Source organism: Calonectris borealis, chromosome 3 (genome assembly GCF_964195595.1).
Source record: "Calonectris borealis chromosome 3, bCalBor7.hap1.2, whole genome shotgun sequence".
Taxonomy (NCBI): Eukaryota; Metazoa; Chordata; class Aves; order Procellariiformes; family Procellariidae; genus Calonectris; species Calonectris borealis.
In genome coordinates, this window is record NC_134314.1 from 21,349,632 (window position 1) to 21,421,018 (window position 71,387).

General features: G+C 38.1%; 1 protein-coding gene across 1 annotated transcript; it reads right to left on the bottom strand.

The window, feature by feature from the left end:
* Window positions 1-18,706: 18,706 nt before the first annotated feature.
* TPO (thyroid peroxidase) lies at window positions 18,707-60,745 on the bottom strand. Its single transcript, XM_075148023.1, has 13 exons — window positions 60,714-60,745; window positions 60,052-60,087; window positions 53,182-53,351; window positions 50,674-50,806; window positions 45,865-45,994; window positions 42,947-43,153; window positions 36,938-37,453; window positions 29,421-29,679; window positions 28,729-28,899; window positions 26,943-27,180; window positions 22,985-23,193; window positions 22,292-22,462; window positions 18,707-19,010 (listed from the first exon to the last, which is right to left on the bottom strand). Exons 1-13 carry the CDS (start codon window positions 60,743-60,745, stop codon window positions 18,868-18,870), a joined length of 2,415 nt encoding a protein of 804 aa, XP_075004124.1. The 3' UTR covers window positions 18,707-18,867.
* Window positions 60,746-71,387: the final 10,642 nt, after the last annotated feature.

Below are 71,387 nucleotides of genomic sequence, written 5' to 3' on the forward strand. Positions count from 1 at the left end.
TTTAAAATACCTTTGTATTTTTTCTCATGTCCTCTTTCAAATGAGAAATTAATGTGAAAAAAATACATACTCTACTGGTGCCTGAAAATCCAAAAAGGAGCTCAGAAAGGAGAAGTAGCAAAAGAAGACAAAATTTTATTGGAAGGCAGTAGGACCATGTTTAAAACAGCAATAAAAATGAGCTCTCTTTTCTGAAAATGCAGTCAAATTTATCATAAATGTAAAAAAATTCATAGACATTTTTATAGGTAGCTGTGCAGATGGGAAAGCTAAAAAGTCACCTTCAAACCTGCGTAAAAAGATAGCTGGCATCAAGACACAGTGTGTTAACTATGAGTCATGTGCAGAGATCATTGTGGATATAAATAACAGCAAAAATGACAATCTGAAATATTGCTATACACTGATGTAAATACAATTGTCTTTTTTTAATCTGCATTTCTTAGCATATGCATCTATCTTGCTTATATGTTCCTAGTTTGGTTTTTGGACAAAGATTGCCAAAACCAAGAATCTCTAAAGATTCTAAATGGTTAGCATGTAAAAGTGGTAATTTGGATGAATAGAGAGCAAGGAAGCTATATTTCAAGTGGACATGCTAGTGGCTGAGAATGGAGCATTTATGTGAATGAAATGCGAATAAATGAAATTGAGGGAACATGTCAGCTTGTGGGGATTTTTGTTTGGTTTTGGGTTTTATTAATTTTCTTTTTACTGAAGATTACTCTGGAGCTGGATAAAGAATAGACCCGTTTACCTTTGTTTATAAAGAAATGAAGAGGACATCTTGGACATTCCAGAGTAAATATTATACTGCTTTTTAATTATTTCAAGACACTGGAAGAGCACTTGGATTAAAATGTAACATACTTTGAATGATGATATTAATGGTGATACAGGATACTAAAAGTCTAAAAAGTTTAAAGTAAGATGATATTAACTATGGAAGCTCTTTGCTAAAAGAAGTTCAAAAGTGCCTGGATACTGAATGCTCTCCAAATAATAATTTTTTTTCTGAATTCTTCCATTGTCTTCCAAGCACCAAGTTGAGTGGTGTGGTCGCTATGCCTGAGGGACAGGATGCCATCCAGAGGGACCTGGACAAGCTCGAGAAGTGAGCCCATGTGAACCTCATGAGGTTCAACAAGGCCAAGTGCCGGGTCCTGCACCTGGGTCAGGGCAATATGTACCAATACAGGCTGGGAGATGAAGGGATGGAGAACAGCCCTGCCCAGAAGGACTTGGGGGTACTGGTGGATGAAAAGCTGGACCTGAGCCACCAATGTGCCCTCGCAGCCCAACAGTAGGCCAGAAGGCCAACGGTATCCTGGGCTGCATCAAAAGAAGCGTGGCCAGCAGGTCGAGGGAGGTGATTCTGCCCCTCTACTCTGCTCTGGTGAGACTCCACCTGGAGTCCTGCATCCAGCTCTGGAGTCCTCAGCACATGAAGGACATGGACCTGTTGGAGCGGGTCCAGAGGAGGGCCACAAAAATGATCAGAGGGATGGAACGCCTCTCCTATGAAGAAAGGCTGACAGAGTGGGGGTTGTTCAGCCTGGAGAAGAGAAGACTCCGGGGAGATCTTACTGCAGCCTTTCAATACTTAAAGGAGGCTTATAAGAAAGATAAGGGGACAAACTTTTTAGCAGGGCCTGTTGCGATAGGACAAGGGGAAATGATTTTCAACTAAAAGAGGGTAGATTTAGACTAGATATAAGGAGGAAATTTTTTACAATGAGGATGGTGAAACACTGGCACGGGTTGCCCATAGAGGTGGTGGATGCCCCATCCCTGCAAACATTCAAGGTCAGGTTGGACGGGACTCTGAGCAACCTGATCTAACTGAAGATGTCCCTGCCCATGGCAGGGTGGTTGGACTAGATGGCCTTTAAAGACCCCTTCCAACCCAAACTATTCCACGATTCTATGATTCTATGAAGATGTCCTAAGACTTTTACAAGCTGAGTAATTTATGATGGTCTTAAAGACAAGGAAAAGAATAAATAAATTTTGCATCTAAAGCTTTGCCTGAATTCCATGCACATGTAGAAAATGTTCTGCTGATTTGGATCCCAAGTATCTAATTTTAGAGAGCTGAGGCTGATGAATGGCTGCACCAACAAAATTGTTTTATGACTCACAGCTCAGAAAAGATTTTCGTACTTTATAGCCTCATCAGACAATGGTGATGTTCAGTGCTAACTTGCTGTACGCATGGTGTTGCAGAATGCTTTGAATGCCTCAGCCTTTGTGCTGCTATTTGCAGGTGTGCAGCCTGACTTCCCCCAGCAGTGGGAGGGGTGCCTGCCACCCCAGCCACTTGGGCAGGGTCTCCCAAGGCCCGAGGGCAGGATTTTCCCCTCCATGATCTCACGATCTTGCTCTCAGGCTGTTCTCGTGGCCTTGCCCTGGCAAAGCCTGTAATGTGGCTGTGGTGGGTTGTCAAAGAAAGCAACTGTGACAGATGGAGGAGAAACACCATTTTTGCCCCCTTTCCCTTTGGTTGGGGCTTTGGGAGACATTAGAGATCCAATAATACACTTTCACTGAGAGTAGCAGTCAGCGAGGATGCAGCACCAGCCCCGGCCAGCATGTGCCAGTGAGAGATAAGAGCATAGTAAGCAGGAACCACCAACAGGAGTTTGAGCAGGTCATGATGAAACCTGTGTTCTTTCTGCAGGAGAATGTAATGGGGGAGCCCTGCTGCACTAGGGGGGAGCCCTGGGGTGGCTGCTTACCTGGGCACCCCCATCACTTCTCACTGGAGAGTTTTCCCTTTCCTTTTCTCTCTGTCTCTCTCATTTTGATTTTATTTTTTCCCAAAGTAACTTTCCCTGTTAATGTTGATATATGCCATGAACTATGAGCTCCACTTGTAAATTTTTGTGCACCTATCTCAGCATCCACTGTGCAACAATGGTTCTTTCTGCAACTTGTTAATATATCCCTGTACCCACTCATCTTTTCTTGCCTTGACTTTAAAAAAATTATTTTCTGCATCCCAAAGTCCATGTTCCTTAGTTTATGCAGAATATAGTTGCCATATGCCCTTTTATGTGTGTGCTAAAACCCACAATGTCATCACTTACATCCTATCTAATACAGTTTCACTAACTCCCTGCTTATTTTGGGATTCAACTCAGAGAGCAGTCTGCAAGCAGACTTGTACCCCAGTCTGCATGTAATGTTCTGCTGACATCCCTAGTCTCCAAGGCTTATCTGTAATCCTCCTTTCTGTTGCACCTCATGTGGAAGGAAAGAAGAATTCACTTGATGTCAAGTTCCTGGGCAAGGGCAAGTTTTGTTTTATCGGCATGTGCCAGGTTGTCTCTAACACTGATTCGACTATTTTACATCTTTTCAAAGGTATATTAAAGCCAAAAAACAATAATTTGCCCAAAACTACAGAACAAAATATTAGTAAAACATGTAAGAAAGCCCCAGTGTTTCTGCAAGGCTTTATATAACCATTTCCAAATTCTCTACTGCATCCATTTTCTACACCCTTACCCTGGTTTTGGAAACTGGATCATTCTATGTATATATACTAGTCTGTAAAACTGCCCACACTTTTGCTAAAGTATTGCTGGAGTTCCACTAAAAATCTTCCCTGTACGGAAAACTTGGACCAGATGTAGAATTTCACTTCAGAAATATTTTCTGTGACCTTTTGGTTTTAGGGGACATTGCACATTACTGGCTTGATCATTCAATACAGTAGATTGAGATGTTTTCATCTCATGGAATTTTTTTACAGCTTGCTTTTTCTGGATAGATTAACTTGATCTTTTAATATGTTCAACTGACCTGATGTGCTAACTGAATATGCCCTGTTTAAAACAAACATGGAAACATGATGAACCTCTCAGATGGCCAACAAGGTGAGCAATTCAGCATTTCAAAACACATCTTCTGGGTCATATAACTAACTATAAAGTAAAGCCTAAAGAAATTATTGAGCAAAATTTGGAAAGAAAATAAATATGTTATTTAGCCAGCTTTTAATTACTAAAAGAAAAGGAAAAATTATACCCAGTAACTGGAATATTTCTGTGTTAAGACCCCAAAATATAAATGCATGTTGAATGCCTATGCCATCTAGTAATATGCTTCTCTGAATCAGTGCCTATAGATCCAGCTTCTGCCCTCATGACCCTATAACAAACATTGAAGTTTTATATTTCCCAACTATGGATTACAACCCACAGGTGGATAATAAAAGACAACCCAGAAGGCTGAAAGTTCTTTCAGTTTTCGTCCTTTCTAGTCTAACACATAGTTGCCAGTGTAACTTTTTGGGACAGCTATAAACTTCCAAAGTTGCAGGGTCAAATAGAACAGTTAAAGTGGCAGTTATACTATATGTCTTTTTAATTTTCAGTAAATTTAAAGGTGCTATGAAATGTCTAATTTGAAATAAAATGTTACCAGCCAGAAAGGACTCCCAATTTGAGCCTTTTTTAAAACAGCAGAAATTTGTCAAAAACTGGGCACAAATTTTTATACATATACACAGGCACTCACAGACACCTACACCAGCTGCAATCTACTGTAACTTAGTCACAGAAAATACAATAGAAATTGTTTTGGTAGCTGCAGATTTTACAATGCAATTTGCAGGCTTAATTTGCCTTCATTTTATACATAATTATTTATGTTTTTCCAAGCCAGTAATCTGAATGTGCGCAAAGGGTTCTCTGCGCTTTGGTGAAACTTCTGTGAGAGCTGAATGTCAGTGCTGGTGGATGTCTGTACAGTTCAACTTTCAGCCTTAGGTGAAAACCAATTCTGACTATTTTTTATCAGTTAAGTAGGGCAGAGGAGATGCTTTTAAAATAGTCTTCTTAAAGTTCTAATCCTGAGAATTTTTCTGTTTTTCATCTCCCTCCAGCTAATTAACAATTATTTTGCCAAAGAGCATGTGTACACACAGGCAAACACACACACGTGCACAGACAAGGACACACAGATCAGCTTTAACACTTTGCAGTCATTCTTCTTTTCAAAGTAATTTTCCATAAAACAAACAAACAAAAAACCACAGAACTGGTAAACATGGCTTTTCTTATTACTGACATTTAAGTAGTTCAGATGGGGTCCTTAAATCAAAATGTCTCCTCCTCAGTAGCTATTGGGAAAATAAAAAAAAGAAAAAAGAAAAAAAGAGAGTTTAAATCCTGTTCACACATCTCTACCTACAGTGGCAGAATAATTATTAAATATAAAAAAGATGGTGGCAGTGGCATTTATCTCCATGCAGTATGAATTTAGGGCAGGGATTTAACACAATTATTAGAGAATGCTGACAGGGCATTTTTAATTAATCATCTGTACAATTCTCCTGCAGCAGGTTGGCTATTAAACATACTGCTCACAGAAGTGGGTCAAACATGCAAATTAGCTCAGTACAGGTGTTACATTGTTCCTTTCCTCCGACTCACCTAATGGAGATATACTCTGTACTCCATACAGGGCCGTCTAAAGATTTAATTCCATAAAGAGTCCACTTCTGATCACCACTTTTTTTTTTTTTATTGAAAAGGAGGATAATGCAACAAACCCTATCAGGCATAGCATGCTTATGGGAAAATGATAAAAAGATACTTTTAAAATAGGTGTCACATAAGCAATTAATTTAATGTATTAATCAGAACAGAATTAAAATATTATACATGATTAAGGCTAAGACACCTCCTTATACTGCTAACTCGGCTTCGCTGGGTATCAGCGCACCATGGCACAACTGTAACGCATCAAGCCTGGTCTCCTGATTAGTGCTAATCCCCTGGGATGTGCTGGATGTGTCTGTGAGTCCCTTTAAAGTCTTGTTTTCTCCAACCTGTAAGCTATTACAGAGTAAGGGTCTATTTGCAAAGGAAAAGACGGGTCCCAGTCATTCGTTCAAGAAAACTCATGTTGGGGACAGTATTTAGGTTTTGGATCTTGGGTGAAAAAATGCATTTGCCTTCAGCCAGGAACTGAAGTTTCAGGGTTGCCTAGACATGCTTTATTCTTTGTATTTCCAAACTGTCTAATTTTAGACAGTTGTCCTCTGTGTGTGTGTGTGTGTATTCAGCGAGGGGAGCTGAATGTCATTCTGATGCGACTCGTTCACTGTAGAGGAAGCCTAGCTGCTTGTTTGTTGTACTTGATCTAGCCCTTGGGCTCCTATGTACTTTTATAAACATTGTCTGAAGAAAATAAACCAAGTGTTTCTGTAAAAATGATCAATAGTAAATATAGCTTCACTGTGGGAATAAGCACAGGAAATTCCAAAAGGTTGCATAAATTTCTGTTTTGTGTGAAAGGCAAAGTAGGAGATCAAACTTTATTCAACAAATGACTTATCCATGAATGGCCTGGAGCTTTGCAAGAAATCAATTTTAAAACAAGTTTTTCTTTCTCTTTCAGACAGTACTTGAAGGAATGCTGCAGACAACATACTCAGGAGAATGAGGGCAGAGAGATGAAGCAAAGACACTTGATTCAGGACAGGAGAGGAAAGGTAAATCCAGGCGGTGGCTAGCATTAACTTACTGTTCCAGCACTCTTCCTATTGTGCTTTATTAATACTACTAAAGTTTTAGGTATCATTAAAAAGATGGAGTTGCTGCAGAGACCAAAAGGCTGTTTAAAATGTATATATATATGTACCTAATTTGTTTTGTTCTTTTCCTCATGGATATCAGACTAACATCTCCATGAATATTAGATGATTTTGCTAACAAGAATTGAGATGTGTGCGAGAATGTAAGAATACAGTTCAGTCTGTGATGGATATGAGGAATAAAGAGTAGATCTGATATTGCTGGAAGCAAGAAAGCAGTTTGGGTGTCAAAAGCAGGGAAATAGAGCCAGATTTCCACATGTTCAACAGTCCTATGTACATAGGTGAACTGGATGACATCGAAGGATTGTATTTCACATATATAATAAACTTTCAGCTTCCTCATCACAAATTCTTATTAACAATGTAAGTATGTCTCAGAAATACTTTTCAAAGTATTAAGCTCATTGCTGCTCCTAAATTTCCAGTTTACTGAAAATCTAATTCTTCCCTGCTGTTAAAGGTGAAGAAGTGGTATTTTTTCCCTTCTCTAAAAAACAAAAAAAATCTCATTTGTAGCTTCACTAGTGAAGAAAGACTGCTGTAATTATTTATAAACATGGTGATGTAAAAGAGTCCTAGCTAGTTCAGACTGGGCTAGCAGTCTCCAAAGTGTTTCCAGAGCCTGCAGGAGAAGAAATACTTTGTAGACATATAATTAATCATTATTCATTTTGTTAAATAAATTTCAGTCTTGCCTATTAGGTTTTTGTAGTGACAGGTTAATTAAATAACAAATTCTCTTAAACAAAAATGTCTACATATTTAAGATGAATCAGAAATTAATTTCAGCTGCAAACAGTTTTCACAGGAGGTGCCTCAGCTCTTAAATGTCATGCAGTCTTTATTTTAACAAGGAGAAACCTCAGGTTGAAAAGATAAAGAAGGTTCCATAAAGTAACTACAAAACCCACATTTATTCCAGAAAAATAAAATATTAAGAGGCCTCTAGCGTTTGCATGTGTTTTGAAACTGCTTTTGCTTGAGATCTGCTTTTAAGCTGGGGCTCCCCTGCTTGTCCCCCTCCTGAGTTCTGCTGCAGATGCCGTGCAGCAATGCCCATGACAGACCATGTCCTCTGCTGATGTGGAACATGAACCCCACCCGCGGGCCCATGTCCCAGCCCAGCCTTGTCCCATTCCCAATGCCCAGGGAGGTGCCCAATGCCTGGGGCTGCCACCAGTGCACCCTGGCTGCCCTGCTCCTGGCTGGGGTGGTGGGATGGTCCCTGGCTGCCAGGCCCTGCCCTGTGGAGCCTCCACCACCACCCCCTGCCACCAGCCTCAGGGAGCCTCCAGCCCCACCGTGCTCTGGAACAATTCATTAAGCTGAATACAGAGATCTGTGTTTTATATCTCTACATTTGTGATGCTGTGAGCTTATGGAGTATTAACTTCATCCTCATGGAAACAGCTAAAGTAAGTCAGAAAAGCTGTACCCCAAAAGAGCCCATTTTCCCCAGAACCCCATAAAGGTAGCCTAACTTCAGCTACAGGCAGAAATCTAAAATCAAGTGGTGTAAATCCCAATCTCCACGTTTATCTGGTATGTGGAATAGCAACATGTAGCAAAGTATATCCTAGCTTGCAAGATTATGTTGCCAGAATGCAACACCTGTGAATTAAGCAAACCAACAGATGAGATTCATAGAGAGGGAACTGTCTAACTTAAATAATTGAAATCTCAAAGGTTACATACATATATATATGGACATTTTGGTTCTAATATTGTAATACAAATTTACCATTTGTGAAAAATATCATAGCATCTTTTATAAGCATGAGTGATGAAAACCTCAACTTCATGTGTCATCATTTTTCTCATTTTTAAGCCAAATTACTTATGATTTTGGTTTTATGCAGTGTACCTTCAACTGCAAGAAATCAAGAGCATGTCTACTGCAGGAAGATTTCTCAAGTTTCTGTGGAGAGAGGGACATACCCTATATGAGTTGCTTAAATTTGTTCTTCCTATTGTTGCCAGGCTTCTTTCACTGAGGGTATATGTAATCATTTGGATTTATATTTAAGGTAAAGAGAATTGACACCGGAGTTTGCAATAATCCAAGAACAAGTGTAAAAATACCACAAGAGAAAAACACAAGAAGATTACTCTGTATAATATGCTCACTTGAATATTCCCATGGTACTTACCTCAACTAAATAGGCAGGTTCCCTTTATTTTAAAATAAATACCAGATAGAAGCCAGATATCACAAGCTCAGAAACAGGACAAAGAGAACAGCACTGTTTTACATAGTAACAGTCCAAAGGCAGAATTTCTGTCCCGTGGAAGGAAATGGCAGAATTTTAGAGTGTGAGGGCTTGTTCTCGTTCCATGAGAAATAACTTCATTTAATGAGTTTGTTTGAATAATATGTCAGAGGGATATAATGCGAAAATTCATTCAGAAACAGTCAAAAATAGGTCAGAGCTGATTATGAATAGCATCATTCAAAAACATAACAATTATTTAAATTCCTTCTGGTAAAATCTTATGTAACTGTCATTGTCATTTTGTCATATCTCTTATATTTTAGTTGAAATGAAGATTCACATTTGAATTCATTGGTTAGAAGTAAGCATCAGCAATTATTCAGAGATATAGTCAGCAGGCTCTTTGTAGCCAGCAACAGCTTGGCTATCTTACCACCAACCCTGCCTCCACAGCTCACAAACTTTTGGGGTGTTCAACAGTCCACCCACTTGGTATTCAGAGGCCATTTGTGGCAGATCAGAATCCCCGACGTACGTTTTGACATGGCAGAGTCAAAAAACCAAAGATATCGCTAGAGCTATTCTAGCTAGAAAATTACCTAAAGCAGCTGAGAGCTTTGTCTTTTTCCTAAAATTAATAATGTGAGACAGAAAAACCCTGCAAATTTGCTCACAGAATGGAAAATGGTAAAAGAAAAAAAAGTTACAAATGCTGATATTTTGTTTATGTCAAAGAAGTTAGTGTTTTTTAAATACTTTCCAGCTGACATTTTGGTTACTTGTCATCTTAGTGAAAAATGTCGGAAATTCCCTGAAGCATTGTGGAATACATAAACTTTGAACCATAATTCTAAATCTCTCCATTCACACAAAGGATCGTGGGATTTTAATGACCCAAATGGGTCAGTATCTTTGATTTATAGCTCACCTAGTGGGGCACTAACCTCAGCTCGTGCTTGTTTACCCTTACTGTTATCTGGTTATACAGAGAGTGGTAGTGCCCGTTATTCTTCATTGTAGGAGCTCAAAAAGGAAAGGAAATACAAGACTTTTATTTCAGTCACGTCAACGATTATTGAAGATGTGAAACACAGCACTTGTAATGTATAGTGCTCAACCAAGCTGAATGACAGATAAATGCTGGAAAGAAATAACTGGGAAAATTGCAGTTCATTTTGAGCATTGACTGAAGTCTCTCTTGCCACCTTCATGGGACTGACCCAACATTAACATTTCTTGTGTTCTTCAAAAGATAATGTTCGTCCTTTCCCTTGTGGCCAAATCTCATTCAACAATCAAAGCAGCAAAGCGATAATTAATTACAATTAATATAGGAACGCCAAGAAACCATGAGTGGAAATAAAGGATAAGCACTCTACAGTTTTATGATAAAAAGGCAGAGAATCATAGAATCATAGAATCATAGAATCATACAGGTTGGAAAAGACCTCTAAGATCATCGTGTCCAACCGTCAACCCAACACCACCATGCCCTCTACACCATGTCCCTAAGGGCCTCATCTACACGTCTTTTAAATACCTCCAGGGATGGAGACTCCACCACTTCCCTGGGCAGCCTGTTCCAAGGCCTGACCATTCTTTCAGTAAAGAAATTTCTCCTAACGTTCAATCTAAACCTCCCTTGGTGCAACTTGAGGCCATTTCCTCTTGTCCTATCGCTAGTTACTTGGCAGAAGAGACCAACACCCACCTCGCTACAACCTCCTTTCAGGTAGTTGTAGAGCGCGATGAGGTCTCCCCTCAGCCTTCTCTTCTCCAGGCTAAACAGTCCCAGTTCCCTCAGCCGCTCCTCATAAGACTTGTGCTCCAGGCCCTTCACCAGCTTCGTTGCCCTTCTCTGGACACACTCCAGCACCTCCATGTCCTTCTTGGAGTGAGGGGCCCAAAACTGAACACAGGATTCGAGGTGCGGCCTCACCAGTGCCGAGTACAGGGGCACGATCACCTCCCTACTCCTGCTGGCCACACTATTTCTGATACAGGCCAGGATGCCGTTGGCTTTCTTGGCCACCTGAGCACACTGCCGGCTCATGTTCAGCCGGCTGTCAATCAGCACCCCCAGGTCCTTTTCCTCTGGGCAGCTTCCCAGCCCCTCTTCCCCAAGCCTGTAGCGTTGCCTGGGGTTGTTGTGGCTGAAGTGCAGGACCCAGCACTTGGCCTTGTTGAACCTCATACAGTTGGCCTCAGCCCATCGATCCAGCCTGTCCAGGTCCCTCTGCAGAGCCTTCCTACCCTCGAGCAGATCAACACTCCCGCCCAACTTGGTGTTGTCTGCAAACTTACTGAGGGAGCACTCGATCCCCTCATCCAGATCGTTGATAAAGATATTGAACAAGACCGGCCCCAGCACTGAGCCCTGGGGAACACCGCTCGTGACCGGCCACCAACTGGATTTCACTCCGTTCACCACAACTCTCTGGGCTCGGCCGTCCAGCCAGTTTTTTACCCAGCAAAGAGTGTACCTGTCTAGGCCGTGAGCCGCCAGCTTCTCTAGGAGAATGCTGTGGGAGACAGTGTCAAAGGCCTTACTGAAGTCCAAGTAGACCACATCCACTGCCTTTCCCTCATCCACTAGGCGGGTCACCTGGTCATAGAAGGAGATCAGGTTGGTCAAGCAGGACCTGCCTTCCATGAACCCGTGCTGGCTGGGCCTGATCCCCTGGTTGTCCCGGACATGGCTCGTGAGCACCCTCAAAACCAACCGCTCCAAAATTGCAGTTCATTTTGAGCATTGACTGAAGTCTCTCTTGCCACCTTCATGGGACTGACCCAACATTAACATTTCTTGTGTTCTTCAAAAGATAATGTTCGTCCTTTCCCTTGTGGCCAAATCTCATTCAACAATCAAAGCAGCAAAGCGATAATTAATTACAATTAATATAGGAACGCCAAGAAACCATGAGTGGAAATAAAGGATAAGCACTCTACAGTTTTATGATAAAAAGGCAGAGAAAGAGCATGCAGGCCATGTATATAATAAGAAAGCAGGTGCATGAAACACCCAAAAGGAGAATGGGAAGAGCATGATAATCCTGATGGAGCACTGGCTGCTTACCCCTTTTCAAGCACTGCACAGGCAGCTTGACACCATCGCTCTGCAAAGACACGCTGTCTAAAATCATAGCTCTTACTCTGCACCATGTAATAGGGTGCAAACATCGCCCTGGGGGAGTGGTCAGCACACACACCTTTGGCTTTCCACTGGCCTTTCAGCACGAGTTCAGCCCTGTGGTTTGGACTTGTTTCCCTTGAAGTGCTTGCCTCTGAGTTAACCCTGGGTTAACAAGGTCTGCTTGGGGGTTGGCTGTCTATGCTGTACGCAGAGACCTGGGATTCACATTTACATAGGCTCCAGCACGTGGGCTGACAGGTATTCCAGAAGCCCATCACAACAAATTTATTTTGCTGTGTCCAGTGCCAGAGTATCTTTTGCTTTTTTCACTCTACCGTGTTGTCTTTCTGATGCAAACAGAAGCGTGATCAAGTACAAACAGGCACATGATGATAAAGTGACAAAGCTTTCCTGGAGGGTGGAATTTGTGCCCCTGCAGTGATGGATATGCAATGCATCTTCAGCTGCCATCTGTACCCTAGCAAAATTGGTTTGCTATCTTGGGAGTGGGCAGACATCCATCAGCTCGGCAGATGTGTATGCTTCCAGTGCCATGTAGCAAAAATTTTACATGTAGTAAAATAAAGGTGTCCTTCCAACTTGGGAAGTCTGATTGTCGGTTCATCTTGAATTTCAGTATGCAAAGGATGTAATCATGTGACTGACAGACTTCTGAAGAGAGGTACACCAAGTTCATTTGCAGCTTGTGAGCCAGGACGGGAAGAATAACAGTGAGAATGTTAATTACTCATTAGCTTTCCACCAAAAGCCCTACAGAAGATTTAAAAAATTGATGAGACTGTTAAATTAGCTTTGTCATTGTCAATGCTCTTAACTTACTATAAATGTACAAAACTTTTCTTTTGTATGCTGAATGCCAAAAGCAATTGCCATGAATACGTATAAAAATCATAATACAGTTTTAATATTTTTCATTGAAACAATCTAATAGAAGGGGACATGTCAGAAAAGATTATAATAGCTGCTAAACTTTGTAAAAACTACCTCCTGTTCTGCTTTAATTCAAGCACTTCATTTTGCTTTTACACATCTCAGTCATTAGTGGAATAAAATTGTGGTTTGAGTTTAGTACACAGTTAATTTGAAGTGCTGCACTCTTTTGCTTTAATCTACTCTCTTTACCATCCCCTGAATACTGCTCAGTATTTATCTTAGTTTCTCAGTTAAATATTTACAAGGAAAATAAAAAATTCAGAATGTCAAAAGATTATTTTTTTAAATACCTGAAGAGCACAGAATCTAGGGCTCCCGTAGCAAAATTTTCTCAAAGGCAGGCACCATTTTTCTTATAGTTTTGACAAAATTGTCAAAAGTCATGTTTTTTGTCACCTCAAACCAGCTGGTTTTCTCACCCCTGCAGCATGCGGTGACTTTGCAGACTAAAGCACCTGCTGTGATGAGTCACTACTTACAGCATTCTGCATTTTGCAGCACAGCAAAGAAAGTTTGTCTGATATTATAATTCCAACAAAGTTTAAAAAATTATCATTTTCAGGATTTATGTTCCTTTGACATAGCATTAAAAGCATGCAAAAAGGTAAGAACATTTATCCAAAGGTTACAATCTGTCAGTGTCATAAAATTCAGAACAAAAATTAAAGCCAATTAAAACTAGGAGGCCAATGACAATGTTTTGGGTTGAATGACTGTGAGGAACCCTGAGACTAAATTCTTTTGTGCTGGGGTAAAATGCACTTTAAAAGATAGGTCTTTCTAATAATATTTGAAGAGAACTACATACTGAAAAAAGGAATTCATGTAGGCTAAGCTGTATACTCTGTTGAAATGTATTAAATACTAACATTTTCACCAAAATTAAATTCTGGCATACTTTTATTTTCCCTAACTACGGAGATTGGCTTTGAAAATCAGAGCTCACAGTTTCCAAGATCCCATTGTGAAAATGGGATGCGAGTGAGAGAAATGAAAGGCAAGAGCATGCTCACTGACATACTGCCACTTTTCTTGACAATTTTGTCAGAGATTTCAAATAGACTAGGTAAATAAACATCAGTTGACTGAAAGTATTTGTGAGCACCTTGTCCCAAAACAGAGAATTTGCAACACATATTTACAAGAAACCATAAAGTGCATACCCAGAACAACAGACTACAGGGTCTCACCATCACTTTTTTTTTTAACCAAATGAATCAAAATGTCTCATTTTCATTCAGATTTACACTGAAAATATTTTGTGTGAAACGACATCCTTATTTCTTGGCAGCTAGCTCTTATTTCAGTAGTAGAGAGGGAACTACTTCTTAATTTTTAGTTTGTTTGGTCTTTCAGAGATCCATTATTGGAGTATTACATATAAACCTGAAATGTCACTGCTGGCTCTCATCTTCTCTCAAGTTATTTGGTCTTTGGGATTAACAGTTAAGGATAATTCTTTAGGAGTTGTCCTCTGATCAACCCAATGGGAGATAAATTGTTCAGGTTTTTTTCATATATACCATACAAACTGCTTATACTGGCTATGGAAAAGATTTATGGTCAGTTGCAATATTAAAAAGCCATCAATCAAATTTAAACATAATCTGAAGAGAAAAACAGATACAGCATAATCTCAAAGCTAAAAGTTCATGAAGGCACAAGAGGAAAGCTACTGAAGTAACAACAGTAAATGCAGCATCACCAGTTGACCAATTATTAGCAACAGCAGAATTTAACTGAGTGGGAGGAAAACCAAGTTTTTCCAGAGCAAGGTTTCCAGAATATTGAGACGAAGGGACTTCAGAAAAAATGGAGAATTTACAAGTGAAATCACTTCACTTCCTAGTGAGCTGAACTTCATATCATTAAAAAGTAAGAGAGGGACTGAATATGTATGAATATTTATGTTGAAACAGACAGGTAATTGTTAGCACTGAGGGAAAATGAATGAGTTTCTTCCCAGTTTGAAATTACATTTGCTGCAGTATGCGGTGTTGGAGGTAATATTAACCTGCTTACCAAGACCACAGAAATGAAGATGAGACTCATTCATGCTTATTTATACTGATCTTTAATTTTAAACCTATTCACTTATTTATGTTAATTCCTTTGGACTACATTGTGACACCTTTAATGACAGAGTTAAATCACTACTCCATTTACCAGGTAAGGTATTGTTCATTTTTTGTCCACAACATGGACAGGAAGAAGACTGGGGGCACTCACACAATAGACTCTTACCCCTTTAATGCATAATGTATTCTTATGTAGTGGCACTCAAAGGTCCCATTAAAGGTTCAGAAATTTAACACACTGGATAGATTTTTCATGGATTTATCATGTAATTTAAAAAATAAATTCCAAACTGTATTACTCATTGAATTAGACAGAAGTTTTCCATGAGCACTTCAGATAATCTTCATCCATCAATCATGTAAACACATGCTAGTTTGCTGGTTGAAGGTATTTTTAATACAGCTTTTTCAAGTTTTTAATGTATTTTATATTTGCTGGTTTTTTTTTTTTTTAAAAAAAATTGTGGTTAAATACATCTAGATTCCTTTTTAGTTTGAGATCACATCAAAGAAAATAGGATTTATAAAAGCAAGCTTATTTCCATTGTCCTGAGGGTAGGAACACATAATTATTTAATCATATGACACACTTCAACCTAAAAAGTTTCTGCCTATTGCCTAAGCCTTCATAAATGATTAGTTTTAGCCTACTTCATCTGGGTGGCAAAACATACACATTTTAAATATCTTTGCTGTAGGCCAACATGACAGTCTTTTCCTCGTGGTTAGAGTATGCACAGATGGAAAGTTGGAACTTTTCTGTTTGTAATTTTTTTTTAACTTCTAACACTTATACAAACCATGGACCAAAGTGGTAAGGGCTGAGCAAGTTTGATTTGAGGCAACTTAACAAATTCACTTTCTGAATAAAGTTACCCTATACAAATTTCCACCTGAGTCAAAAATATTATCCAACCTTAGAAAAGAAAGCCTTGAGCCTATTGATGAATTCCATCAATAAAAACAGGATTGAAGGTTATATAGATTTGCAGTATTGAATAGTTAGCATTACTAGAGCTCTTCAAAATTTGAAGAGCACTTTAGTTTTGAGGATTGAAATGCTCATAATAATGTGAATTGCTCTCAATTTTAAATTATTCCATATTGCAGATCCCCAATTCTTATTCCTGCTAAATTTCAGCTGCTCATTTATTATAATCAACATGTTGGTTTAGAAAAGTGTTGCACTGCCTTTTTTACCAAAGCACAAAACCTCATTCTAAATATATGGTGAAATTAGCTGAGCCTTATGAATGATGTCCTTAAAAATGCAAAAACAACAGACCAACAAGCCAAGCCACCCAACGACCTTGATAAAAACTTATTGTATCAGCTGAAGTAAAACCACATAATTTATATATAGTTTTAAATAAATTTGTCATACTTTTTTTTTAATATGGAAATTAAACAAACTAGAACACAATTGACTGTTGGTAACATTCTCCTTTCACTTGTTAATACAAATATTTTTGGGAGCAATCTACTGTCAAGTAGCTACTTAACTACTTCTTTCTCAATGGAAACAGTATGAGAAATGACAGTGAGAAATGCACACGAGCATGTCAAGACCCACAGTTTACAGAGAAACCATGTAAAACATTGCTAGAAACCTGTTCCTTTTCTTCATACCTAATCACAGAATCAAAGAATCACTGAGGTTGCAGTTTGCCCAGCAGGTTGCCCAGGATTGTATCCAGTCAGGTTCTGAATATCTCCAGGAATGGAGACTCCAAAATCTCTCTGGGAAACCTGTTCTGATGTTTACTCACCTTCACAGTAAAAAAGTATTCTTTGTGTTTCATGTTTCTTAGTTTGTGCCCATTGCCTCTTTTCCTGTCAGTGGGCACTACTGAGAAGAGTCTGTCGCTCATCTTAATTGACGTTTTTTAAAAGTTTGTCAGTATAAATTATAACTAACATGTAATGGCTGACATTCTGCAGTGGCTTAAAGAGTTGTTGGCTGATTAATGCCACAATTTCAAATTGACCAGTCAGTTTAAAATGCAGTTATGGCAGAGATACTGTAAAGCAAGTCTCATTATTTCTATAAGACAGTGCAAGAAAGACCCAGGTAATCACTTGCCAAATTCTGCCAGTCATTTGTCAATGGCTGTTTTCTTCCATAGGTTTAAGCTGTAAGGGGAAGCAATGTGTGTCACATAGCAGAAACTGTTAATGACTGACTCCAGAGATCCAACAAACCAAACCTTAGCATAACATGCAAAGATGGGTCCATGGAGATGACAACTCCTCTAGCCACTGAGGTCTAAAGGAAGGCACTAACCTTATATGCTAGACATTCAGCAGTGGCCTGGGTAACTGTACCTGCACCCATTTACTGAGTTGTCAGAAAGCCAATGAAGCTCTGAAAAGCACATTTGATTTGGTCTGGGGTAACGATCACTTGGCACAGTAACACTGACTGTAAGCCCTTCCTGTTTCTTCTCTTGAAATAGAAAATTTACCTTATATTTGGAGCTGCCTTACATTCATGCCAGTGCAGTGTCCTCATATAATCTGTCTTTGTTGCGCTCAACACCAGTGAACTAATCTCTTTAAACTAATCTGAAGGCAGGGTTTTGTCTCTGGATTTAGAGTGGAAAATAAATATGGCCATGGTTGAATGGGTAAAGGAATAAACTGTAAATAAAGATAAGAAACACCTACAAATAAGGTGGGTTTTTTGTATTTTTCTGATATTTTAAAAGATGAAACTCTGAATGACTAGCACCATTCTTTTTTAGCTTTATCCCGGAAAGAGTTGACCCTGAGGATTTGCATTTGCATTTGCTACAGCAAGAGAGAGGTAGGTCCTTCTGGCAACATTCACCGTTGAGAAGGCATTCTGTTGGTGTGCCTGCCCAAAGGGATGCCAAGTGCTGATGTATTTGTGCAGTTGCCCACTGTCCTTCACTCCTGGGCCTTCGGTGATCTCACGTGGCCTCACTTAAGGTTTCGCTTGAGGGATGAGGTCTCACTTGAGGAATACGCTCATGTGATCCTGAACCACAGCTGGAAAACTGACTGGATGTACATCATATCATTGAAGACATCTGTTTGCAAGAAGGTAATTTTTTTGCTGGGGAATTACCCTCCTGTCTTTTCTTTGTGCAATTAATAATAAGGGGCAGTGTAATCCCACATGCCATAACCAAGGTATTTGCTGAAACAGGAAACAAGAAATGTGCCATCAGTGAGATTCAGCCTACTTATGATTGTGTGGCATACAGCACTGAATATGCAAGATTTGAGCACTCTAAACGATCTGTGCTTCCCTTGGCCACTTTGGTAAAGTAGATATCCATCCACTTGAATTCCACTTGAGTTTGGAGTGCAGGTTTTCATGGAGCTTTTGACAGATCTAGGCACTCTTTCTCCAAAAGAGGTATTGCTCAGCATCAGTGGACAACTACATTCATACTCCTCCCCTAAACCTTAAGACCCAATACAGCTTCTATGCATGCTGAAAAGCAGAAAAACACGAAAATGCATAATTTATGCTAGCCCTAAAAGGGTTTTGGAATGTAATGGGTGGAATTTAGTTAAGATTCAGATGCTGAATTTAGATACTAACTAAGAGAAACCGAGACAGATTTGATCCCCCCTTCACAGGCACTGTCAGGAAATACTGTGGTTTATATATGGTAGGAATGGAAAATGACAAGCTTACTTCTGTGTCTGTATTATTTATTGAATACCTTCATTTACTTTACAGAATCTTTACAGATTCTGTACTTTACAGATACAGACTGTATCTTTATGCCCATGATTGTGTAGAAGTTTTTTACATATATTAACAGCTCTTCAATAAATCTCAATTTTATGATTTTTACAGCATTGTAAAACAGAACAGAGAAATATTTAATGGACAGTAGGTTCTCAAGCATTACCAATGCATGTTCTTCCATCTTCTGCCAGCTTGTAAGGATCAGTACAGAGACATTTATAGCTGCCTTTAGTGTTAATGCATTTAGCAGAAGGAGAGCATGGTGGATTAATTTCATTTTCACATTCATTGACGTCTGCAAAATGAATACACATCGATCAATAATAATTATAAATTACAGAGAGGGATTACTAACTTTTCATACACACCTTCTGCAAGTATTCGTAAATGAAATGTATTGTAAACTTTCAATGACACATAGATACTGCCAAAGATCCTTATTGTTACTGTTTAAAGAACAAAGTTGGGTTCGTTTTGCTTTGTTTTTTTGGGGGGGGGGTTTGTTTGTTTTTAAGCTGGAAATGATGAAAAAAGAATCCACCAAAAGCTACAAATGGCAATTGGCTGAATTTTCAAAAATGCAGACTGTAAACTTGAGAGGAGTTCTTGCATGTGTTTATGTCCTAATACTTTGAGTTCCTCTATAAACTTTTTCCATAATGTGCTCTGTAGAGATAGTGAAAATAATAACACTGACACATTTCTATACACTTCTAGGCATGATTTTGAGGAGCCAAGGATTCGGCTTAGCTTTGGATACAAAATTTATAACAGTAATCTGTGATATCACTGCAAAAATGGTTGTTTCTAGATACTATATAAATTCTGTGAAATGACAATGTCCTGACAGAATGATGAGCAGATGAACAATTATCCGTTGGAAAATGCACATAAATATATTGTTCCTGAGGCCATTCAAGACCTTTCACTCTCACATTCTGATTATGTGATGAAACGGGAGTCAGCGTGGCATGCAGGAAAGAAAGTACTCAATGAGGGAAAGAATGGAGTCTTTTCCATATTTCTGCATCTTTCTTCTTTCTGTGTAATATTTACTTGCAGGACTTAATTCAGTTGCCTAAAGATAGGTGTCCGGCACTGTTTTAGATAGTTTCCCATTAGTCCTGTACAATATTTGCCAGCTTGTTCAATGTCTCTGATGCATGGTCCTGGGAAGCACTGCAAGCCCATATGTGGGCAACTAGCTGAGCCGTCAGTGCCTTCTTTCTCTTCTTGGTTATATTCCTATCCCTTCCTTCCCTACCACAATGTTTGATCTGCTACTTCAGGCTAAGTAGCTCTTTTTGATCAGTATTAAAAACTGACCCTGTAGTAATGATTTACTGATTTAGCTTAGCATTGTCACTCAGATCACTTAGGGAATTCTGTCATTGGAAATAGGATCAAGCCTGACCCTCTTTTAAATTTTAATACAAAGCAGTAGCTGTGTCCAAAGCTAGCCATCAACTGAGACAGTCAAAAGACTAATCATGCAAGGAATAATCTTAAACTTCAGAACCCTTAAGAAACACTAACTCTTATAACACCTCTCTGAAGCCAGAAAATAATCTGTTGTTCAGGATGAAGATTCCTGAATAAGTGTTACTCCCTTCAACACTGCATTTTGGGTTAACTCCCACTGGCTTCGTCATCGTCTGCGAAGGAAAACCTGCACAGGCTTTGCCTCACTGTAATTCAAATGTGCTATTTAGGCTTTTGTAGGTCCATAGTCATGCTATCTGTTAACTAGCTAGCTCTTTTTTCCATCACTAAATAGTGCATGTCAGATCTTACCAGCCTACCCTACTACTCAGAGAGAGCAGTACTTTATTAAAGCAAAATAAACAGAATTATCTATCAAGAGTAAGATACCAATTAATATAAAGGAAGGTAGCATAGCCTAGCACTAAATGACTTCCTGAATCAATAGAAATTATTTCTGTCAAAGCCAAAGTTAGTAAGCAGGAATTAGCAGCTCTCAGATCCCTATGCTTTTGCCAGCAGGCCACTCTGTCTTTTCCAGAGCAGCATATAATTTTGAAACCATCTGCAGAAATGCTAAGCTCTATCCTCCTCATTATATTTGCTTGACTTATTCCTAATTTGCTGAACATTTAAAAGAATGAGAACACATTGCACAGACATGCATGGAACAAAGTGCTTTCTACTGTAAAACTCAAGTAGCATCTGCATAAGTGGGTTTTGATGGTTTTCATTTAATAAAGGCATTGCTTATTTAATATATGCAGCAGCTTGTTTTCCTATAGCAGATATACAGTCTTTTGTTTACATTACTGAACGTATTAAAGGAAACTAGGACAAGGAATGATTCATTCATATAACTTATTTATTCAGTTTGCTGCCAGAATATTAATCTATTGAAAAGATTTTATTGTAATTCATTTAACAGCTTTATTTCTTTATATGGTATTTATATGGGTGGAATTCAGTGGATAAATAGGATTTGAATAAAGGAAAGAGCTGCAAATTTCATTTGACTTTTTCCATACCAGGTATACAATTAGAATGAATAGCTTTCTATTCTGCTGTCACAGAAATACTGATAAGCAGACTTTATTGCGGATCAGCTGCAGCACCTGCATTCAAATTTACCACTGTTCATCATATATTCCTAAGTATGATCTTTTCAGGTTTCATTTTCTCTCATGTTCTTATAAAGATGAGCAGTTTGAGTGTGTGTCTATATATATGTTTATATATAAAAATATATATTAAAATATATATAAATATATATATATACACACCATTATAAACACATACATTTGAAATGTGAACAGAAAGAATTCATCCTTCATAGCTGCAAAGAGTGAAGGTCTTGTAATTAAATATTTGCCACATTCTCTTTCTTCCTACCCTATTCTATTCAACAGTAAAAATAAAGCAAAAGGAAGAGAGAAGATAAAAGAATAATTAAAATAACAGAAAAGTATTCCCCTGAAAATGTGTGTGAAATGTTGAAAGACAATTTCTTTTTACTGATTTTTCACCTGCTCTACTTTTGTACCTGCAGAAGTAATTCACTTCTGGCAAACCTTTTCACAGCTATTTGGGGGAGGGAGGTTGGAATTGAAGTGATAATTAATTTGTTTGATTTCACTTGCTCACTTCACAGTATTTTTTTTTGGTCACTTTTGCTTAACTTATTAGGATGATACATGAGCTACTGGTGCTGAGCTCATTTTGTATCTAGAGTGTCCATTGAAACAATGCTAGGAAAATGACAACTGTCTGTCTTGCTGTTATGTTGAATGTTGGCAGAAGCAATGTATAATTCTGATTTGCTGCTTTTTTCCACTGGTTGTTAATTGGCTCATTTTTGCTTAATTAGGTAATTTTTAGTGACATTTTCCTATCATCAACCTGATTGCTGAATCAGGATGGGTAGAGATTGAGATAGCAATTCTGGAGCAAGGAGAGTTTCACATTGTCATGTTATCGTACCTACCAACCCAGAAGGTTGACTACAAGAGAGCATAGGAGGGAGTTCACTTCTGATGAGCTGTGTTTGACTTCAGCTTTTAGAAAATTCAGAAACAACAACAAAAGAATAGATACCTATACAAACCGGAGCCTCAAAGTTCCATCCTTTATTTGTGCAGGTTAATTGCTCTTCTCCTTGTAACTGAAATCCATATTGACATGAATAAGTCACTGTAGATTTTCCAAATTCTGAACAGTATACAAAATCACCATTTTCCACACTCTTTGGTGTTCCACATATTTCCTCTACAAATAAAAAGACTGTATTACAAGCTCTTAAAAAAATTACCACCTTACCCTTGAAAATAGACATTCTTCTCCATTACTACTATAAATTAACTTAAGTGAAATTATTCACATGTTTTAAGGTGATCAAGAATTTAATTGTTCATTTCTGGACAAGAATTTATATGGAATACCTCAGGTTTGACTTACAATCCTTGTAAAATCAACATTATCTTCTAACAGTATGCTCTGCAGAGTTCTTAGTTAATATTTTGTATCTAAGAACTCCTGCCCCAATTGCCATAATGTCTGAATATATCACAAGCCATTCATGTTATCAGAATGAAGATAGCAAACACTATCTTTTTAACAGAGGAAGTTGAGAAAGAAGGAGAGAAAGACCTAGATCCCATTTCTAAGTTGCAGAAATACTAAAGATCTGCATCAGACCAGTAACTCAAGACCTGCCACAACCAAGGTCAGTGCTCTAATTGCTGATTACTCTCCCCTCCTGTCAGAAACGACTGGTAATTACCGGATTACCTTCCTGATAGAATTCTCGCCAAGCTTCTAAATTCATCCCAGGTATATTGTCACAATGCTTAAAATCCTGTGGAAACTTTCCAAGTTGAAAGGCATCTGCTGGCACTTCAGAAATCCCTGTATTGTCACAAATCACGCGGGACAATGAGTGTTTTCTGAGTTCATGCTTTTGAGCTTCTGTGAAAACATTATCATTTTCCCACCAAAATCTGGAAAGATTGATAGAAACCTTTTGAAAAGATTGAATTCAAAGAGCTGATTATTCTTACTTTCACACTACCCTATGTAAAATACCAAAAATAAGAATTACAGCAAGATGTAGGTGGATACAACAATAATAAAAGTAAACACCATGATCTGCAGATTTACATACCCAGCTTGAAAGTCATGAAAAGGTTAGTGTGAGGCTGACGTACTGGTCAACTCAGATGTGTTAAAGGCAGCTGGTTAAAACTATTAATTATTCACATTTGCAGAATTGCTTTTCATTGATGATACAGGGCCACAAAAAAAGTTACAATCCTGAGAGAAAAACTTGGAACTAATTTGTTTGAACTGGATGCTTAATCTTATGCACACCAGCAGTCACTGTCACACTGTCACATAAATTGTTTTAACCATAAATTACTGCAGAATTACAGGAGTAGCCATAATAGATTTCTCCATACCATAGCTTTTGAATTCTGCTTGCCATTACTGAATGTTTGTTACAAAAAAAGGTATTGCTGAATGCTCCTCTGTTTAATATGGAATTCTTCATTTGCTAAGAAAGCTGTAGATATGCAGATTAATTATAGTAGAAAACTGTAAGACAGTAATTGTGCTTTTGATCATACAGAAAAGTAAGCTAAGAGGACCGGCTGGGACAGAGAGGAGCTGCTTTTTTGATTTCGTCAGGTCGGAGTGTGGTGGCAGAACTGAAGAACCAGTTGGTGCTATAAAGGTGTATCTATTAAATGGTATATATTATATATATGTGTGCATACACACATACATATGTGTTTAAAGATAAAAAGAAAGGGAAAGAAAACACTGGGGAAAAAAAGAAAAGACGTTTAATAGCACATCTGCATTAGTGCATTAAACATTGTTAAGCACTGCTAAACTGCTAAGATAGTTCCCTGTGGTACTCAGGCCAATTAGGATTTTCCCAAATGCTAGGCAGGATTTGTGGTAACATGTCCGAGGACCATTAGCAGTAGAGTATGGATGTGATCACACTGTACAAATTAACCTCAGGTTTAACACAGGAGTTGGGCGTCCATAATACTGGGGGAACAAGGCTGGGGTTTCTAGAAAAGTCTGTGGGTTTTGTGTTTACATTTTTCTGACCAGAAGGGAGCAGCAATGTTGACTGTGGACCCAGTGCAAACCTGGCGTGTGTGCAGCATGTTAGGTTTTTTATCAGCCCCCTGAAATGGTACCATGCAAATGAGAAGTCCGATAGTGCTGTTTGTGTTCTGGGGAACATGAGGGCTGCTAGTGTGCTCTGGGCAAACTGGACCCTGCTGCCAACAGGAGTGTACTGGTTAAGTAGGGTAAGAAATTGTGGAAAACTGGATTTATAGGAAAATATTTACCTACAACAGGACAATTTGGGGAGAAATCTGTCCCACTTTGCCTATACTGGAAGAGGAGGCAATCTACTGGACCAGGGATGGAGTGAATGTCCCACACCTCAGCAGCACTGTGACAAGAAGTGCAGGAGAGATGGAGGGGCTGGAGAGAGAAAAAGAGAAAGATGCCTTCCTCCTACCCTTCATCTGCACACTGTCCCCAAACTTTTCAGAGCATCCTGAAACCTCACTGACCATTCCCAGGACCCTTCCCATAACCAAAGCCATGAGAGACTTTGCTCTGATCAGCTCTCCTACACCTGTCATTTCCTTTTTCATGTACATTAAAACCTATCCTACTTTCATTACAAAATTAAGTTTTATCTACACTGCTGAGAAAGCTTGAGCAGAAAATTATTTTTTAATCTACCCAGGTGTTTACTCTAAGAAAGGTTGCTCCAACAGATCTGTATCAGGTGACCAAAATTTTACAGGTAAATTTTACAGGTTTAGAGTAAAAAAAAGAAAGAAAGAAAAGAAAAGAAAAAAAAAAGGCGCAAGCCCTCCCTCCTATGCAAAGAATGACAAAGTCAGCTTCAGGATTTTTGCCCAACTATTGCAAATCCTGAGATCACAAAAAGATTCAGAGTAGGAAGAGATGGAAAAAGAAAGTTAGGACTCATGGAGCAGAAACAGTTTGTTCCAGTTGATTTGGCTGAGATTAGGACAGTGCCTGAGTTTAGTACGTTGGAAAAAGAAATCCCTTCATGTTTTTTCAGATTACTGACAAAAGATTTTAAGGCTATCAGGATGAAGTTCAATCAGTCAAAAATTCCACTTAGTCCTGATTTCTGAACTTAAATGAGTACGTTAGAAGAGATGTTTTGAAATGCCTACTTAATGACATCTCAATTAGGGTATCCAGTAAGCATGTAGTGTTACTAGTACAGATACAGATAATATCCAGTACTCTATCTGACAAGGCACTGCAATGAATGCTAGACTTTTCCATTCTTATACTTACTGTATGACAACTATAACATGTTTTTACGTACTTCTAACTTATCTTAGATAGTTCCTTATCATAGTATTAATGACGATACTATTTCACATTTAAGTTAGCTGACACAAACTTTGTGGCAGAAATGTGGGGAATTCTTTTATTTTAGAACTCTCTTTTTCTCACTTTGAAGTTAATGTTAAATTATGCTTAAGTTTAATTAAGACACTGAATAATAAGAAGTATCATAAGGCACTGAATAATGGAAACAAGGCTGGAAGGGCCTCAATAGATTATCCTTCCCCAGATAAGGTCAAATACGTCTGTACAATTCAGAAGACTTTCAACCATGTTTTTAACATAGCTGAGTGGAATGTTTGTTGTCTATACAGTTTGGGCTAATAAGATACCACCTTTATGACTAACATCGCTTTTTCCTGTGAGCTAATTAATTAACATTTTTTAAAGTTCAGATTTAAATTCTGCCTCGGATGCTTATTTACATAATGGTTTCTTTCCACAACAGTGACTTATGAGAGGAGCTTAAAGGTGAGCGTAAGGACCATATGTACTTAAAACACCACTGCTAGCATGGTGTGAGCAGTTTAAAATTAGTCTTCTCATGAGATTCAAAATTACTGCCACAAGTACATGATGGAAATGAAAAAAAGGTTTGTTTTATAATTGCTTCAGGAGCAGAAGCAAGATATAAACTGCAGCTTGCACTCCTTTGTGACCTGAAGCTGCATTTCTCCTGCCTTCCTGGTGTGGAGGGTTGAACTGGCACAAGATCTTGGTGGTGGTTGTGCAGGGTTGGGTGAAGGGACTATATTATGCTGTGTCCAATGAGGAAATTCTGGGAGCACTCTGCAGTCCCAGTTCACATAAGACTAGGTACATGGTGGTTTTATTATCCCCTCTAGGAAGCCTGAATTATAGCTCTCTGACTATCCCTTCTGACTTTGCTGTGGTTGCGATGGAAAATGTTGAGGTTCTTCTGGTTAAGGACCCTGAGCCCAGTGCAGCCCTCAGGGACTGGATAGCTAAAGCCTGCACAGTGCTACATCCATCCACACAGAAGTTAGTTGCCCCTGGCACAATTAACTGATGGTGGCACCTTGCATTTCCACCAGGAGTGCAAAGCTGGGCATCTCAATACTACAGAAATAATCTCCGTGTCATCTGGAATTGAAATATACAGACCAAAGAAGAATAAGTAAAAGCTCACCCAACAAAATTCAAGAAGCAAAATTAAAAATGTAGAAGTGGCAGGGAATAATTTGTTTAAAGCCTGTTTAAGTATCATGTTGTCTTATGTTCTGGGAAGTATCCTCACATACCTGTAAAATCTCCATTGTTTCTACATATTACACAAATGATTCAACAGCATGAACAAACTCACCGGTCACCATCCCTTAATGCTTTCATTTGCTTTCCAATTATACATGCAAACAGGGGACCGGTTCTAGCACCTGGAAGAAAGTCTTCTACCAGACCACCAAGCCAAACATCAATATTGCTGGGATTATGGTACAATTCCATGATTTTTTCAGTGACATTGTGATTGGTTATTATTGTATTCAGGTCAGTCTGAGTTTCTAGTTTTGGTAAGCCACAGAATTCTCGCCAGTCATTATAACCTGTAAATATTATGTTAAAAGGAAGATTAGAGATGGCTGTTAAGCATGATATATGAAATTAATAAATTTATAAGCTTTGGATTCTGACAACCTTAATCATAGTCATAGACAGTTATGCCTAAAAATGGGCCTATTATTATTGGTTAAATTGGTCAGGGAAATGATTGCAGGATCTGAAACTACACGATATGCAATTGCTACGTCATTTTCATGAAGGAAAACAAAGGTTTAAAACAATTCTCCCATATTTCAGCAACGGAAACATGATAATAGATAATAGGAGCATGCACTGTATCTTGAGATTCCCAGACTAGGAATACAAGAGTTGTTAGGTGAAGAGTGGGCAAGAAGTAACCTGAATGAAGTTAGTAACTGAAGCACTTTATTAAGGAGAGTGTCCTAGGGCACATGTCCAGCTCTCTGGAAAATATATTTCTTTTACATTCTTTTACGTCGTTGGAATTAACCCCCCTCATCTCCCAACAAAACTTTAATTTCTGGTCTGGGAGATCAAACCTCCATTTCTACCCTTGTGTAGCCGAGAGCTTTGAACTCCAGGCTGGAGTCAAACTTCTTTTCTACTGTCCAGGGCGAAGGACTTGTGTATTCCTAGCTGCGGAGTTGCACAGGAGAAATGGAGAGGTTTGTCATCCAGAGACATAATGCCCTTTGACAATCAGTCACTCCTACCTCCACGGGTGGGACATCGGGCTCAGAGCATAGAAGGGCAGCCAGGTTTTTTCCTTATTCATACAGACAAGCAGTCTGATCAGGCAGGGCGTCAGGACACAGTTTGAGAAACAAAAAAGAAAGAGACCCTGTCTACCATGCCGAGAGTTGCTGCCTCTGCTCTCAGAAGCTGTGGCATGCTTGTAAGAGGTTTTACACAGGACTGGGAATGTACTGTATATTTTAACAGCCGATGCAGTTAAATTGAACTAAGCTCCAGCAGTCTTCCTCTAAGCCAGTACACCCATGGCCTGATGGACTAACACTCCTTGACCATTAGTTCAGTCTTACCCTGGGCTGACTGGAGTAAGAAATCTAGTGCAAAAAACAGGCACAAACACCTAACAGTTCTCAAAATGAGGTGTACACCTAAATAAGCCATCTACACGACTCCTGGAGACATCTCAACACCTTCTATGGTCGGCAGAGCCAATGAGGTTGTGTCTAAGCTGACCTGTCCCACAGGCTGGGGGCAGCCTGCCCATGGCCAGTAGCTGCTGCAGGCAGAAACCTCACTCCTCTAGAGCTGGTTCCAGCAAGAACAAGCCTCAGCTTGAACAAGCATCAAGCACACCCAGATCCACTCACTAGTACTGCCCTTCCAGATTCCAGGCTTAACAGGTTATTTTAATTTCAAAAGCTTGGGAATATTTTGTTTCCATCAAAATTAAAAATATTAGCCACTTACATTTTAAAAGAGACTTAAGTTACTTTTCTGGTTACTAAAGCTATTATTTAAAAGCTTATGATTACATCCCAAACATAAGCAGTTATAGTTCAGTTACCAGCTGGGAGAAAATTCAAGAAAAATCAACAGACCTGGGAGTCCGTGATCACGGCCACGCTGTAAATTTAACGATGCTAAATCAAGTGAACCATTATTGGACAACACAAACAGTTTTTCTGTTAATTCCTCATTCAGTAGTTGATCTGGCACCTGCAGTTTTGCTGAATGTGCTAGAAGACCCCTTAGTAAAGGATCCAAGCCTCCTTTAAACACAAAAATCATATAATGTTACAGTGTATATATAAACCATTATAACTTTCTTAACAAATGTGAATGCATGTATGCTTCTATGTTTTTTAAACGTTGGCCACAGGCTTCTACATTCAAACATATGCAAAAATGTGCTGCAGGTTGAAATAGAAGTAGTAGTGCTATGAAAAGGCTCCATCTGCTTCTTCAGGTGTAAGAAAATTTGCAATCTGATAATACATTCATCCACAAAAAAAAGATGTGAAATATCTTCATCATCAATCATCAATCTATTGTCAATCTACCAAACTGGTTTAATCTGGAGACTGACTTTTATCTGATTCAGAGAACTATTTAACTCAGAATAATTGTTCCAGTTCATGTTAATGCTCTGGAACCAGTTTAACAACTTAAATCAGTGATGCAATTAAATAAATGTTCCTATTCCTAATTCAAGATAAGTAACTGAAAAAAAGTTACAATATTCTGGGGAAAAAAAACCCAAAATAAATAAATAATTTAAATAAAACCATACCTTCTTTAATGAGCCTCCAGGGACTAAAGAAAACTTCATGCAAATGAAGATTTGGGAGTTCTGGGTCATCTAAATACTGTGCATTCAATCGCCTTACTATTGGTTGGATTGTCGCATGACCAAAACGAAAAGCAGCTGTTGAAAATACATTAGAAACTGTAGGATTCATTGCAGGATCATAACCTGTATAAAGGCCAATATACAGATTAAAAGCATCTGGACCAATGATTTTGGGAATGTAATCTCTCAAAGTAATAATCTGAAAGAAGAGAAAAAGAAACATTTATCATTTAATGTTTTTATAGATTAATAGTAATGATTCCCACATGCTAAATGCCTTTTTGTTCATTCATCTATTTTGCATGCCTAAGAGCAGTATTAGCTGGTGAACAATATTGTTCTTATTTTTGAAGTAAGGAGACAAATGACTGGAGAGAACAGTGGCACGGCTCAGTGCAGTACGACAGCCAGGCCCCTGTTAGCTCCTACCATAAATGCCAGACCAAAGCCTCCTGAGTAGAGATTATCACTTGCTCACTTCCAATCCTCAGCTCCAGGAGGTGTGCTGAGATTTAAAGCTCTGATTGCAATAGTGTCAATTATAATGCCCTTAAAAAATGGCAATGAAAGCGTGAATTACTATAAAATCTTTCAAGAATGGTTGTTGATATGAACAGATTCTATTTTCAGACATATGTTTGTGACACAAATCCTCTTTACTGAAAATTTGAAATGACTGGGCTTTAAACTACTGGTGCCCAGAATCCCTTGGTAGACATTTTATGCTAAACCCAAGCCACTTTATAGACTCCTAAAAAACACACTTCAAAAATGAAAATGCTGATAAACACCTTCTGTCAAATGTTTTTATAATGTAATAACATTACAGTTGCATGAAAAAAGCATATGAGTAATCATGACCAACTAAAAGGGGAAAACGATCTAATGTACCAAATAAAATGAAAGTGCATTATACATTAAAGATTACGCTGAACTGAATAAAGCATAATGGGATGAATATGAAGCATAATGAACTAAATAAAATACCTTATAGATTCAATATAATGTGCAATAAAATATAGAGACAAATATACTTTGAGCTTGATATAGTGCATATTGAAAAGCTACTTGGCATAAAATGACCTTATGAAAAACTTGTATCTTTATTTTAGGCACGACACAGAGACAGGCAAACCCCTCCAGAATTCGCTCACTTTTCTCAGAAAGCAGAGGTAACAACCTCTTTATATTTTCAGGTTAGGTCATGCAGTGAACAAAATATTTGAAAGACAATAGGTGAGAATTCCTTCTATAGCTCCTTTAATATAACATATGAAGAAAATAATATAATTGTTAGAAATTAATACTGACACCGTCATTTGAGAAGTTAACCTTTTGCTACATTCACAAAGGTTTTGCAAGACAACAGTTCTTTCTAATTTTAGATTTAGAGTTAGTTTTTACAAGCAAAGACTTTAAATAGGACTAGGTTAGCCATGGACATCCTGATATGACTGTCATGTTTTGGCTCATTGTAAATGAAATCCCAAGCTAAGCTTCTCATAAAGACCAGATTCCCCAAAGGAAAGGGCAATCCAGATTTTTCATTTGCTCCAGAGGTAAGATCTTCACTTCTTGTTTCCTTGGTGGGGGAAGAGGGATTGCCATTTCAAGACATGAAAATTAAAAGGTAAAAAGGGGAATTATGTCTGCCTTGAGCTAGGAGAGGCATCTGTTTGGTGGAAACTTCCAATGGCTAAATAAGGCTCCATCAAGTGGAGGTGATTTTTAGACAATACAGACTAAGAAGGTGTTACTAATACAGCAGAAGATGATACTGCCAGAAATTATCTGGAATCTGACAGAGAACCATATCTAAAGTACATCAGCATGTAGCATCCAGTCTTTGTGTAGTCTCTGAACATACCTTGCCTGAATTTGTCTGCGTGAAGTCAAGGAGAAGCTCGCTACAAGTTCTCATAACTGACACATATATGTTTTAAAGAAGGTGTAAACAGCTGACAAACATCAAAATTATTTTTGTTAAAATTCTTTTGCATGCATTCACTGCTCTGAGAGAATGATTTGAAAGATTTATTTCCTTTCATATTTGGCATAAATAAGCATAATACTTTCTTTTGATACAGTGTTCCTTCAACAACCAAGATTCTCCCGTGGAAATAAAAGAATATTCTTGTCTAAAAATACTTCAGTAAAATCAGAGCCAGAAAGGGACTATATGGAAAAGAAATTGCAAACAAGTAAAATGAACTGCTCTACCATTTATTTATTACTTTGAGTCTGTTTATGAAGAATAAGTTAACTTTCAGCTGTTTGCAGCAGCATAAGGTATTTTTGTGGATATAATGAGTCTGAATCTGCAAGGTACTAGGTGGTCTCAACTCCCTGTGACATTTATGAGATTAGTAGTAATCCAAGCTCCTCTTGGGAGACATTCAGCACCTCGTAGCATCAACTCCATAGAAGTCTCATGAAGAAATTAATTTTAATCAATAATGTCAATATTTCTACTGTCTCACAGCAGTCATTGTTTCAATAGTATAATTCAGTGAAAAATGGTGACAAATGGGCACTGTCTTTTAAACAGAAGCCCATATGCTCAATATTTAAATGACTTTAGTAGTCTATATCACCAGATAGTTACAGAGGGATTGAGAGTATTTAAATATTATTCATTTAGTCATATCAGAGAAAATAAAATTCTGATTTCCTAGCAATTCAACTAATCTTTTGGTAAGTATTCAGTCAGAAACAGAATCTGAGTGATTACAAGACTGTCAGAAAAGGTTTTGTACAGATTTTACATCATATCATGAATCACATGTGCACTGCTTATAGAAAAATAACTGAATCCTGACCTGCAAACACAATAATACTCCAAATTACAACAAGGATTCCCAAGTGTCCTTATGAACTCAGCGAGCATCCTGGCTGGGTTTACCTCCAGGCTGGGCCACCCACAGCAGAAGTCAGCCATGCATTAGATATTTGGAAATAGGTTACACAATTTCAGATTATTTTTGAGAATTTTTTGTTCATGTTAAAAGTTATTTGAAATTAGGTGCAAAAAATACAGAAATTCATGTTACTTCTCATAAGGTTCAGCAGACTTTCCTTGCCAAAACCCCTCAACATTTTCCAAAGTATGTGTGAATGGGGCACAATGGATGGAAAAGGAAAATTAAAAAAAAGGCTGGAAGAGAGAATATAAAAATATGTGAACTACCGTAAGAATAAGTAAGGCCAAAAGTGCAACTTGCCTTTGGCATTGGCCAGAGGTAACTGCAAAGGCATAGTATCTCACTGAGATAGTGAAGAGCCAATTAAATGAAGCTCCTGCACTTGGAAGAGATTGGAGAAATAATAGAGAACAACCAAACATAACAATGATGTTTAATTCATTAAAGTGCTGAGCACAGTTGGTTTGAAGTTCCCACTGTGGATATTAAAGGATTTACAGATGATGTTGAAGTCCTAAACTTTTCTGTAAAGGGTGATTTTATGATAGTTCAATTTTTAATAAATTGTTTATTGTTTATTATTTATTATAGTTCCGTTAATAGTCTGGTCTACACTCTTTATAAACATGAGTTATATCAGTATGCAACACATACCCTTTTATAATATCTATTATTTATCTATTTATCTTTTATAATTTCATAGAGTTTAAGCTCCGAGAGGAGTTATCTAATCATCTAATTTCACAAACAAGTTTCATCCAAGTTAGCCATGTTGAACCCAATAATTGTAGTTAAGTTAAAGTATGTCAGCCTCAGAAGACATCCACTTTCAACCCACCCCTTGGATCATGGCAGAGAAGTAGGGATGCAAGACATTCAGAGAACACAAGCAGATGTAGAAGGAAGTGAAAAAACTACCTATATACACACTGAAAACTAAAGGCAGTTGTCAGCTACAGTTGGGATCCACTGGCAGTAACACCATTAATTCAGAGATGGTTCTCTGATACTGTAATAAATCAAAGTGAATTTGATTCAGATTGATCTGCAAAACTCCTGCTTCACTCTGACTAGTGCCACATCATCTGGCTTTCACAATCCAAAAGGCACATCAGGGGAAATGGTCTCTGGGAGGAACGGCACATGTGCATGCAACTGCATCCTGCAAACCGCTTATGTATGAAATAGCAATGTTAAGACTGTAGCAGTTGCATAATTGAGCATTTTCTCCTGTTTTGTCTATACTTTTTGTTTAAAGGAAAACAAATTTGAACTATTTTCTTACAAATAGCTTAAAAGGAGGAATCCTAATTCTCCTTATTCTGTTTTCTCAGGTCAGAACAGGAATAAGCAAAACAAGCAGATAGTTTCATTTCAGTTAGTAAATGACAATGAAAAAATGTCTTTTTGTGCAAAACACTAGGTAAATCAGGGTATGTATTTTTACCCTGGTATACTGCATTGTTAATACTTTAGAGTTAAGCATGTGTCATTCCTGTAAAATACAAGGGGAGAGTTAACCGCTGGTGTCTCTTGTATAAACTACTACTTATCAGTGAAACATGCCTACAATGCAACCAAAAAATCTGTTTTGTCCAGGATATCAACAGTCAATTGTTATGTTTGGTAACTGTGTCAAGTCTCTATTATTAAACACTTATCACTAGAGATATTTATGCTGCCAAAAAAGCGCCTAGGAGGAAAAGTATGGTCTAGAGAGAGACTTTTTCCATTCTCCTTATTCTAGAAAGAAGGGAAGGCTTTTTGTTCAATTCTCTATAATTACACACCCACAGGCAAAAATTACACTTGAAAGTATTCATTCAGAGAATTTTAGAAAAGTGTAGCAACTGAAACTAAATTTTAGAGTGGAAATCTCAAGGTAACTTCAACTAGAGCTGTCATTAGCGTGCTGGTTACCATACCACATTAATAGAGGTTCTCCAATTATCTCTCTTGAATGAATGTCTCTGAACCAGCTAGACATAACTCAAACACATTTCTAATGAGCCATAGGCAAATCTCATTAGGCTGTGATACTCGTAGAGATAATGAGTAGCCCAGATTCAGTGTATTGCCTTGCACAAAGTATTTTCTTTCAGGCCATAATATTACTGGACGTAAATCAGAAGTGTATGAATGCACAGAAGCTTACTTTTGGATTTGCACTTTTCTCCTAACAAGTATTAACGACCATTCTGACTTGTCAGTGTCATTATTTTAAGGCAAACAACACACTTACAGCACAGGAGCTGACATGGTTAATGTAACTAAAATACATACATACAAAAAAAAGCCAAACTTTTCAAAAGGACTGACTAAATACAATTAAATAAAGTATGTTACTTTTCTGAAGTTATCTGGCTTTAAGTGCAAATAACAACATGCCAGAGAACGTGGGTGATTTCCTAAATGAAACATTCTGCATATTCTGCTGACTAAAAGTTGTGGCAGAAGAAAGGAAAAGTGTTTTATCAGAATAGTGAAATTTTCCACCCGCCTTACCCACTTCATCTTCAAAAAAGGTTCTTTTTGGTAATAAAAAAATCTGTTTGTAAGAATCAGGAAATGTAGGAAAGTCCCCTAGCCTTCAGATTATTCTGGTCCTGATATTGCTCATCCAGTATTATGGATTGTAACAGACAGGCGGAATCACCATGTCTCAGGTTGTCTGATTAACAGTGAATCTCCACAAACGCAAAGGCCCTGATGAGGCTCGGAGGAGCAACGTCAGGCGGAGCAACCTGAATAACCAAACCATTGAAAATGGACTTGCAGGATCATCCTTTCCCCGAGACCACCAGAGAGAGTGGCCAGACACCGAGCTCAGGTGAGAAACCCACCAAGATGTGCCAATGAAAGAAACTGTTCCCCGGACGTCATGCAAGCTAAAGGGGCTGTTGCCTGCAGGGGTAGGAGTTGTTGTGAGGTGCAGGGAGGAGAGGACTTGTGGGAACTGTGTAAAAGAACTTCGTTTGCGATGTTTTAAGGGGACTGTGGGAATGTGTGAAAAACTATGGTGTACTCAGGGAAGGGACTAAAGGTGGGGAACGGGAGGCGTCAAGGTGAACTTGGTCAAGGTGGACTGGAAAAAGCATGGGGAAATAGAGGGAAAAGGGGATAAAAGGGGCTACCCGAGTGTGAAGAGTTAGCTGATCAGTGTGCTCGTCTGACTGAGCCCTGTGCTTAATCTCTGCAGTTTGAGCTATCCTTTTTCTCACTACCCCCTCTGTGGCTGTACTCTCTACTCTGAGCGTGCGTGTGAGATCACTAGAGAGTTTCCAGCCAGACCAGACATGATGGGCAGCATAAGAAACTTGAGGACCCACAGAGAGAGTTAGTGGGACTCTGAGCCTCAGGGGCTTGTGGGTCCGGGCATCGTGAACTGGACCAGCTCTGGGGCCAGCCACCGTGCAGGCTGTCCAAGAGAGCCCCGTGTTGCCTGTGTGCGCACTTCACTAATGGGCTTCAATCCCGAGCAGCTGCAGAGAACAAGGGTCGGGCCATCCGCGCTGTTCATGTTCGTGTGAGTGCCAGCAAAGGCGCTGCTTTTGGTGTGTGCTGGTTGGAGTGGCCTGCTCTGTGTGTGTGTGTGTGTGTGCACCCACATGCGTGCCTACTGGGCATGAGTGCTTGGCTTGTACTGGCTGGACCTGAGGACAGGGAGCCACAACATCCTCCCATCCATCAGGCTAGCACTGGAGGAATCCTGCTGGGTCCTGACGCCATCCAGATTTGAATGCCTCTAACACTATGAGCAAGCAGATTATATTTTGTGCAAAGGAAATCCTGTTAAATGTTTTTATTTTGTTTCATTTATGATAGGGTCCCATGAAGGTCTGCAGGACCAGAAGCTGTCCATACGGAACTCCAGAACTGTGAGGAAAAAAAGAAGTTAAAGCCTGCGTAGCTACCTTGGGGGTGGGGGAGGGGGGAGAATAAGGTAAAATACTGAGTAGAAATAGATTTTCCTATTCTCAGGTCTAATATAAACATTCTTAGGGACTCTTTTCTTCTGTGTTTTCCCATATTTATTTCTCCTGCTATCTCCCATCAAGAGTAATCCTTGAAATTTATGCATTAATGCATCATACAGAAATTCACGGGCATTTTTACACAGGGAAGATATTAATTTATACAATTCCTATGAGAAAGTAAACATTTTGAACACTATATAAATTCAGCGACATTACTTCTTAATTGTTTCCTTTACCAAAAATACTACATCTGAAAGGGCCTCTTCAATAGACAAAACAGACACCAGAGAAGCTTGCAGAAAGATGAAGCAGAGTAGAAACTGCCATGAAAATTGAAGCACTGAGGGGTCTGGACAAACTAAGGACAAAGACATTGCATTCTGGAAAGCGGAAAACAGAACACACTTTGAACATGTCAAATTTGAAGCGCAGAAATAGGTGGCAAAGAAAAGGTAACATCATCTCCAAAGCCACTCACAGAAATATATTTGAAGTTTTGTGATTGATTCTGTTCTAAGATATTCACTGCAATGTGTAGATAAGCAAATAAGCAGCCAACCTGATGCAGAGCACCAACAATTTTTCGTGCTTCTTGGTAGACTGTCTCAGTGGTCCAGTGGCCGTTGATGTTTTTGAGGGCTCTGGCCAGGCGGTTGTGCTCTCTCAGCCACAACGTATGCATAGCTGCCAGAGATGTGACCTCGCTGGATCGGCTGTCCCCGGCTGTAAAGCATTCAATCCTCTCACCTTCACTCGCATTGAAGTCCTGTGCACAAGGTGATGGGATCTGGTCTGTAAAAGGCAGGTATTCCCGATGGTTGTCATAATATTTAATGTTTACTCTAAGAAGGCCTTCTTTGCTTGTTAAATTCCTCAGTTTGCTTTCAACAGCAGGGGTACTGCCATAGACGGTAGAAGCATCAAGGAAAGAAGTTAAGCCATTGATCTGTTGTCTTGGATTTAGCGCTGATAGATTTCCAAAGAGAACACCATGATCACCAGTGCCGCACGCAGGAGATGAGCGGTAGAAGGGCAGGCAATCCATCCCTGCAATTAATGTATCATTGGTGGTCACCTGCATGAAAAAAAAATGTGTATTTTCTGAGGTGAAGGTAACAGCTGTGGATGTTGAATTAAGGCGTGTGTAAATATTTCCATATTCTGTCTCAGTTTTCAGTTGTTCAGATCTCATCTACTGGAGTGACATATCCTAAACCTAGAAGAATTCTAAATCTAAAGAGATTGTTTTCCTTTAGATTTAAGCAAAAACATGACTTAACCCTTTTTAAACAAAGATAGAAATAAAACCCAAAACCTTTACTCTGTCATAAGAGCAAGCTACTGATGTAACGTCTTTTGCATAGATCTACACCTAAATTGGCCTGGCTTCACAATCAAAATTCATCATGAAATGTATCACAGTGAAGATGTGAACATATGGTCAAATTATGTTCTATGGAACACCAAGTGAAACAGTAATTTTACGTGTATACATAAAAACGTAATGAGGAGTTGCAATGTACGCAGCAGCATGCTGTAAAAGCTTTGTTTCGATACCTAATTTTAATCCAGTTTCCTAATTAAAAGAGGCATATGTAATTATTCACTCTGCTTTCTGCCAGTCCCCCACAATCCTTCCCCCACATTATTTTACAGCGACAGCTGTCTTTCTTACAAGTATTAAATTCTGACTGTCTTTATAAAAAGCAAAGGCTGAATATAGCCTTTGCCAAATGAAAGACTTCCCAGTCCTTTATCCATTTGACCCACACATAGCCAAGAGACTGAGGACAAATGGTGATCCAACATTTGCGTGGATGCTGGATAGTCAGCATTCATATAGTCTGAACCAACCTGTCGCACAGTCAGCTACTCCAAATATAGGTAAAGGGCATGGGAGAAACATGTGGGAATTATCAAATTGGATCTTGGGGTATAGGAAGGGTCTTAGGGGAAAATACAGCTCAAACCAGACAGCTAGAAGTTTTGCCACAGGAGAGCACCGAAAATGGTGCGTGAATAACTTAACAGATGTGGGGAGGGCAGCAGAGATCTTGGAGGCGGATAGAAAGGAAGAGAGAGAAAGGTTTTATTCACATTGTAGGATAACCAAAAGGGAAGCTCAGAACATCAATTCTATTTCAAAGAATAGAGTTCATCACTAAACCAAAAACTGCCAGGTTTCAAAATACTTAAAATCTATCTCTGTTTTCTAATGCACATTTGGCTTTATGAACTCTGTTTTTCTGAAAAGTGCATTATTTCCAAATTCTAACAGTACTGCATTGTGCAGCATCAACTAGCCATAACAGCATTTCAGTTCCAAGAGTTTAAAAAAGATTAACCTCAATTAAAAATGTTATAAAAATCATGGAGTCTGAGTTTCAGGGAATATAATGCTGGGGTTTTCTTTTCAATTGACCAACATGAAATAGGAACAGATAACACTTACTGCTGCTGAAATATCCTAGGAAAAAAAATCTTCAAACATTTGACTAAGAGAAAGTAAATGTTTTGTACAGACACCTGAGCTAACCTTTTTTATTTATATTCTATCTCCTTGCTTGTCATTTTTGAAAATTCTTTGGCAGAAGACAGTGAATACTGCAGGTGTTATATAAAATGTTGTAATTTCTTCTTCATGTTTCTAATAATACAGAGACCAGTCTGTGAAGATAAATTAGTCATTAAATTGGAGGTAAAAGTAACAAGGCAGGTTTGGAAAGGAATTCAAGAGCTTCATATAATAACCTCATTACCTCATTTATTATATCAGGTAAAATTTTCTTACTACTGAGAACTCATGGCAGTAGGAATTGATACCAATAAAGCATTTAAGTTAAGAAAGGGTTTCATTTGGTTTTCAAGTTTTGTCTCATAAAGAAATTATACCAATATTTCCTTACTAGTTAGGCTTTAGCAAACCAAAGCAGGTTATTTCTGAAGGAAGTATGTAATTTCTTTTCCTTTTTCTTTTTTTCACTGATTGCTGAAATCAGTAATTTCTCTGCCTTGGGTTTTCTATTTAGTATTTGTCTCTATTATTAAGTCTCTTGCTATTAGTGTGGCTTCTTTTTCCTTTCAGCTGGTAATGTAAGCAAGAAGCTCTTCTCATACTACAAATACCTGCCACAGCATTGTATGTGTTTGAGTGCCTCCTGCTTCTAGTTAGCAGGAAAGCCTGGAAGAATTCAGGTATCGCTGGGAAAAAATGCATGAACTGCCTTTAAGCTGTTAAACAGCGAGGTCACAACAAAACATATCAACAGTGAATGAAGTTCATACTGAATAATATTTAGTTAACTGCCTCTGCAATTTCAATTCAAACCGTTCTGGGCCCCAATGGAGAAAAACAGCAGTAATGAACGTTAAGGGGCTGGCAGAACTGCATAATGCAGTCCTTTCCCTTTTCATGGGATAAGCAGCGTGCAGCCAGCAGCTGAATGTGCAAATGAGAGGTTTCTTACGTTATTATTAAAATGACATCAAAAATAATATGAGGAAAAAAAAAAGACCCTCTTCTGCTGAAATGGGGACAGAATCACATTTTCCTCCAAAACTAATGAAGAATATCCATATCAATTTTTTCTCTGCCTTGCATAATTCTAGAGGAAAAAAACTCCAACAAAACCCTCTCTGGCTACAATAGTTTTCGTAGTATAGCTGCATGTTGATTTAAACTGTTATTATATATGCATGGTCAAACCTGTTTATGGTGAAATTCTTTTATGTGTAGAAAAATGAAAGGCACTAATTGTTTCAGTGTACTACAATGTCTATACTGTTATTTCAGTTAAAGGAAAGTCTTTCTTATTGTGAATTTGTTCTGTGGGAAATGACCTTGTAAAAGGATTTTTGCTGTAGACTTAAAAGAAAACCTAGCTTACGGCCTATGAAAGTTTGCCAATAAGGAAAACATGAATGTTTATTTGTGGACATGAAACTCAGAGGAGAGTCAATGACCCCATCTGACAGTGAGCTGCTATCTCTGAAACACAGAAGAAAAAGGCACTTTTCTGGTTGCTGAGCATGCACAGACTGGTCCATTTGTAGCTGAGACAGTAATCTGTCATGGTAAGTGTCACCGTCTGCAAATCACCTCACTTTTCTGGGGCTCTGTTTCTTTTCCGCCTTTTTATATCTAAACTAACTGTCTGAAAGATTTTCGGGATTGTATCTTACTATGTCTGTGTGCCGTGTCTAACTTATTGTCAGCAATGTAATTAATACTGAATAAAGTCAGTAGCTGTCCTATGAAAGTCTTTCTAATGCCTCATTATGTCTCAGCCCTAACCTGAAATAATCATCTGAGGAATGACAGGTTATCTCCGCAACCCTGTTCCATGTGTCAGGCTGCTGTAAAAGAAGTATAAACTAAAGCTAGTGATTTTTTCTGTTTTTTTTTTTCCATATTATGGGATTCTGAAAAGATATAGAAAAAGGATGTTCAGGCTCTACCAGAAGCTATAGGCTCAATATGAGAATCACCGGGTGAAATTCTATAGCCTTTATTGTGAAAATGTCCAGAATAGAAAATCATAATGGTTCCTGCTAACGTATGAGTCATTTACCTACACTTGTTATTAATATTAATGCACTACCGCAGCTTTCAATCCTTCATTGAATTGCACTCACTCGGAACATTTTCCAGACAGCTTCCCTAACCTGTACAGTCAGGAGCTCCCTTTCCCCAGTGAAACCCCCAGAGAGGGCATGTAGCTCTAAGCACGGTTGTCCTTTTCCGTGAGTGCATTCTCCCTTGGGTGCCGCTGTTCTGGGAACACAGTAAAAGTGCAAACTGCAGCCTCTATGTTTACATTGGTGGATAATACGCTATTGATTTCACTGTCTTTGGAAACCAGCCACAGTTTCTTCATACACAAAATGAATGTATAAAACTAACTGGCTGTTTTCCAAATATATAATAGGTGGAGATTAACTTTACTTAAGATTTCAGCAAGAAAATCAGTTCTAGAGGGAAATAGCATTTTGTTTCAGTGTTCAAAAAATAGTTCCCCTGGTCACAGTAGTAACTACAAGCCCCCTCCTTTTTTTTTTTCATACAGTGCCTATTCTTTGCCTTTGACAAAAACAGTCACAATAGACACAGTATAGCAAAAAGACAACCATCTTCATACCTGTCCCTCTTTAAGCTGTGAATAACAGAAAAATAACAAAATGGAGCTGAAAGATTCATGGGACTGTGATCAAGTAATGAATGCACAAGTTGGGAAACTTATCTAATACTTACAGGTTTGTGTCTTAATTTCTTTGCATGTCCCCCGCATGGCCATTCTGAGTATTAGACACTAGCAGTCCCAAAGGTAGCCATGGGTATGCCTTGACCCCGTTCCCCTGCTAGGCTATACTGCTGAGCAGGAGCAGCTCCTAGGCTACATTCAGTGCTAGATTTAGTACAAGAAACTTGCTTTCAAGATCATCCTTGAAACATGCTCTGTGATGAATCTCTTCACGGCTCTAAGACAGAAATCCAAAATATGTCCCGTGTTTAGAGCACTGAAGGGTGCATTTGTGGGTATATGGCATGGTAATGTGTGCAGCTTCTTTCATTTTGCATTACAGTTAGCAGAATATTTTCCTTTATGTTCAGTGGAAGTCGAATGAGACATTTAAGGCAAGAGGAGACTGTGGCATACTTATCAATTACAGTTTTCTAGGGAAAGGAGTTTTCTATCAGGATGGAACTTATTCCCTACACTGGCTTCAGTGTATAGAGAAGCTAGTCAGTAATCAAGCTCCAACCCTAAGGAAAATAATTTAGGTTGCTCTGGGCAGAGATGGGGGCATCAGTCCAAGGGCTGTAATGGACATGGGGCTCTCCTGTAACGTGCGATGGACAGACTGCGCTTTGAGAAACAAAAAAGTGGTTTGGCTTTGCTACTTAATTTTTTGAGTGAAAGAATGACTATACTTTTAAATTAATCAGAGAAGAATATAAGATCCTATATTTATACCAATTTATGTTTCTTCTAACCTTCTAACAAGCTTTGAATTCATGTTTTCCATCTACTCAAAGCAAGGAGGTGGTGTATGTAAATTTGAGCAACTCCCTGAAGATCATTTTATACATACATTGAAAAGATAGCTCACTTCAAAAGTTTGCATTAGGTGCTGGAAATATCTTTGCTTTCACTGAGTAAAGTTAAGATCCTTTCACTTTATCTGGCTGGCAATTTAAAACCAGAATTATTTATGACTACTTCCCTATTTTCCCTGATGGAACTCAAAACCTTGAAGCATGAGAACAATAACACTGGGGGGGATTAATAAGGTTTCTCTGCAACATAAACCTGAGAGGTAGAAAAATTTGATGTTTGTACTAAGTACCTAACAGATATCTCTACAAAACAATTTAAATATCCATCTGTTTCATTTAATAGTTGCATTGGGTTTCAATTTTTCTCTCGTTGTCTGCTCTAATATCTCTAGACGATCTATCAATTTTTTTTATAATTATTTCAGTGTGTGTGTGTCACTAATGTGTTTTACTGTATTCACCTGTTTAAAGCCTGGAATTTCTCTTGAAGAAATTAATTTAGAACCTTACCTTTATTGGAAAACATGGATTTTGTTTTTCACATGTCATCTGGCACTCCATTCCAGTTAGGAACGTGGTTCTGCTTGTGCTCTGGGGTGTGAATGCAATGTCATGGTCTATGTATTGTCCCCACACCACAATAATATCAGAATACAGATTGTCTTCAGTAACAGCCTCATTAGATGTGTGAATAATTTTTCTTGTCACTTCACGAACCTGGGAAGAGAGCTAATTTACCTTGAGTGCAAAGTAGTATTTACTTCTCACAAAATGATAAAACACTAAAAACCAGGGGAACAGTGATAAAAGCTATATTTTTTTTTCCTTAGAATACTTTATGTTATAGAGTGCTTTTAATGGTTTGCTTAAAAACAACCCCCCAAAAAAACCCCAACAACAACAAAAAACCCAACTTCTGACAGAGTCTTATTTCTGTTCAGGAGCTGGGATACCAGTGCCAGAAGCAGATTCAAAGATGTTTCAGCTAAGTTTTTATATATATTTGCCAAATGAGTGGTGTATCTTTGATCTGTTCCTTTCCAGAGAATTTTGAAAACCGCACATTTCTTTTAGATTGTCGAAAAGTTTTCTTTCTGTTTATTCTGTTTTATGCTCCTTTTACAAATGGATTCTGTTTGCTGGGCAACCTCAAATCACTGTGGATACACAGAGGCTCTGAGCTGCTCCGTACATAAATGGAGCAGCTTATGCAGCCCAGGAGACGAGCTAGGTTGCAAATATATGGTAGCTGAAAGCTCTGATTCATTTTCGCAGGCAGGGAGAAGCCAAAACATATTTCTGAGGCACTTCTGTGAAAGCTGCATAGAGATATAGATGCTCTGAGGGGGAACACATGGAGACATCTATGCTACATGTCCAGCCTATTCTAATAACCAAGCAAAACCATCAGAGCAAAATCAGCACTCAGTTTGTGATGATTAGTGTATTGTTATTATTCACAGATTCCTCCCTCATGCTGCAAAATATTCCCTCACATACAGTAGATGCCTTAGAAGTCAAGCAATTGAAAGGGCAGCACATGAAATAGAGTCACGGAGTCTGTAATAAATATAAGGGCTATGTAATGAATGTATAAAGCAGGTGTAGTTAAATAGAATTGGTGAGGACAAGAGGCAACATGGGACTTGTTAGGAACATCAGGCTTTATATTGAAATAGTCAAGAGCAGAGATACATGCAAGAGATACAAGTCCTTATATCAGTATTTTAACAGCTTTGGTGGCCACAAAGCACAAACTTTTTTTCCTTGCAGTTAGTAAGATTTTCTCATCACTGCTAACTTGCACAGCTACGCTGTGTTCTAATATTGCTTTATAATAATCCTCACATATATGTCTCACTTTCACATTATTTGCGTGTTGCTTTTTAAAGGGTAGACTTGGATAGATAAAAGTATAAAAAAAGAATTATGTAAATGAGGAAAAACATCTATGGCACTAGGTTTATCCTATCTTACTTCAAAATAAAGCAGAGAACCTTGCTGATGGTCAGATATGATCAGATTCGGTGCACTCATGTAGTTTTGTTTTAGTGTGTTTTACCCTAATGTACCCTAATAAATGTAGAAAAAGGCAGTTTGTACTATCTACTAAAAAAGGCAGTTTGTACCATCTACTGGAAATTTACCTGTGTAAATGTCAGGTTTTCATCTTTAAGTGCTAAATTGTGCAGCTTAGAGACAATGTTATTTAATTAATAACATGAGTTGCAGGTGACATTAACACTAAATTCTCTTGCTCATCCTTCTTAAACATATGGTGGTTAAAATAACAAGACTTTGAATCCATTAAAAGTCAGGTTTCAAAGCAATGATGACAAACCAGAAATAGTAAATCCAGCCCAAATCATTGCACACTGCACTGGTGAATTTTTCACCCAGTCCTCTATACAAATATTTTTTGTTCAAACTTCTCTCTACAGCAGCTCTGTTATTTTTTAAGTATATAAGCTGCTAAAATCTATAAATATTGCAATGCCTTCTTAGCTCATGGTCTATCTTGGTCTATCTAAAAAATGAAGTTATGATTTGAGAGCAATACTTGTTCAATTAAGGTACACTAATCTAGGAAAAACAGTATACATGCGTACAGACATACACATGCTAGCACATCTATGTGCTTTACATTTATTTAGTTAGTACCCAGCCCTGTTTTCCCCTTTCTCCTTCCCTGAATAAAGGCACCATTATTGAAACAAAGAATCATAAAATCCCCAGAAATTTTAGGCTGGAAGGAAACTCTGGAGACCACATAGTGCAGCTTTCTGTTGAAAGCAAGGATTAGGTTATTCAGAGCCCCATCAAGCCAGGTCCTGGGTATTTCCCGGGAGGGATATTCCAGCAGTTGTCTAGGCAGCCTATTTCGACATTTAATTTTTCTCACAACACGTTTTTTTTCCTGCATCAAGACAAAATTTCCCCTGGAGCAGCTTGTGACCATTGCCTCTTGCCATGTCAGTGTGCATCCTTGTGAAGACCTCCCTCTTCTCTATAACCTTCCATGCCTTCTCAGCATGGGAGGGCTGTGATTAGATCCACCCTGCACCGTCTTTTCTCTAGGCTGAGCAATCATCCCCCCAGGTCTGCTGGCTGTCCTGCGCCTGGTGCAAGCCAGGCCAGGCACGCGGCTGGTGCGTGCCCTGCCTGCTCTCCACCACGGTGCTTTTCGGCAGCGCTGCCCCCCAGGCAGTCAGTGCCCCCCTGCACTGCTCCTTGGGCTTACCCCAGCCCAGGTGCAGGGGACCTCTCGCTGTTTGACTGACTGAACTTATGCTCTCGCAAAGCTAGCGGCTTCTTAACTGAGCTCAACGGCTTCTTTTGCTATTTGATTTACTGATGCCAGTGGAGGTCTGGGTATGGTTATAGCCCAGCGGACGTATTTCAAATGATCTCGTGGTGCACTTTCTAACCAAGGGTAGCTGGACTCCATTGTATCGGACACTGGGATCCCATCCTCGAGGTTGGCTGAGTCCATCTTCATAGGCTGGTGGAAGCCACCTAGCCAAGGCTGTGTTGGATGCTCCCCATCTAGGATGTTCCCTGGGAAAAAAAAAACAACAAAAACCAAAACCACAATAACAACAGCAGCAAAACAAAAAAAATCCTGCATCTCTGAATATATTCTGAATATAAAATATTTATCTATTTTGTAATATATTTATAATATATTTATATTCTGAACATAAAATAACCTGAATATAAAATAATATAAAATAATCATCGACCACAGAACAAAATTCCATTGCAATAAGATGTTCATGTAATGATCTTTGAAAAGGCATCAAATACTGGTCTTCATGTATGCCAACATCAGTTCGACTCGAAAGGAAAATAAAGAAAAATTAAATTGTTAATGAAATATTACTATCTTACTTATTTTTATAATGTAAGTTGGCTACCTTTTGACATCTTTGAAATACTTGCCCCAGTGGTGATTTCCTGATAGTGTCCTCATTCCCCGTCAAGTCAGATATATTCTTAAGTACCTTTCTGGCATCTTTTAAAAGATGTTTATTTAGAGTGATAGCTAGGAAATCAAGGTTTAGGAAAATATAAAGAAGCCCTGGAATAAAGGTGAAGAAAGCTTAAAAGAAAAAGGGATACCAGCCATACAAAGTATAATCATTTAGCAAGACCCAAGGAGAAAGTACTGAGGAAAGGGAAAGACGGCTGAAGTTGCTGAATTCAGTGGTAATGCTCCCTCTAGTTTCATCTATACTAATTACTTGGGTAGAGCTTGGGGAGGGCCTATACACAAGCCCAAGCGCTGGTATGCATTTAGCTATGCTTTTAAGTTGCTAACACTAACTGCAGTGTGTTTTTGGCTCACGCCAACTAACATTTCTCTGAATGACACCTGGCTGGGCACACCTTGGGATTAGCGCATGCCAGTTCGCCATCCTGCAGCCAGCCTGCTTGGAAGAGGGAAGGGGAGTAAAAAAGTTTAAACAAAAGTCTAAGAGTAAAAGGGTGGCAACAGTCAGGTCATACTTGATTTGAGGGCCAGGAAATGATTCCTGGTGATTTTTATTTATTAGCATAGTCAGTGAGTCTTGGGCTTGACCCAATTAATTTTCCTTCTATCATGAACATTTCTAATGCATTTTTCCTAAGAGAATATTTTGGGGGTTTTGTTTGTTTGGTTGTTTTTTTAACATGGCCTGTTCAATATATTTCATAATTGTTGAATATACATAGACATTAAAAAGAAGAAATAAAATTTTTGCAATGTACTCAGTTGAGCAAAATTGTAAAGTAAGCCACAAAGAACCAGAAATATTCCCAGACAGTTAGTAGAACTACATGGTGTTAAAACATACATTTATATGTCTATTGGGATGCTAAAGAGGGAGCAATTATTTTATTAATACTTCATTGATCTCCGGCACACTGAAGTGGCTCAATTTGCGAAGCTATATGGTACAGTAGTACACTTAATTATCCACAATAATTCACACTTGAAGATTGAAGTATGCTTTAATAAAGCATTCAAATTAGTTACAGTTGATTTGCCTTTATTGAAATTGCATAAAATATTGCACATAGTGTAGTGCTATTTCACTCAATTAAAAATAATGAAATGTTAATTTAACTGCTTAACCAGTGATTTTTCTCCTGATTGCTTTTATATTTTAGCAAATCACTGGAATGTTACTTTAGTAAAACCGTTCTCACATGCCTTTTTATTATTACATTAAACATGTTAATGTCTTGGAATCTTGCTTGAGTTAAAAAGGTTTTTATCTAGGGCAGCTGAAATAATGAGATTTTGGTACCATACAGCTTTATAGAGTAGTCAAATTTGATTACTGTACATTCTGTTTATGGGAAGTGGGACTTTTCATTCACTTGTGAAATACTGGAATTTCACAGTTTGGATTTTGTTTTATCTCCCTTAGAGGGAACCTGGAGTTTTAAGATGCAGTTCACTATCCAGATTTATGTCTTTTGAATGTTATTTTAATGTCCTGCCTAGTTTCAGGTAGAAAGAATGAATGCCATATGGCAATTTAATAATTCGATTTTGTCATGTTTTACATCACTCTGAGCTACTATGGACATAACTTCTGGTAAACGTGGAAAACTTCTGAAAAATAAGCCTGCCACTAAACTGAACACTTAGCTTGTATTGAAGTGAAGCAGCTGTCCTAAAGGAAACATCTCAATTCCTTCTTATAGGCACTGGATTCAGTCAGAACTGCTTATTCTTTCCATTAGGTGAGCCATATTCATACCCCTAACTCTGACGGTATTAGAGCTTCAGACTAAGCGTCAGGTCCTTACCTGATGAAATGGTTAATGACACAGTAATGAAATAGAAATGCTGCAGATAAAATTCCTCCTATCTGCCCAAATATTAGGCATACAAAATATAATCTAGACATCTAAGCACCTGTCCATCAAGCCAGAGAGACAAACAACTCCTGGGTGCCATCCTATCATCCCACCCTCTCTCTCACTATTAGAAAGAGCCAAAGCTGCAGCCTTGCAGGAGACTAGATCAATGCAGTTAGTTGGGATAAAAAATGGGGGAAAAAAAAAGCTATTTGGACATGCCTTGTCTCCCTTATTCTTCATTAAAAAATAATGTTGTAAATTTACTTTGCTTATTATCCACACATATGCCTTCTGGCAGAAAGAAAATATCAAAAATCTGTTGATATCTGTTACTAGTAAATGTGGATAATGACACTGCTGGGAATGTCTGATGTTATGTTGATATTCTCCATAGAAGGACATGTTTATGTTATTCTGTTATGCCTTTGTTCTAGGAAGTTCACACTAAAACAAAGTAATCTCAGTGCTGTGGAGTAAATACTTTGTCATCTATCTGATTTGTCCCAAATATGTGAACTGATTAAGTAAAACATCTGTAAAGAAATTCCTTGCTCACTTTTAAATAGATTTAAACAGTTTTTTCTTATAGGTAAACAATTAATTTCACTATGAATTTTGTTTTTAAATTTCACCTATGAAATGCAGCATTTACTGACCTACAGCACAGCTGCACATTCCGACTGGAATACCACATAGGTCTTGATATATTTTCCATCTGAAAGTGGCAGCTGTAAAGCAAGGAAAAGTACAGACTGGTACTTCAGTTAAAGTTTGAAGTCTCTGAAGCTGACTTACATCGTAGAATATGTTGTTTACATTATAGTATAATGGGCCTTTTAAGTTTCAGTAAAGCTTGAGGTATTTCAAGGAGCTCACAAAGTTTTAGACTAAGTTAAGATCTGACTCACTGGTTTCAAAGTTTTTGGTTTTGGTTTTTTGCTGCCTTGCAACTTTAACAGATGTTTAGAGCAAGAAGTCTAAAATACCACCAAATATGAGTGATGGGTTTAAACACTGATTTGGTGCAAGCGTAAAACTATACAAAGTAGAACACAGTGACTACAGACTAACCAGACTCAATGGATCGTATTTACCCTCCCCAGTTTTAGAAACCAGACTGAAATGCCTATACACATCCTAGTATTACCAGAGTCACTGAAGAGAAAAAGATGTTTTACCTTACTCATAGCAGAGTGTGTTTCTTTCTGTCTCTGGAGAGAAAGACTACAGCAGCCATGCCTGCAAATTAAGAGCTTCAGCCATGTGCCTATGTTCAGCTGCATGAATCTTGGCCAATGTGTTCAAGCCCTGATGGAGTTGTCAGTGCAAATATTATACTAGCTGTTAGTTCAGATTCCAAGCAACTCTGCAAGTGCCTGGGGGAAATTATGTATATCCGCATAGTTAGATTTATAACATCGATGCACGTCAGGTTTTGTTCTTTCAACAAAGAGCCTATCAGGCATGTTCCTTGCAAATGACTTGTGGTATAGCAAAACAGATTCATCTCATAAAAACAGACTGATTGAATAACAAAACTGCAGAATTTTACTGCTATTCATTCACCACATTGCAGAGTGCCTTAACCTGTGCAACGCTAATGGCCTTCCGTTTACAGCTCTGCAGCTCTCCACTTGTAATATTACAGTCTGCCTTTCAGTTGCGACCTTACACCTATGTATCCAAAGGTTGCTGAGTATAAATATTGCCTACCCTTGTACTCAACAGGGCTCTCATTCTCAGTTTTACACCCTCATTGCACTGGAGGATTCTGAAAATCTGTTACAGCTGTTATGTTGGTTTTGCAGGAAACAATTGCCATAGAGAGAACAAGTAGATAATAGTAGTAAATAATAGTCATTGAGATAGCCAATAAGCATACATTTATATAAATAGATGTATAAAAATAAATATATCACCCAGAATTTTTAGATGCATGCTTGCTAAATATTAAGGTTGTGGGAAAATAAAAAAATGAGAATCTACTTGTTTTTCTTACTGCTCCTCGTAAAGTAATTCTATTTTCCTGCTCAATATTTTCATCCAATTCAATCAAAAATGAATGCTGGGTTAGAATTCAGTCTGTTTAATTTTTATAGAAAAAGGCATCTACTGAATCAGTCCTCCCTAAATTTAAAGTTCCTTACATAATCTTAGAAGCCTTCATAGGGAGAGACTGTCCACAAAAATTAGTGTACCAAAGTTTAGATGAAGAGGTTCTTCCCCTGGGAGTTTTCAGAGGCACCTCATTTAGAGACAAGTTGATGCCAAATTAGTTAATTGAAGTCACCCCCCAATTTTTCTAGGAAAAAGTAAACATAGCTTCTTGAGTTTAAAGAATAAGAAGGAATTTTTCAGGGCATAATTCTTGTCATACATACCTGTTATTGCAGGCACCAGTGATGAGTCGATATTTATTAGCTAAGCAATTGTTTGGACATTTTGGTGGCAACATATAAGGCAGACATCCAGAAATGTTAGCAATCATAGTGAGCAGATCAGCTGATAAAATATCTGAAAGGAAGAACCCAAAAAAGCAATTATTTGCTCTATTGCTATATAGCTGCTACAGGAGAAAAGGCATTATTGTCAGCTACAACTACAGCATCCCCTCTCTTCTTCCTAGGAAAAAGCACTTAGTGAGAAGTGCTGCAGGAGGCAGCCTCAGGGACTTAGAGGAGACAGAGGGTGAAAGGGAAGAGCTGGTTTTATTATCTGATGTGTAGAGAATGAGAAGGAAGTAGTCCAGCCATAGCTGAGAACTGAGGTTGACCTGCTCCTTTTTCTCCTTCAATCTGCTCTCTGCTTCCTCTTCCCCTGTATTGCAGTCACATTGCTTGGTCCTGTGCTTACAACAAAGGTGTAAAAAATGCCATTCAAGAACAGAAGTATACACCAAGGACCAAAAATGTGGGACTGGAAAGACGCAGAAATTTAAAGACACTACAGCTGACTATATAACTAAACGTGGAGTGGCAGAGGCTCAGAATTATTAGCTGGAATTTGGAAGCTAGGTAAAATCAGGGAGCTGTATACCAGTAGACAACATGTTATTTATATCTTTGTAATACGATCCCAGATGGGTTTCCCAGTGAGCATTCTGCTGATGAGGGACAAAGTCACGTTGTGTAAGCTCCAGAGAACTGGCACCCTCTCTCACCCACGCATGTATGTAAACACATGTATGGCAGGTTGGAGGTAGAGGTGCACATGAAAGAGGAGCAAAATCCTTCCTGAACTCAGAGAACTCTTGCCATTAGAACTGACTGTAACCATCACATGCTGAAAGAAAATGGTAGAGGCAGCATCTAACTCTTGCCCTTGTCTCCCCACCGGCTACTGCAGGTCACGCAGTCCCACCACCTATCTGTTCTGCCCATTCCAGCTCTGAACTAAGCTGCTTTAGTCCATTAATCAAGCCAAAAAAGTAAGCCAGAAAAACAAACAAGAAAAGGTTTAAAAGCCAAATCAGCTCAAAAAATGTTCTGCTGAGCAGCTAGAACCTCTGCAAGGTAGGGGTGAGAACAGAGAAAGAATGGGCTGTTAGACTGGTTACGTAACCTTGTCATTATGTACTAGCTACTCATGCCAAATTTGTGGATAGAGCTGTATTTCCATGTTAGTTAGTGTTCAAAGTTACGCTCAGAGCCCAGTTCCCCAGTTATCTGTGCTGCAGTATTGACTCACATGTTTTCTTTAAAGTCAATTTAGTTCTTTAATTCATGTAAAGCTACTCTTTGTCATGGCACATAGAATGTATAGTGTCTATTCATCTTCCATTAAAGTTGTTTCAGTTTTGAAAATTAACAAGAATTTTGTGCACTTGTTCTACTGTTTAGAAATTCAATTTCTTTTGAAACTGCACCAGCAGAAAAATAATTGTATCTTTGTGTGTGAGTGTCTGTGTATATATAAATATATGCACACACACATATATACATATAGATATATTTTTAGTTCTACACATGTCCCATTAGTTTAGTAAGCCAGATGTTTCCTCAAGGAAAAAAAAATAATAAAATAACTGTGGACTTTTATGTTTGTCTACAGCACTCTAATGCATCCATATCTTGAAAAATAATGTCACGTTATAATACTAAGACAGAGAATACAAATTATAATTCTCCAGTTCATGCTGCTCTAAGTGACAGAATTAAATTACAGAAAAAAACATCAATGTTTCAGAATTTTTGAGCCTTCCAGACACCAGACAGATATCTTGAAATTCATCTCTAATTAATGGCAACAAGAATTTTACTTTACTTAGACAATTATACATCATTGAACTTTCTGCACTATCTCTCTTTCTTTCTCCATCTAACATAAAAAACCAGTTAAAATAGAAACAAAGTGGAAATAAATGTGTAACAGCAGTGCATTACAAAATTAGTTTTGGAATTAAGGAAATATTTTCTTAAAAGAGGGATATTAATAAGACCATCAATGTCCAGAGGAAGTGTATTTGAAAATGCCAGTGTCATAGAGTGGTAGAAATTGTATTATTTTATCTGTAGACTCTAGGCCCCAGAAGCACTAAACTCAAAGTGCTGGGGAAGATAGATATTTCACTGTAAACAAGAAGCTTGCAATGCTGCAGATACGCAAGCTGATTTATAGGCAATACAAATATACAGTCATGAGTTCACAGGATACCAATAGCAAAGTGCTGCTCTCCTCAATATAGGAACACAGCCTACACTCCAGGAAAGAAAAATGTAAAACAGTGACTCTGTGAGGTGCTTTTAAGAACAAAAGAGAAGGCATTCTGGCCTCAGGGTGTGGACAAGATACGTACTCCTGCCGAAGTGAAGCTAACCCAAATTTAATCTAAAAGACAACATTCAAGAAATCAACAGGGTGTTTTGCCAATGTCAATATACTATATTTACCAGTTGGATGCAATGAACGTTTGTGCTTCTGGCAAACTTTTTGTTTCAGCACTTGAATTGACATTTCCATTCGTTCAGCTGCTTGGGAAATATCTTGACTCTCTTGTTCAGGAAATCTTGAGAAAGCCAGCAGCAAAGTAGGAGTTGCTATTCCCCTTCCTTGGATATTTCTATAATTGAGATAAAATACGGAAGATTTTTTAACATATAACCTTTTAGAACTTATTCATAGTTGTATTTGTCTATGTTGGATATGTTCTGAGTTTAAGGTATATTTTGTTTGAAGGGTATACTGGGAAAGCAGAGAGGAAGACTACTTTGTGACCTTGTTCTGCAAGGAAAATTCTGAAAAGAAAGGGAAAGTGCTCTTCCATGGGACATACACAACAAGGTTAAGCTTGTGAGAAGCCTTCAGGATGAGACAGAAACCGTTGGGGTGGACAGACCCTGCAGCACAAAGTGCCTGTGCAAGATAGTCACAATATAGGACTCCCACTATAGACACATCTAAATGAGTAGGCTTTGCTTTCATGTAACATTTAATATCAAAGACCATCTCAATCATTGCAGGTGGATTCACAAATGCCCTAGCACTTAGGAGTCAAGCAACCAGCCCACAGTCATCTTGATGCCATCTGCAGTTGATGATAGAGACATGTCCCCTCTCAGAGATTGTCCAAGCACCTGCCTTGCACTGACTAGTTACAAATGGAGTTTCAGCAATTAGTTTAGTAGGGCTTCATTGGACAGTTATATGGCTATACATGCTAGTTTACAGCCTGGCCTTACCTCTAGCTTTAAGGAGCTCAGGTTTGACAAGATAACTTCTGTAGCATAAAGTTAATCACTTAAACATAAGAAAAATCCTTTTTACTGTGAGGGTAGTCAGACACTGCAACAGGCTGCCCAGAAAGTGGAGTCTCCATCTTTGGAGATATTCAAAGCCCAAATGGATAGTGTGCTGAGCAACCTGCTCTAGCTGGCCCTGCTCTGAGCACAGCGCTGGCCAAGACGGTTGCCAGATCTCTCTCAACTGTTCTGTGATTCACTGCAAGATTTATTTTTTACTCAGCATGGGCTGTCTTGCCACTGTCCTTTTTTTGGCAGAGGAGCCTTGAGAAAAGTGCATCAAGGAGAACTTCCTTTTTAGCTGGAAGTCCCAAGTCCTAAACTGACTCCTACAACTTAGAAAAAAACACTGCAGTCTATTCCATTTCCAGACATGGTCATAGGTTGCAGACATCCCCGAAGGCTTCTCTGCAGCACAGATTTATTTGGATATGCAATTTTCATTAAAATGTGGTGCTGTCATATTCACTTAGGTTTTTTTAAAGCATGAGCCAAGTTTAAGATGGTAACAACAGTTTTGGTTTGGGCAAAGCAAACAAATTTCTGTTTGCAAAATTACAAACGTGTTTACATAAAAAGCATTAAGTAAGAAAGTACAACTCCAAGGGGTTTTCTAGATGCTAAATTTGTCCTTAATTGATCCAAAAGAGCCTTAGCCTGCTCATATATTCTTTACACAGAAACTATTCCTTTCCTTTCAAGAGCAGAGCTCAAGAACTCTTGCAACTATGAAAAAGAGCAATCTTGCTCCTCAGCACCACGTTTTTCAGGTTTTCCATAGACAATTAGGAATCTGGCAGGGAATTTGGAGTATTAAAAGTCCTGAGTTGTGTCCCAGTAAAAAAGAAAAGAAAGATGATATAACTAAATGCAAGAACTCAGGTTTAATAATTTAATATCCACATGAGGATAATATCGGTCATGCATAATTTAAAAAAAAACTTATATGAACAGGCAAACATGTCTGTACAAATGATTTAAATAAGAACATTTATACAAATTAGCTAGGAGCTAAGAATCAAAAATAACCTACAACCCAAAGAAAACCCCCAAAACTGAACCACCATCACCCTTAAGGGCAAGATATGTTCAATTTTGAGATATTTTCTATCTTTTGTCTAATCTCATAGATACTGTAAGATTATCACAGCAGTTATTATTTTGCCACATTTCCTGTCCATTCCGCCCCCTGCCCTTATTCAATGTACGCATGCTAGTCCCTTCTAGTTTTTACACACACCCCTGAAGCTGAACACTGTGTAAGTTACAAACTGTCTCAATATTTTGTAATGCAGAAATAGCCCCATACAGCTAATACCTGTGATAGTATCATTATTAGGAACATGAAATCAGACATGAAGTGTCTTTCATACATGTTTAAGAATATAAGTCCTAGTGTGGACCATGGTGTTTGGACAGAAGGTTCTTTATGTTTGCCAGACTCTCAGTTACTGAATCTCATTACAGATCGTAATTAAAAATATATGTACATTAAAAAAAACACCAAACCCTAAAAAAAATTCTCTGGAATATGAGCCACACTTTCTCTTTCAGCTTCAGATATTTTGAGTCTGAGGTTTCTTTCTGTCTTAAATTAATATATTTATAGAACACCTTGCTTAGAGATTTCTAGCCTGAATTAATGCCTTAGATATTTGTGACCATTCAGGAGATGTCTCAAAACAGTGACATTGTGCAGAATATAAAGTGATAAAGTTATAAAATTATAAAGAATATAATTTCTTCTTTCCTGTAATGTGTGTGTAATGGCCAGTCTGCTTTAAGACTGGCACTGACTAACTGATCATGCTTAGTGAGTTTCTGCGACTATAACTTCTTATCCAGAACATTGAAAATTTTTTTCCACTTCCCTGTGCATACAGATGATCCATGATGGTCCCTTCTGTAGATGGTCCTTTTGAATCGGCATAGATAGGGGCCAACAGAAAAAGCGTCTTAAATTGTGGGTTTTACAAATTAGATTCTTTAAAAACATGAAACAAACTACTTCAATGTAGTATACACTAAGTGAAAGTAATTTTACCAGAATGAAGATGGTGAGAAATGTCTTTAATTTGCTAAGGCCTGAATTCTTTTTAGGGTTGTCATCTATACTTTTTAATCTGTTAAGAACGCTGTGCCTTCAGCTAAAATATATGTCAATCATTTCTTTCTTTAAATAGGCTGAGAAAACCTCTTGTGTTTGTATTAGAATTGTACTTACCTTCAATCTATTAGGGTAAGTTCAAACAGGAGTCTAAAAACATGTCTTATCTAAAACTCGCTCAAACCAACTATCTAGCACCACCTGACCTACCAACATAATTCACATCTCTCTTATACATAACTAGTTCATCAGTCCTTTTGAGTTAATTACCAAGTTCTAACAGAGAAATATATGATCATTTACAGCTGTGTGCAATACAGGGCCTAAGAGACTATCACTTTGCGCATCTTGCCCATTCTGGATTTATCTTTAGTTTCTTCTCCACCTTAAAACCCAGAAAAAGGAGACACTCAGCAGGATATAAAAAACAATGCACAGTTGGAATCAGGAGCCTTCCCAGCAGAGCTGAGATTCACTAGTTAAAGGTAGTACAAGTTTCATAATTTGTACTGTTTTTTATTATAACAAGGTTTACTGTAACTACAGTTTACTCTTACAAGCCAACTACTACTTTCAAAATGTATTTTATAATGCACGTGGTCGTAAATTAGCAATGTATTTGCACATACCACTGGGTAAGTGTCATAACCTCACAGGTGACATATGGCTCTGAAAGCCCTGTTCAAACTGCCTAGATTCCCGTTGGCGTTGCCATTGTAATACAAATAATACAATTTAATGAGGATGCCATTGTGTTCCATCTATGCTATGTTAATAATATCATGACTGTTTATATTACAATGACAAACATGAACACCTGCTCTTAAAGACTAACAAACCCAGAAGCTAATTGGAATAGCAGGCAGGTACTAGCAAACGGTCATGAGAAGCACTTGGCAAGGGGAGACAATCATGAACAGCACAGCAGACTATGAGGACCATAATGGGACTTATGTGACCTTAAAACCTGGGAAGTAATTTCTAACACAACTAGTAATTTCTAACACAACTAAATTTCTAAAACACAAACAACAGTTCAAGAATTTAAGTAATGATATTAAACATCTGATATGAAGAAATGTACTTGTCCATTTTAATCACAATTCAAGCCAAACTGAGGTCTCAGGAGGAATCCAGTTATTTTGACTCAGTTTGCAGTTCAGACACCTAGATCATGAATTCAGCAAACATCAGGTTGGACTATTGTACATGGAACAACTATGAGTTTTCCTATTCTAACCTGAAAAAGGAGCTGCCTTTTAATCTCAGAACTGGCTTTTCAGTCTCAAAGACAGCACTGAGCTCATCTATATTGCACTGTAGTTTCCTTCAATTACTTGTAAGCCAAAGTAAAATGAATTTTCACACTACTATGACCTCCATAACTTCCAGAAGCTCAAATATCTAGTCACATGCATTCCTTTCTTGTGTTTGATCTATGTGCTGACCAAAGCTTTAATTCAACTATACAGTATTCTTAAACTTACAAAGGAAAGAAGCCTTAGTAGCTTTAAACTGACATGAAAATGCAAAAGTATTTAACTAAACACAATCATTCCTCAATATAATGATCAGATTAGACAATAGTTCAGTCCTCTGTACTTTGCAAATGGCCAGGATTGATGTTAAAGAGGCAGGTGTAGAGTGCATTTACAAACCTATATTAAAACAGGAAGACGTCTCTTAACAATATTTATAATTCTCACTGCCCCACTTAATTGGGCCACAATGAATTGGATTATATAAAAGCACACAATAGAAATACAATTTTCACTTCTGGTAATCATCATTTGTAAATTGAAAGACCAAGTATTTTGTACCAGTTAACATTAGAAAAAGTAATAGTCTTAGGAGACTTAAACTCCTAATGCAGGTGTTGGACACTCATGGCTCTGACTCTACAAAACAGGGAAGCATGTGCCTCGGTGGTGATACTAATGTACATCTTTCGACACTCTGCTGAATGTGCAAGCCTTTGGCTGCTTACAGGCTTAACCCCGAACTTATGCAAAAGACATAACCAGTTCTCAGAGCGCTGTTACCAGCAATGCTCTGCCTACAAAAAATTCAAAGGTTAACAACAATGTCTATCAGATCAAGTACTTAATATAACAGTTTTAAATCACTGATCTAATTTGCAACTGCTGCTGTTAAAAGAGGAAAGAAAAGGGGAAAGGGAAGAAAGGAAAGTGAAGAGAAGGGAAGGGATGGCAGGGGAAGGGACAAGAGGGGAGTAGAAGAGAAAATGCCCTATTTGTTTGCCTTTTCTGTAATATTTATATATCAATATATCTATAATTATTACTGAAGCACCTCACATATGAGGAAAGACAGAGAGCTGTTCAGCCTAAAGAAAAGAAGGCTCGGGGGGATTTAATCAATGTATATAAACACCTGAAGGGAGGGTGGAAAGAGGATGGAGCCAGAGTCTTTTCAGCAGTGCCCAGTGACAGGACCAGAGGCAATGGGCACAAACTGAAACACAGAAGGTGCTGTCTGAACATCAGGAAACACTTTTTTTACTGGGAGGGTGACGGAGCACTAACACAGGTTGCCCAGAGAGGTTGTGGAGTCTCCCTCTTTGGAGATACTCAAAAGCTGTGTGGATGTGGTCCTCGGCAACCAGCTCTGGGTGGCCCTGCTTGAGCAAGGGGGTTGGACCATGATGACCTCCAGAGATCCCTTCCAACCTCAGCCATGCTGTGAATCTGCAATTCTTATAAAGGCTTTTAAAGGGAACCCAATTATAGGACTTGTGAATAACAATGCTCTTTAGAGTCTATATTTCCACATACAAAACATTTTGAAGGAAGCTTAACTGTCTGGTGATTAATCTGGGGTGAGCAAATGGTCTCAGTTTTATTCTTAATAGAATTGACAGAATCTTCTTTAAGCATTTATCTTTTACCATCTTTTAGCATTTATCATCTTTAAGATATTGGGTAAATATTGACCAAATAATTGCCAGAATATCCTGTGAGAGAGTTAAACATCAATATCTTCATTTGATACATGAGGCAGCTGAGCCACTGAAAGGTTGAGACCTACGTTTTTAAATTTGAATGCCTCAGGATTGTCACCAAAGTACTAACACTACAAAATGGAAGTGACCTCAGTCTCTACGTACTGAGCAGCCACAGTTCTTGACAGGTTCTGTCCATATAAACAGTTGTCTCTCCCAGAGCTCTGCAAATTGTGACTCATTTTCAAAACACAGAGATAAGTCCTTTAGGAAATTGTAAGCAAAAGGGTGGTGATTGCACTCTGTAAAACTTCGCTGATGTGTTCCAAATATTGGAGAGAAATTAATTTTGTACAGCATAGAAATCTAGTTAGAGCTATACAGAAAATGGTTGAATTTTTTAGACTCATGGCTAGTCATCCTGAGACACTTTCATCATTCCTAGAAAGAGATCACTCTCATACCATAACTCAAGCACAAAGGAGCTTTCCCTAAGTTGTTCACTACCCACAGTTCCTTTCCCTTATCCTTTCATTACATCTGTTTCAGATGGAAGGGGAAATGTGAAATTCACTTCAACAGTCCCATTTAAGTCAATAGAGCTTTGACACTGCTACCATAGGAATTGTTCCCATCTCACACTGCACTGGAAAAAACATAATTAATGTTCAAAAATAAGTAACGCCCATAAAATTACAATTTTTTGAGCCACATGTTAATGGAATGTGGTATGCTACTTAGACCAGAAAAACATTTCTATTTATTTTCATATTTCTTATTTTCTCACATTTTAAGAGCAACTTATGCGGTGATAATGCACAAGGTTCTATTGGTTCAGATGATCATAAACATAATCTATCATTATATGTTTTCTCAAAGAAACAGATTGATCTCAAACGTCTCTGGTATGAAAGCTTTTTGCTGAATAGATCCTTCACTTTTTTTTTTTTACCTTTTAAGGGTATAATGTGCAGCATAATCCACCAGACTAGAGCCCTTCTGGGTAGCCTCAGTAATACACTTATCTTCAGTTTCTTCTTAACAGGGAAAAAAATAAAAAAGAAAGGTGAATATGTTATTCAATAACATTTATTAAAATATCTATATTTACAAAATATACAGGTTTGTAATATTAAGGTATGTGAAATTTTCCCCCATTAAAATGTTCTCCATTTTAGTGTTCCTGAAACTAATGTTGTGGCTTCTGACCTTTCTGAAAGATAAGATAAGGGTAGTAAATCAATTCTTCCCTAATTTATAAGGCTTGAAGGGTTAGACTTTCCTTCTGTTTCTTCCAGTACAAATCCAGCTGTGCACGTTATGTAGTACCAAACGTAACTGGTCCAGCTGAAACGTCTTGTGTTCTGTGTATGCAATTACAGTCCTTAGGCTTCACATGTATTTTGCATTAAACTGTCCTTGGATTGATAGCACAAATCCGAACCTCCCTCACAGGTAATATGAGCTAGTCTGAGCCGCATAAAGAGTTCAAGTCCATATTCAGGCATAATTAACAAACTTTAAGACCTTCTGGGATCTGACCAATGCATGAAAGCCCTATTCTTATTTCTCCACCTATGTTTGATGGAAAGATATATGTGAACCTAACAGTACTTCAGCTGTGCTGTTTTGTGTAGTGCTATCATGGAACACAGATTATTCCTCTTTTGTGTACATCTAGCTTTATATTAAATGAATCAGTCACATTTAAAGTCCAGTGGTTTAATTCCCATCTGTATTTTGTGGGATTGCCCATTTTTTCTTAGAAAATGAATAATAAATAATAATAGATTGCTAACAATCCCCACAGGCGCAGCAATTTATGTACAATTGCTCATCATTTATGTACAGTGTAATTTTAGGTGACATATTTTATCTGTAGTCTGTGTTGTGCTATTTCTGTGATCTATTTTTTGAATAGAGTGCTCAGCTCAAGGGAAAATAATGTGTGATGAGGAGTAACCTGTCCGAGGCAAAATTCTACTCCATTCTACTAAAGATCTTCTCAGCATCTAAGTATAGCAGTAGTTATTTCTCTTTTTCACCTATGCATGATAAAATATTCAGATGATTCATTTAATGTTATCATTCAGATTTCTGTTAAGTCTGAAAATGTTTTTGAGCCTATGTTAAAAAACAAGACTGATCTTTATAGGCCATATAACAGCTAATTCTTTTAGAATTTAATATTGCATAATTTTTAATTACTTTTAGGGATTTTACCTCCGAGAAATATACTATGCTCAAAGTATATCATGAAGTTGTTCATCATGTGGTATTGATTCAGACTCTGATCTAAAAGAGAAAATCCACCTGCTATACTTGAATTCCATTGTTTCTCTTCCTTTTCTACTGAGAAGTATGATTTTGGTACCAATGCAGTGTTTTCAAAAATGTGGTTCTTGCAGTAATAAACATTATTTTGTATTGTTCCCATCAGACCAAAGGACACTTACTATAAAAAAGAATCATATGCAGTCCATCTATTCAATTTATTTACAGTCCATATATATTCATTTTGTATTAAATAACATACAATATAACCTCATTTTAGACCATGTCTTTCCAAACGATTAATGTGGAAGCTCCAAGTAGAGCATGCACTATGGAAAATAAATCTGATTCCCTGTTTCACAGTGATGGTCATCAGAAGATGACCAAGATTTCCCATCAGAAGTAACGGCTTGGAGATTGGTTTTTTTTGTTTAATTTATTTTGTATATAATTTTATTTTATTTGTGATTCTACACTAACTTCAGGTGGAAACTTTCCTAAGGAATCATATCACTATCCCTTAGGAATCATACATACAACTATATAATTTAAGAGAATGTAGAGATTGAAATCCTGTTTCTTCATCATCTCTGCCCTACTTCAATGTAAAATTGGTCTCTGCAGAGTTCTCTTAAAATTCAATCTAGTATCTGCTATATTACTAGTCTACTAGATCTAACTGATTTAGATTAAACACAGGCAAATAAAATAGCTCTGATGTTTAAAATGGCAAGATTATGTTGTTTGAACATAGACACCACTGCAATCTGAGATGCTTTAAAATCTCCCCAGTATCTGCAGGGTGTTAACAGAGAATGGACCCACAGGAGACGTGCACCCCTGTGGGCCAGCAGCAGGGTGTCAGGTGGGACATCCTATGGCGACTGACTCTAGCCCAGGATGACTAAATGTAGTGACTGGCAGTCTGGGAAAGAAATCCAGCAATCATGCTTGTAAACATGTCATCTGACATATGAATGTCACTAAGAAAGTAAAATCACTCCTAGTCAAAGAATACATAATTGAGATACATTACACATACAAAGTTTTCCTTTGTGAATCTATGAAGATGCATTTTAAAACACTCATGGAATAATCCTCACAGAAGTCAGATAGTGTATTTTGCACATAAAAAGAGATTAAGCTAAACTGCCATTGCTAATGCGTCTGCAGTGCCACTGTATTTTCAGCTTAACAGTAATCACCAACAAAAGAAAATAACAGGTTTTTTTTCTGTTACTTACCAAAAAGGGTATCTTTGCCTTTCTGAAGGAAAGAGAATAAAACAGCTGTGAAGGTTATAGCTGCTGAAACTCCCAAAATAGTGAACACTTTCATCTACAGGAAAGAAGAGATAATTGTTGACAAAATACATACCTTCATCTTCTAATCATAAGCCATACTATAAATAATTTCCCACATATAGTAAATTTTATTTTTAAATTAGATTTCTAGCCGCATGTTTGACCATGTTTTTGAAGTTCAAAATATTAATTTTTAGAAATAACTGTAATTCACTTTCTCTTTTTTCCTTCCTTCCTTCTTACTTTTTTTTCCATTTTGAGAAACTTTTAGCAGGAGATACGCCACTTTATTTTATAACAGAATATGTTCTAACAATATTAGCAACACTTAGCCTATATATTAGAAATTCAGCAATATTTTACCATTCATTTTGAACTTCTCTGTGCACTAACATGATTTGATTGTAAATTAGTCATTGCACATAAGATAATGAAAATGGCCAACCTAATAATAACATCGATCAGACCCCTCCACACTCCTACGCATGTGTAACTGTGGTATCCAAGCAGCACAATGAATATGCTCGCATGGCAAATGTGAGCTACATTCCCCATTTCAGTGCACTGGTTTTCTGGCAGTTATTACAGCAATACAAGTATATAAACTATCCAAGAGGTAACATTTTTTCACATGTGCTATGTTGATTGGAGATTGAAAGATGTAAAACATTTTTAGTTCCACAGTCTATCAACATAAAAAAATTAATAATTAATAAATCAGCTCTAAAAATTCAGGGAAGCAATATTGCCCATAGAAACTCAACATGAAAACATCCTTTCTTTTTACATTTCACGAATTAATATGATGAATTTCTTTTGGAAAATGGCAAGCAAAAGTTTTATAGTCTGACCTTTTGTCTGCTGAGGAGATTATCTTCCACAGTTCTGTACTTTATTGATGGCAGTAACTGTTCTGAAATATGAAAGTGAAGTACTTTCCAGGGGCCCAGCTTACACGATCAGCTTTATGCACTGGTACTTACTCAAGCTTTAAAAGTGCAAATGATTTCAAAACCTTTTTGGCCATAGTATGTTCTCACAAAGCAGAAACTGACGTTAATTCTTGACTTGTTTATTTTTGTCCTGCTAGGAACCAAGAGCTACCTCTGTAGGCAGTTCTGAGATCAGAGTTGTTTTCATGGAAATGCGAAGGACAAATGTTCAGACTGAAAAAAGAAATACTGCCATGTTATGCAGTAAAGTAAATTCTGGGTATACTTTTCACTAGTTCTCTTTGTCAATGCATTTGACAAGGAAGGTAACTTCGTGTCCTATTTTATGTGTTCTAGCATTAGCGCTCTACCAAAATGACCTTTTTAAACTCAGATGATAACCCCCAGATTGCCCACAGACTTCCTTGCAGCACTTTTTATTTTGTTTTGCTCTCTTGGATAATTTATTTCATGCTTCTGAGCCTACCTTTTTTTATTTAGTTACACTTTTTCAACCCTATTGCTTCTTCTAATGTCAGTATATTGACCTAAAGAATTTAACTGGCTAATTTTTTCCATTTCTATATGGGCAGATAGATAAAATCAGAGCTGGAATCAAGATAGAGGATTCCCTCATTTCATTTTTACTAGTCTCGACAGAGAGATCACAAGGTGGAGCCAAAGATCAGTGTTTTGATCTCTGCCATGGGTGATAAGTAAAGTAGGGGTTGGGTAGCAGGGAGCATCCTGGAGCTGGTGGCTGTAGTATATGGTGGTAAAAGAAAAACCTACGAGCGTGTGAACTGACTGGAGGAAAAAAACAAGGTTGTTATTATAGTAAACTTCAGCTCAGGAATATCATCCATAATCATGTTCCCTGCAAAGGTGAGTGGACATGGGTGAAAAGTAAGCAGAGAGTAAGGCGAAACAGACCTCTATTGGAAAAGTAGGTTTATGCTCCTTGGTTGGGAGCTTTAAAATTGCAGACAAGAAGTCAAACTTGAAATACCTCTTTAAGTCCATTCCAAATTGCAAATCTTTTAAGCTTGTTTCCTTACACAAGAAAACATAAAGAAGACTGACTTCTTCCATGGCACAGCAAAGCATTGGAAAAAGCAGATCCATTCCAAAAACCTAATAGAATAAGGAGCTTTCACCTGTATCCTTTCATACACTTTGCAACTATCACAGGTTTCATTTCTGAGAGTTGAGGGGCTTTCTTAAAGTGAAAAACAGATCTGATTTTCTTTGCAGTTTCACAGCCAAAAATCAAAGCTTCCCCATTTAGTTCAAAAAGAGCTTAGCTACATCAAGATTTGTTTAAATGAGAATCTCAACCTTTGCTCATTGGTTGCAGTTGAAGTATTTGTCAACAGTGGGCTTTAAATGGCTACCTGCAGTAAATTGATCTGTAATGAAAAATTTGAATAGTAGTATCTATTTTGTGTTTTCCTGATTTTAATTTAAGAGTATATATGTTTAAATCCCCACTGACCCTTAAACACAGTTTTAGTTAGGAGATGTGGGAAATCATAATTACCCTGCACTGATACAGACAGACGCCACTGCGTTCCCATTCTTACTGGAGATCATTCAGAATCCTGTTACTGAAATCTGCTGAAAGAGAATTAAGAGGGCAAAGTCTAGTGGCTCAAGGACAACCTTAATTTTTTTAGATTCATATATTGCCTACATGCCAGTGCAGATAATTTAGATGAGTATCTTGCTGAATGTACCCCCTTTGTTTTGGATTTTCTGTTAGCTGCCTGTCTTCAGCCATTCTTTCTGCAGAAAGGGTGTCAGACCTTTCTGCTTAGCAGTGAAGCTGCACGGATCACTGACTGTCTAAACACGGAGTACAAGACAAGTATAAAACAGTCCTTATGCTAAACATCACTCTTAAGAAAAGCAGCAGTGAACCTTAACAGTTAATCATATTAATATTGTTAAGTTTTAAATGGACTCATTCAATTTGTTATATACCCAAGATTTGAATCTGCACATGAAGAACAGTACTGTATCTGTGTTCTTAAAAGTTAAAGACCTATAAAGTAAATCTTTCAGTTGTTGATAAAAAGATAAATTATGTTCAAGGAAATACCCCAAAGCAATAGAATTTCAGATTATTCACACATATGAACCTCTGCAGACCTACTATTGTATTCAGAAAAATTAGCTCATACTTAAAATATTATGCAATTTCAACTGATGTTTGATACAGGGAACAGACACATTTCTATAACCTCAGAACAACTCTTACATTTGCACTGTAACAGCCTGCAGCCCTACCAAGATCTCTGAGGCATCATCAGTTCTTACAAGCAGTGGATTAGAATGAGACATCTCCAAGATAAATCTGTGCAGCTGCAGGAGCTATTTTTGATAGCAGATTACACTGTTCTGTAGTATTTAGTGGCAATCCTGGGCTCTAGCATGGCGTGAAGGACACTGTTAATATGGATGTCTAATCTATAATAGAAAAATTAGTCTCTGGTCTCTTCTGGCTATTAAATTTCCAAGAACACTCTTTTGCAAGAGGAGAGGCAAAAAGTGCATATAACTGTGCAATACTCCAACAGAAGCAATTTCGCTGACGTTCCAGCTTAACATCATACAAACAACAGCAATTAGTCTCATTCTAGTTAGTTCAGCAAAACGTCACCAAGTCAAAAAATGCAAGAAAAGGTGAAAGAAAAGTAGTTTACAAGGAGAGATCAATTTAGCTGAGTTTCATCGATACCATGATTTCTAGTCACTTTAAGCACTTAGTTTTTTTCTAGAATTAATTCCATTTTCTTAGAAACATTCTTCGCAATTATTCTCTTTAGTTAGAGAAGACCTTGCAGAGGTCTCTGAAGCCAGAAATGGGATGAAGAGGGTGAATAGGTTACAATCATTCACTGTCTATTCCAGTACAGAACTAGGGGTCAAGTAGGTGGCAGGTTGAAAACAAACAAAAGAAGGCAATTATTTAGACAACACATAGTTACACCACGGAAAAGCTTGTGCCAAGAAGCTGTGGTAAAAAAGTTTAAATGAATTCATAGAAATGTTTTGACAATTTTGTGAAATAAAAATATATCAAGTCCTATGTGATTCAAGATTTGCATCAGGAACCACCTGAATCACAAATTTATTATGGCTGGAATTTTTCTTGTTCTTCTTTAAAAGGCTCTCTCAGCACTAACTGTTGCTTTTTGTCAAATGCAAAATACAAAGCTAAAGGGCTCTTAGGACTAATTTCTATGGTTTATGTTTGGACTTGAAGCTTGGCTTAATGGTATATGTTGCTGTCCTAAATTAAAGGATAAATAATAAGTGAAAAAATACACTTACATATAGTGGCCAAATAGTTCTGTAGTAACTAAATAGTTCAGATATTATTTCTGTCTTTTTACAGGACAGTGAATAATAGATTGGGGAGGGGTGGAAGTTATTTAGTTTTCCTTAGGCTGTGCTATTAAATTGTTGTAACATGATTAACAAATAGCTAAAAAGAAAATGGTTTGCCTTGAGTAAGATCAATAGAATTTGATCATTACATATTAATTTTAGTGTATGATGCTGCAATCATGTTCTCAGATAAATTATTTTTCTCAGAAACAGGTGGAATATAACATGTAAATAACTGGAATTACTGAAATTCAATGAACATTAACTGAATAAATCTATAGATCATGACATTGTCTTGTTAAAATGTTGATTTAAACCCAAATTGACATTATATCTCATGCAAGTAAGCAATATTTAAAACTCAAGTTACAGGAAGCATTCCTAAGAATTTTTTTAATGTGCTGTGGTTTATTATACTTTGTAATAAATGCAGAACAAAACACTGTAAAGGTAACTTTAGCTGCAGAGGAGAGTCCACTCAATTTCTTGTGTCTGAATTCATGCCAACCCTGCATAGCACTGTTTGAAAACTCTGCCTTAACTAAAGAGAAAATTATGGTTTATGTGGAAGAATGTGGAACAGATGAACAATTTTAAGGTCTTTAGAAGGTCTGAAATTTAGTGGTTTGAATCACAAAAACTTTTCTTTTTAAAATGAGACAGAAAATTAATCCTTCATCTTCATAAAGCACTGATTTCAGACCAAACTCAATCTCTTTCAGACAGATCATTTTAATGGTAAGCTTAATGGTGAGATTTCTGCCTTCTTACAATGCATGACCTTCTTGCAGAGACACGGAGGTATCATATAATGAAGTTTATGTCTTGGATTTAAGGATGGTGGGTAGATATATCACATGTCATAAAGCTATAAAGCTGATTAAGTGCTAACAAGATAACAAGCATGATCTTTTGTAAGTTAACAGCAAACAGAAATTGTTTTAGGAAGATAAAAACAATGACCACCTAATACAATTATGACAGACCAATTTTAGTATTCTGCCTGCTGTGAATGAGGCTTTCAGCATGCTTAGTGACAAATCCACAAGAGGATTTAAGATCTCAGAAGGAAAACTGGGAGGTGCCAGTACTGAGAGTGATTCATACTCAAAGTGTCCACAGATGGGAGATGTTCCTGTCCTCCTTTTGTAGTGCTTTGCAGTAAGTGAAATATTTTGTGAATAATTCCCTGGTGGGAACCATGGTGGGAACCAAGATGCATGGATCTCTCACATCAGAAGCTCCTTGGATAGCAGTAGAAACTTGTCCAATGTCTTTCACCTCTGGCGTCCCAACACCAAGTTACTGTGAAAATCCAAGCAGTGACAATATGTTTTCATTTTGTACCCATCACTTGAAAGAAAGAAAAGAGGTGGCATAGTCAAAGTGCTCAAGAAAAGGACATGGACACCTTTAAAAGGAGAGAAAAGAGAATCATGACTGGAGAGAGACCCTGCCTTGCAGTGAGCAATGCAAACACTATACCATGAAGCACGTTTTATGGTAGTTGTGTAGTCTCAGCTGTTCTTACTAGCCCAGTCAGGTGTCTCAGTATGACAGCATTGGTACCTCCCATTCTAAAGAGCATTATTCTCTCTGCACACTGTCCCAAAAGCCTGGGTTTTTCTAGGCTGGATACCCTTCCCAAAATTAGACATTACAGCTGTCAAGGTTGTGATGTGGAAGCCCCTCTCTGGGCACAAATGTTCCAATAACTTGGAGTAGCAGTGCTTGAATTCCTCCTCACACTTAAACGTTTTCTGCTGGTCTGCTTTAGTGAATTGCCCGGTAGGCTGCATTTTCCCAAGTGTGGCATTGACTTTCCAAATTTATTACTTTGTTTTTAATTAATTATTTGATTAATTCAAAGATAAAAGCAATAGTAGATATTAAGTAAGAAATAATTTCAGAGGTGGAATTGTCAAACAGTTTGGAGAAAGAGGTAATAAAGGGAAACAAACAGCCAGTGAAAAATTAGACTTCTATTCCATAAATCAAGTAATAAAAGAATCTCTCAAGATGGCCACCAGCTCATTAGACGGATTGTTCACTAGACACATCCTACATTATAAACACATTTTGTTAATTGAAAAACACATTTTAAATCTAATGAGATACTCTTGAACTGTTTTCATCCAAGTTCATATTCACTCAAGCAAATGAGCATGCTTCTGAATTAATCTCCAAATTTCCATTAGTCTGTCACAAATCAGGAAAGTAAATGATCTGAAGAAGTTAAATGAAACATTCTTCATGAGCGCCAATATCAAGAGGTCACACAGCACTACTCTCTGGGACATTTAGTGTTCAAGTGAGCCTTATGATTGAGTAATAAAAACATCTTGGCTATTTGACGTCATGTCAAGGTTCCATAAAACTTGAGCTGTTATTTTTAATGCCCTGCTGAGTTTGAAGCATTCTGTATCTAGATAAAGTATGTTTTAGAAAACTCGCAGACTGAACAAACAAAAGATGTTATAGCTTTCTCATTTTTGTGTTGAAACATCCAGCTGAAAAAGGCATATGAGAATTATCAAGCATGCAGCATTAAATAGTAACTAATAACAAGAACAAAACCTATCATATTTAAATGAATATTAATGAGAATCAACACTTTGTAAACAATTAAGCAGAGGTTACCAAATAGTGGAAGGAACAGGGAAGAGTATGTGTGTGAATGTGTGTATATTTCTATGTAGGTGTATAGATATATGAAATTACATAGAGATGATAGACACAACAAAAGAACTCGTTTTTTCACTGAAGTCTTCATATATTCTACCAGATGCTGGCAGAAGTCTCACAGTCGCTAGCCCTTGTTCTCGTGGGGGACTTCAAGTTTCTGGACGTCTGCTGGAAATACCACACGGCAGAGAGGAAACAGTCGAGGAGGTTCCTGGACTGTGTGGAGGATAACTTCCTGACGCAGCTGGTAAGCGAGCCCACCAGGGGAGGTGCCTCGCTTGACCTGCTGTTCACAGAGAAGGACTGGTGGGAGATGTGGTGGTCGGAGGCTGGCTTGGGCTTAGCGACCATGAAATGATAGAATTCTCAATACTTAGTGAAATAAGGAGGGGGGCCAGCAAAACCGCTACCAGGGACTTCCAGAGGGCGGACTTTGGCCTGCTCAGGACACTGGTCGAGAGGGTCCCTTGGGAGACAGTCCTGAAGGGCAAAGGGGTCCAGGAAGGCTGGACGTTCTTCAAGAAGGAAGTCTTAAAGGCGCAGGAGCGGGCTGTCCCCATGTGCCGCAAGAAGAACGGGCGGGGAAGACGACCGGCCTGGCTGAATGGGGAGCTCTGGCTGGGACCCAGGAAAAAAAGGAGAGTTTATCACCTTTGGAAGAAGGGGCAGGCAACTCAAGAAGAGTACAGGGATCTCGTTAGGTCGTGCAGAAAGGAAATTAGAAAGGCAAAAGCCCAGCTAGAACTCAACCTGGCCACTGTCGTGAGAGACAACAAAAAATGCTTTTACAAGTGTATTATGACAAGAAGAGAGCCAAGGAGAATCTCCATCCTTTATTGGATGTGGGGGGGAATGTTTCCACCAAGGACAAGGATAAGGCTGAGGTACTTAATGCCTTCTTTGCCTCAGTCTTTAATAGTCAGAGCAGTTATCCTCAGGGTACTCGGCCCCCTGAGCGGGAAGACAGGGACGGCGAGCAGGATAAACCCCCCATAATCCAAGAGGAAGCAGTTAACGACCTGCTATGCCACCTGGACGCTCACAAGTCTATGGGGCTGGATGGGATCCACCCGAGGGTACTGAGGGAGCTGGCGGAGGAGCTTGCTGAGCCGCTCTCCATCATTTACCAGCAGTCCTGGTTAACTGGGGAGGTCCAGTTAACCCAGATATACCCATGTTCAGCATTCTATGTTGGCTGGCCTGGGGCAAAATCATATCAGAGACAATTTTCACAATTTTACCTTAGGGATAATCATAACTCAGATCCTGAACATTTCCTGATATAGTTTAATTTACTAGTATCAAAGTAACGAAAGAGTCTTCACCATAGAAACAGCTGGGGAAAAAAAAGGGTGCTCTCTAATCAATTTTTCAAGGCGATTGAATGTGGCCAGCATGGAATACAGAAGTGTCTTAGACTCTTCACTGTGTGATGGAATAGACCCAATAACATGCCGAGGCTCTCCTGACGGCCACTCCGTAGGACAAAATTAACTTCCTAGAGCTCTGACAGGAGGACACGGTTAATCAATTTGGTGTGGGTATTCATCTATAAATAAGGACACACTTTACAAAAGGACCAGTAGAAGCTTTGGGATGTGACAAATATAATGTAATACCTTTGAAGGACCATGAATAAGAAATCACTCCTCTACCTGCAGAAATTATTAAGCAGAGTCTGAAGTCGTGTGTATAACTCA

What these genes read in the sequence shown, in the direction of transcription:
- TPO (XM_075148023.1), bottom strand. Translation starts at nt 60,745, where the DNA reads ATGATAGCACTACACAAAACAGCACAGCTGAA. An exon ending in CACAAAACAGCACAGCTGAA is followed by an intron (nt 60,088 to 60,713) that starts GTACTGTTAGGT and finishes GAAGGGCTCTAG; the next exon opens with TCTGGTGGATTATGCTGCAC. An exon ending in TTGTTGGTGCTCTGCATCAG is followed by an intron (nt 29,680 to 36,937) that starts GTTGGCTGCTTA and finishes CTCTTCTTTCAG; the next exon opens with ATTATTACTTTGAGAGATTA.